Genomic DNA, 71,711 nt, shown 5'->3' on the forward strand with positions numbered 1-71,711 from the left:
AGGATAAGACATTTTGCAGTCCTTGGGAATGGAATGTTCTCTGTATACCAAAGAGAACCTCCTTTTCGGACAGGGGTTCCCCCAGCAGGGCATCCACGTGTGTATCAGAGGTGTTAGTGCTGCAGCCACGTTTGTTCTGTACAACCAATGTGTGCTCTGCGTGTTAGGTTTTGCACTTGAAAATAGGCTTCCTGATGTTTAGGAGGAAAAAAAATCACACATCTTTGTCACACCTACTTATGCTACAGTCATTCAGAATAGCAGCTTGCCTTTTCTGGTATTAAAGAAGGAGAAAAGAACAACAGGAAGGAGAATTACAGGAGCATCATTATTATATGTGTGCCATGTTTCAAGGGTGGCTCTTTGCTTGAGGATAAGCAAAGTTATCTCTGGAAAAACACAGTACCAAAGGAGGACAAGGCAAGTAAAAAGGGCTCAACAAACACAGCCAGCTTTAGATAACAGGTGATGTTAGGCTGGCCTGGGTAAGGGAGGGCTGCTTGTGGGAGCCCATCGTTAAAAGGCTCTGTCTTGGCCCACTGGCAGAGGTTGACCCTCACTGCTACCATACTCTGCTGCTCTGCAAGAAGTGCTTGCTGTCTGCGAGCGCATGGGTGTTTTTCCATTCCTTTGAGCCAGAGCCTCCGTTGCAATGGGGGACATGCAGCAATCCCTTCACTCCAGCTGACATCCATCCCTTTCACCCCTCAAGTCTTCAGCATCCTTGTGAACAGCAGAAAGTCCTTCTCCCTCTTTTCCCAGTTAGGGGAAGGTGTTGAGGGAATGGGGGAGGGGTGGGTGGGTGGGAGTGCAGTAGAGGCAGTTCGATTGGGCAGGTTGAGAATTGGCGGCAGGAGGAGGTTGACCCTAGGTTTTATCTCTGACTAAGGGGGAGTTGTTGTCAGGTGCCCCCTTAGAAATGCTGGCAGTCACAGCGCTGGGAAGAAATGTATGGAGGGCTCCCGGCCGGCTCTGCTGCTGCCTGCCCCATTCGGATGTAAATTATCTGGGGGCTGGCAGGGTGGGGGGGGGTTGCTACAGCTGCAGCACCCCAACCCTCGCAGACTTACTTCCTGAAGAGGCAGTGTGTCCTCATAATAATATTCCTCAGCAATAAAAATGCACATGTTCTATGTACTCGGAGCCAGAGATTAGTCTGACCCAGTAATACTCTCCATCAGCAGGCTTCTTAAATCAGACACGAAGAACGTAGAGGGAAAAGTATGTTAATTTACATCCTCTATATTCCCCACCATAGGCACATCACAATAGGGCTCCTGTTCCCTCTCGTCGCCTTCCCGAGCAAAGCAAGGTTCCTCCCACCTACCCACAGCCCTTCAGCGAGCGCGAGCGCAACTCCCACACGAGTCTCCTTGCCAGAGTTTCAGCTGCTGGTGCTGCTTCCATGTGCAGGCTGCTCTGGCTGCTGGGCTCAGAGGGTTGATTTTTAAACTGTTTGTTGAGATTCCCATACACAGCCCCCCCTCACTTAGCTGCATTTGGCTGTTGATTTGTCCTCCCTCCTCAGCACCTGAGTCCCAGTTTGCGGCGGCAAGTGGTACCTAAACACACAGGGAAGCTGAAAACAGAAGGAGCTTCTTGGTGGCATGAGAAGTTTGCAGGATCAGTGGCCTCTGTCTCCAGTCCCAGGAGCTACATCCACTTTCCTGCCAGGATGTCCTTTGGTGGTCCTCCCATACTCATCTAGTCTGAACTGACACCTGAGTGCTCCCTACTTCCTAAAATCTATTGGGAGCTGAGAGCATTTTAACTGCACAGGTTTGTATATCGTGGATATTTGCTGGGTATCACCCACCACTCTGGAGATGTTTCCTACCATAGGAAGTCTCTTATCCATACGCAGATTTTTCTAGGCTTTTCACTACTTGCCATAATTAATAATAAATAGGATATGCATGAAACTGTTGTCATTGGCAGCTCTCTGCTGACTGATGTATAAAACCCATTAGAAACCGATTATTTGGATTATTAATTTTTTTACAGGTCATCCTATATGTGATATTCTATTGCTAATTTGTTACTGATTCTCTAAGTAGCTGTAGTCTTCAAATAGGAAATATTCCTGATGCCTTCTTTTACTGATGATTCCTTGTTTGTGGTTTCTGTTATTTTAAGAAGTGGATCTGGAGGCACAAGCAGGAAAAGAAAAAGGAATAAAATGACAAATGGACCAAAAAGATTAAAATGACAAATAATATGTGGGCTGCAGTCTTCCAAAAATCCAAGAATAAATAAGGCTTCTTCTGAAGTGCTTTGAGGAGGATGTTGATGATAATTTTTTATCTATTTTTTTCAGTGAGATATCCAACTTCTTAGATAAAGTGCCCTAAAAACTAGCCCATGTTAACAAAGTCACATCAAAATAGATTTTACTGGACTATTTTTGTGAACGAGAGTTTGAGATAATGAAAAAAAAAATCATCCAAATGAATTGAAGAATATATCTACCTGTGGTAGATATATTATTGCCGTAACGATCCACATTGAAGCCTCTTGTGTGCTAGACCTAGACGTACCTGTAGAAAGGGTTGTATGCAATAGTCCCTGCTGATTGATGGTTTTTCAGCCACTGCCTGCTGTCTCTTGGAATATATTGACTTTTGAACAGAGCAGTTACCAGGTTCTTAAGTAGAGTCCGGTGTTCAGTGGGACTTCTCAGATGTTTCTATCTAGACATAAATACTTCTTTTCAGTCCTTTGATCTGTTTCTTTCTTCTCAAGTTTTATCTGACTTTGTGGAGAGGGGCAGAAGAGCTTAAATTTTGAGGATCCTGAATTGTTTCCCAGTCTCATTCAGCTCGATTACAGTAACACCATGGGTCAGTTTGGCCCCCTGTTTCCTCTTTCTGTTATCTTGGCTCGCTCCTCCATGGAAACCAGCCGTCCAGCACTCACTGCCCCTTGCCACTGGGCCCCTGGGCACTTTGCCCAGTTCACAGCTGCTGTGGGGAGCTGCTATTTTTCTCTCTCCTACTATAATAGCATCCTTATGAGGCTTTCCCCAGCCTGGCTCTCCTCTGCAATAGAAAGTTGCATGTTTCCGCACGTGGCTTATGCTGTGATATTTGGGTTCATTTAGTATGCGCCTGGGAGTGCATCTTAACTCTAGAAAGAAAAAAAAGGAAGGGGAAGAAAAAAAAAAAAAGAAAAATGGAAGGTCAGGTCAGGGAAATCCTAGTCTAGCAGGAGTCAGAAGAAAACAAAAACAAGTGGATTTGTATGGGAAAATTGCTTTGGCTGAACTGGCTGCGTGGCGGTGTCGGGCAGTGACAGTACAGGCATCTGCCTTCTGCTGGGCAGACTTGGGAGTGCTCAGAAAGCACTGGGAAATCTCAGTTTTTCAGTAGAAAGCCAGTGATAAGGGTAGTCTATTTGGAGAAAATGCCAGAGGTGGCTGACTGTTCTCAGCAATCTTTCGACTTGACACGTTCTTGATGCAAGAGAGTGTATGAGGGTTTCCAAAAGGGTCCGGTCTTTAAATATTGGGTGTATCTTATTTTACAGAAAATACCTGCTCTGTATTGGTGCCAGGTTCATCCAGGCTTCCAACCTTTATCCTATAAATCAGGCAGAATTTTATTCTAGATGTCTTTTACACAATCATTTCCAAGTTAGGCCATCATCACCTTTCTCTCCCTGAATCTTTATTACCTTCCCCTGACTTTACAGCCCAGGTAATACCAGCCCCCTCCCACCTGCTATGCCTTGCCTCTACCTAGTGGTTTCCCCTTGACTCTACCGCATTGTCCCTGGGAGTACTTAATACACAGAAACACAGGTTGCATCATTCCCACCAATCTTCCCCTTACAGGATTTTCCTCCCCCTTTCTGCCTGACTTCCAGTAGGATAAAATAGTAGAAGATTTTTACAGAAACTTTTGCTTTTATTGCCTCACATCCTCTTGCTCCACTGTTAATTGCACATTACAGCAGAATATTCAAAAGGAGGAATAGCATCCTCATACCTTTAGCCTCAGTTCTAGACTCCTTGTTACCAACATGTGAAACAGGTGTCTGGATACACTATGTCTGTGCCCCTGGACCATGTTCACTCTAGCATGACATCTCCCATTTGACTTCTTTCTGGACCTGAGCAAATTTACCAAAGCAAATCCTTTGTGTAGTCACGTACGAGGCAGTAGGGGAATTTCAGAATTAGTCTGATAGGTTTTTTTTGTTGACTGGTGCGATCTGGAGTGCACAGAATTCAACGCTAACCTTTCAAAGGAAAACAAATAGCTTGCATTTAATTCTAAATCTATCTCCTACCCCAAAACACAAAGTAAATAGTCATGGAGTTGTAAGAAAGGAGTCGTCTCCTGGCTGATTAGAAATGTAGATTAATGACAATATGGAAAGAAGTGCAGTGATTTATGACAGTGTGGAAAGAAGTGCAGTGATAGCATTCAAGTTACTAGAGAAAGGGTCTTTCATCACTGGAAGATTGTAAGCCTTTCTCCATCCATAACTCACTAGTTGGTTACTGGAAGTAACACTATTTTAAGACATTATTTACCCTCCTAGGCAGGGTTGATGTGTTTCTGGAGATGTGTGTGTTTCTGTGTATGTCATTGGTAGTTTCGAACTGGTAGTGAAAAGTAAATTTAAAGCCAAATACTGCAATCTTGTCTTCATCCTTCTGTGAGAAAATTTCCTGTGGCTGTTGATGTAATATGAGTAAAAGGAACAGGGGAAAAAAACAAAACTGAGAATGTGATATTGACGTAGTATTCACTGGAGGGAAAAAAAGTGTGATTTTTCAGGTGCTTCCTATACAGAAATGAAGGTGATGGAGCAATGGAACCAGTCTACACAGGTCTGATGGTCACTGATATGTCTTTATTTAAGATTTCAAATAGCTGTAGATGGCTTGCCCTGGGCTTGTGGAAGTGTATCCTGTTCCTGAAGCAAAGGATTGGGTAACCTAATTGGTTTGTTCCATTCCTAATTTCTCTGGCTAGCAGATCAGTTTTGTAATCAAAGTGAGGTGATTGAATGCATTTGAGTTGTTGATGTTAGTATTAGGTGTCAGATAAATCACTGCTATCTATCCTGGGGAGTAGTTTATTTTCCTGTACTGCGTATAGGTCCTCAAAAAGCTTGCCTTTGATCTGAGGGAGAAAAGATTGCTCCTTTGCAGCAATCAAAAATACAGGTCTCTGAAGCCATAAACCTCTCCACTGCAGTTTTTAGAATGAGGCATGGCAAAACATGTCATCTGTGCTTTTTCTTCTTCTAAGAATAGTCTAATTGAATTCTTTATATGCTTGGTTACATGCCACAAGTCAAGGGGAAAAACAATATGCATTGTTCTTATTTATATGACCATCACAGTAATGATACAACTACTTGAGGCAAAGATCTCATTGGACTAGACTGCACAAATTCAGAATTTTCCAAAGTTATTATTCAGTAATTTCAGAACAGTTTAAAATGGCAATGAAAACATTTTTTCCTTTTTCTTTTTCTTGGACATAGGCATTTTGTGTATGTTTGACAAGCAGATCTTGGTTTGTAATAGTCCTGACAGCACTTATTATGATCTGTGAAGTCAGTAATTTGTGAGCTCCAGTTTTACAGAATAATTTTTATAGCTAGCATCTAACAAGTCACGATAGATTTAATCTTTTCATTGCTTCATGTATTTTTGTGAATCATTCAGTTAATTCATGCAACTATTTTTATTCTTGTGGCACTGACTGGACTCTGATATCAATACAGCTATCACTTGAAACGGTTATTAATATGAGATGTGCTAAAAAAATGGTGTTGTGTAGACATGTTTTTCAGCTCACTGCTTTCTTCAGTGAGATGAATGTGAAAACAAGGGCTTACCTAAAAATTTGTACAGCTTATTTGTTACAAATTATGATGCATAATAACACATAGGTTCATTCAGAGGCATAGTACGTATGCACAACTGCCTTTTTCCATGGTTCCTAGATGCTCAACCCAATCATTTACCTTAACTGGAAGGATGTGCAAATAATGGAATTGAATGAAATAGTCCAACACCAGTGTACTGAACATTTGGTTTATGCATCTATCAGGAAAACTTAAGTGTGTAATTTAGTTCCCAAATTCAGAGAACTGAATCCAAAACCACATTTTCAGTCTTTCTGGTCATTTTTGTTAGGTAGAAAGTTTGAAAGTTTTGCTTTTATAATAAAATGAAATGTCAAAAAAAAAAAAAAGAAAGAAAAAAAAAAAAGTAGCATTGAAGTGGTGAATGCCATTTAACTAAAGTCCAGAAAAACAAAAGCTGAAGCTTCCAACTTCTACTTAGTGTTTTCTTTTCCTTTGTGTGAGTAACAGAAAAAATGTGAGGTGGTACTTTAAAAAACCAAATAAGGAATTGTACTGTTTGAGTGGTGGGCCAACTTTTGGACTTGCTGGAGAAACACGTAAGTATTAGCAAAGCTTGGCAAAATTACAGAGCTTTTGCATATACAGAGTTTAATCAAGATGAACATTTTTCATAGGCAAATCTCCTTCTCTGTGAAAAATGTACATGGGAAAAATAGAAATGTTTTGTTTCACAGATTCCTGAACAGACACACATTTTTGGGGTACTGTAAGAATGTTTAAATCAGCTAATTCCTAAATGATTTATTTTATTTCATAGAAGCTTTCAGTATTTCAACTTCTGTTCCATATCAGGAAAAAAGTAAACATCAAAACAGTTACTCAGGATGAAAAGTCTGTTTCATCAGGTGAAGTTCTTACTTTATTGAAGTAAACCCAGCTGTTATTGAGAAAAGCATGTGGTTCTGAAACTCCCTGAACCCACTCTTACTGTCTCTTTTTGCCTACAACCTCCATTGTGTCCAACCAGAGCAATACCTTACTGAGAGCCCACAATCCTGGGCAGTTAACCAACCCCCTAGGCACTCCCTATGTCTGATCTCAGGGGTTGTACATCTCTTTTATTAATATGCCTATCAGAATGAAGGAAATAACTAGGTGATAGAGCTGCAGAATTTGCTACTCAAAACAGGTGGAATTCACTATAGACGCAGTAGGTGGACTTTCAAGGTCTGTTTGGTTTAGGAGAAGAAAGTTATCAAAGAGAGCATGAAAGGGAGAGGTAGAGAAGCTGTCCCCATATTGCCTGGTGCTTTGTGCTAGCTGGTGTGTTTGTGGTTCACCTGGATGATTAGGGATCTCCATTTCTCTTGGTATTAAAAAGACACAAACCTGGTGCACTGGCTCCCCTTCCATTTAGAGGTGGAGCTGGAGACTCCCTGGAGTTGACTGGAGACAAGGAAAAGGACAATGCAAGCAGGGACAGTGGCAGGCTTGGACCATATGCAATTCCATGTGGCTGTTCATACCTCAGGCAGGACAGCCTTCAACACGGTGGTTTGCACTGGTAAAAGAGCGTGGAGATCTTTTCAGAAATGCAGCTTGTCACACCTTTATTTTGTTTTTATCTCAGCTAAAGGAGATGGGAAGATGTGAAGCTGTAATGCAAAGTGTTGTTCTTACATTTTTATCCATTTATCAGATGTATGGAGCAATGTTCCAGCCCCTTCTGTTCCCCTTTTCTTAAAAATTTACTCCCCCTCTTTTCCTGTTTTTCTGCCCATTCAAAGAGTCTTTTTTATTCATCATTAATACCCAGAACTTGAATTGTTTGATTTTTACACTTTCCTCTGGGAAAAAACACCTATTAGAATCTTGTCCTTGCTTTTCTTCCGTAGAACTAACTGTTTGCCAATATATTACAGTTAATTTTCCTTTAGTGTATGCCATTTAAAAAACTGTGTATTTTAAGGGAAGCAGCACCCAAATGTATGTTCCTAATCATGGGTAACTCTTGTATGATTTTCCTTTAGAATTCACAAGCGTGTTATTTGACATGTTAATTATTACATTGGTATATGACTAAGGATATAAATATCTCCTCATTTTTCCCCCTCCCTCGCTTAAAATTTTGTTTGAGAACATCAGTACATTTTACCTGTGAAAAGCCCTGGATTAAATGCCACCCACAAATGATTTTCTGCATGTTTTATTTTGCCAGAAGAGGTTGTCAGACATTGGGGGAAAACAATGTAATATTGGCTGACCTAAGACTTCAATCAACTAACAAGGAAGTTTACAAAAACTGTCATATTAACTCTGCACATCATTTTACTGGGGCAGAAACCCTTTGTCACACAGCACTTATTTCTTGCTTTGCTTACCTCAAGGCACAAAGCACAAACAGGAAAGAAATGTATTCCTTATTTCTGATGCAAATAGTATTCTGCAAATATTAAATATGCCGAAGAGGTTTCCTGTCTATCAGTCAGTCCTGTTTCAGCCCAGTATAACCCAAATATGTGGTATTTGACTTGTGTGTTTAGGTTAGCATTGTTTTGAATGGAACCCTTGGATCTGAGGGTAGCATCTGGTTTTAGCCCTGCAAGAAGCCAGTGGACTGCTTTCACATTGTCTTTTACCAAAATGGTTGAAGACATTATGCACAGTGTTTACATGTACTTTGATGGTGATTCTAAATCCACATGCATTTCAAGTTTGTAAAGGACTGCTGTTCACTTCCCTTTCTATTACTATCAATTTTACCCTCAACTTCCTCAGTCCAGTCCTTAAGGAAGGTTTCCCTTCAGTCAACTGCTTCCTGAGCCATAATTTTATAAATATATAATTTCCCCCAAATTTTGTCCTTCCTTTTACTATTTCCTTTTAACTGATCTTCTAACAAAATCTCATTTCTTCTTTTCCTTCAGCCTTCATTTTCCATTGAAATACAATGTCTCTCAGAGCCTCTCTTTTCTTCCTTAAAACTTTTCCACCCATTCATTTATTTTATTGCAAGTCATCAAACAGATGCCTTCCTCCACATGCTGATACTTCCTGCTGGAACCTCTGTTCCTGCTCTGGTCACTTTTCCATGTTTATAACACCCTTCCTACTAGCTGCCTTCCTTTTTGCTTTGTCTACTCCAGCCTCTTAACATTCATTGTCAAAATCATCTTCTTGCCCATCTCTTTAGCCATATTACACTTCAGTGGAATTTTTTGATAGCCTTTTCTCTTTTTCTCAATCAAGTTCAAGCTGCATTTTGCTCCCTGCCAAAGCCTCTTGACACTGTTCCTGGTTTTAATTGAGCAAATAAATAGTAATGTTAAAAAAGAACTGGAGGCCTCCTTGGTGCAGTGGTTCTCCGTTGGGATCTATGTGTCCAAGGGAAAAATAATCAGTGCAGCTAAGAGAATTCTGGGAGTTTCTTTGCAAAGTGCCAAGTCAAGCTGTGGCCACAGGCTCTTCCTGCAGAGGTGGCATAGCCCAGGGTTCTGTTATAACAGAGTGCAGCAATTAGTGGTCCATTTCCACTGAACACAATTTACAAAATGCTCACATCCAATAGTAGGACGAGCCAGGAATCTTCTGCAGGGATCTGAACTTTTTCATATCAGCTTCTTCAGATGTAGTCACTCCTCAGACCCCTTCCTTGCTTTTTCTCAGCCTCCCTTTCACACCTCGTTTCATGGTGCTCACCAATCTTTTGCTCATGGCCCTGGGGCTGTTATTCCTCCCTTCTTGCAATAAAGTAATGAATCCTCTATTCCGTCTCTCATAGTCTTGGATTAACAACAGTCTCAGCCCATCAGCTCCCAGGAACCATGTGTGATTTCAGTCTGGTTTCCCACACCTGTGATTCATTAGTCAAGGGAACATAAAAGCTGAAAAAAAAAATCAAGAACTTCTCTGAAATGTAAAACGATTGTGGGCCTCACTTCATATTCAGACTTTTCTTTCTTCACCACTCGACCTTCTGGATCTCAGGATCTAGTGCAAGGTCAGGCTCCTTCAGGTTCTCTTCCCTCTTTTCCTCACCAGAGGGCAGGCAATTTATTATTTGGGTCCTGAGGCTCTGAACAAGGTTTCACATTGAAGAGATCTATTACTACAGCATTTAAGCTTTCGGACACCTGCTATAGGCCTTTTAAACACCTTGTGTGGAACTCCTGTCACATCTCCTACCTCTCAGCTCCATTGTGACATCTGCTAGGTGTGTTCATTTTTTCATGCTAGGTATTCCTGCAAAATGATAGTCGCTGCTAAACTGGATAATCATATTGATACTGATACCACATGGCAACAGACTGCTCAGCTTGATCAAACCCACCGCAGTGTTTCAAGTCTCTTCTCTGCAGACTGAAAGATTTCTTGGTTGATACTGGAAAAATATAACCACAAGCAAAAAAGTTTAAAAAAAAAAAAGAAAAAAGAAAGCTAAAACCCCAGCAACACAAACTTTTTTTGCAATGGGTTTTAAATTCTGCAGAAAATGAAGAGATAAAATGTGTCAGAGCTTATACCTGCTAAATCCTCTGACAGCTGCTTTCTCATCCTGCTGCCTGAAAATGAATCAACTTAATTATTCCTGTGGCTATGTATATCCAGACGGCTTAGAGTTGCCTCTTTATCGCCAGCTACAGTAACTGTCCTTGTGTTCTGGAATAGTTAAGAAGATTGAAAACTGTGGGGTTTTTGTAATTCCAGAGTACACAGACAGTAATAGAAGAAATGGTCTGGAATTTTGGAGTCTCTCATCAATGGTTAGATTGTGCCAGGACTGAGTTTAAATTTGCTTGTGTAGGATGGCATGTTTGGATTAATATTCTAAAGTAATATGGAGTGGAAGCTTGGTACAGGCTGTCACTGAGAGACTAGTGTAGTGAATTCACAGACTGCAATACGTGGAGATGGCAGGGGGGAAACAGCATTAAATTATCTTGAAAGGACCTTGAAGTCTCTCAGGATGACTCTTCTGAGTACTCTGAAAATATAACCATTGATCTAGTTAAGACAATTTATCCTTTGGAACAGTCTAAAAAGTTGTCTTGAATTACCTGATGCACACATTAAACATGTAAAGTTTTCATTAAAGGAGTTGACAGGTGGCTTGTAAACTGAAGTCATTTCCTTTCCCTTCAGAATTAGATTTTCTTTATGGCCTCCTTTGTCAGTAAATGCTGTTCATTAAGAATGATTTGGCCATTTCATTCTTCAACCTTATTTTTGCCTGCTCTGTGAATTTAACTGAAGGAAGTCCCTTTTTGACCGAAATGATCAAACTCGATCTCAACCACCAGATGATGTTTTCTCCTTAATTTTTTACCCTATATAAATCAAGCTGCTTCTTTTGGAGAACATTTAGATAGGAAGGAAACTAGGTATGAATTCTTGACAACCAATTTGCAAAGAGATGTCTTTCCTCCAGTTTTCTGCTTGTTAATTTTTGAATGGTCATGTGGAAAAGCTAGTGAATGAAGCCTTAAAACTTCTCACATCTCAGATGCTTCGAGTCTGGTTGTAGAGGTGGTGTGTCTGGATATAGCTGCTCTTTTATCATATGCTGCAATGAGGTAGGGGAATCATGTCTTGCAGTACTTGCTAATGTTGAGCCAAATTAGGAGAGCACTGAGCTGAGCACATCATTGTAACGTGGGCTCAGAATTTATACCTAAGTCTTGTTTGTGCAGAAGTGGACTGTCAAGATTAATGGCAATCAGTCAGCATAACATACTGACACACACAACCCTGTGAGTTAGTCATGAAGCAGCAATCAGTGTAACGTGTGCCCCAAGATACTAGAGGTGCAACTTAGTGGCTTCTGTGATGGTCTCTGGATGTGTTCTTGCTGCTGTGAGAGGGTTGTTATATGTGAAAGGACATGCTTATTCAAGAGAAACACTGATACCGTGGGGAAATTATGAGAAGGGTTCATCTGTCTGGTGCTCCACAGATGGGTTATCCTGAACGTCCAGACCTTCAGACTGTTCTGGGGGAAGTTTCTGCGAAGATTGATGCTGTGAGTTCATAGAAAGAGTGTATCTGGTGAGTGGAAGGCTCAGACTTAAATTTCCAGAAGCTCGCAGGCCATGGTAGGTGTCTGAGATGGCAGCCTGTCTTCTCCAGTCAGTGCCAAGGATAAACTTTGCATTGGTATGGGGTAAGTAGAGTAGAGAGCTTTGTGCCTTCCGTAGTTACAAACAAGCCACTGAAATGTGGTCAGTGGGAAGGTTGCTGTAGAGTTTGGCGCTGATAAACTCCTCTTTCTGACATTGACAGCTTCTCTCTTTTTATTTTGTCCCCGTATAGAGCCCAAGTCTTCAGACCTCTGATCCATCCTGAGAGGAAGAGACTTTATTTGCATGGGCAAAAATTGTCATGGCAAGAGAGGGAAGGAAGAATAAAAGAGGGGGTAAATGTTGGAAAGGCAAAGTAGTCAGAATGTAATGTGACAGAGATGAGGCCAAATAAGCTAAACACAAAGCTAGACTAAAACAGCTTAACGAAAAATACATAATTTAATGTTATGATGATACTGACTGTAGAAATGTAAGGCACATTAGATGGATACAAAATATGGGGAATAAGCTCCTGTGATTAAATGAAAAAAAAGTATTCTTTTTTTTCCTACTGTTTTTCTCTTCATGTGTTCAGTGGATTTACCTGACTTAGTCGTAATGCAGAACTCGGGATTGTCTTACCATACAAGAGGTCGTCAGATAAAAAGCACATGATTTAAAGCAAATGTGCCCTCCGAAACAGTCATTTCTAAGTAAGAGTAACAAAGCATAATGTAATTAAAACAACTGTCTACAGGGTTTATGTACAATCACATTGAGTAGAGACTACCTTTAATTTCATTGTAAGGTCAGGCACATAGGGAGGAAGGGTTGATGCTGTCTCTCAGACAGCAGTAATCAACGGCTGGCAACTCAGCTTTGGAAATTGAACAGATTAAAAGTTCTTGGCAGTGATTCCCAAATGCTCAGGAGACTCAATGCAATCAGCAGCTTTGACATTTTGGCCAGCTAGTTAAATAGCGTTGGCTATAAACATTATGAGGCAAGTGATCACCCCCTTATGTGCTAGGCCCGGGGCATACGCTTCCTGCCTTCTGTCTTGGGAGCCTCTAAACCAATGACCTCTTTGATGATATCCTGTGAATAACTTTCCAGATCATAGTGAAGAAGAGGAATTTGCATTGTTTGCATGTTAACCGCAACAGTGAGTACCAGAGAAGGGAGACAAGGGTTCATACAGGATTTTGCAACTAAGCATAAATGACAGCTCCCTAAGTCTACTGAATTTGAACCTCCTTTGCATTGTTTAGCCAAGAATAAGTGCTGCTTCATATGGACGGTTCATAGATCAGACTGAAAAGAAAATCCGCATACATGCAACTCTCTAAAGTACAGTATTTGTTTATTTGTTTGTCCATTTATTTTATGGGAAAAACTACTCATAGAGGCGGTTTCCCCAGTGCAAGTGCCTGAATTTAGGAAACTAAATCTATATGTAAACAACAAAAAACAAGATCTGTACAGATATTTGCATGAATGCATGAAACTGGAATTGCGTGCATGCATAAGCAATTGCAGGACTACATTTGCTTGCAAATCCAGTTTAGTGCTGAAGAATTCAGGTGATATGGTAGTGATAGTTAATATAGCAGTGCAGTATGGTTAATTTAGCAGTTACACTATACCTGTTTCTTTGCAATTGCAGTAATTTGTTGTAATGGCCAGGGAATTTGATCCCATGAGCGGCAGTGGGCTTACACGTTTGAATTAAGCTACCTGGTTTTGCATACTTCTTTTGCATGATACCGCAGAAATGATGACTGCAGGCTGGATCTAAAACCACATGTAACAAAGTAGTCTGGCACAACTTCTCAGTGGGCCTGAGAAAGCAGAAGTGAAGCCAGCGGCTGAAAGTCACATTCTCTGTGAGGGTAAGAAATTAAGCCCAGTTCATTGGGAGCCTGGACAGTAACATTAGGATGTACCAATAGCTGAAGACATTTTCAGTGGGCAAGGTTAGTTTCCGGTCTCTCCCCTCTTCTCCATTCCTGGTAGTTAATAATAATTAGTCCTAATTAATAATATATAAATATATAAAATATAAATTAAAATTAATTAGCAGCAATAAATAGTCATTGTCAAGAAGGCAGAAAGAGGAAGACAGAAGATATTTTTAAACATCCAACTTGTCAATGGGATTGTCTACTTCATTTTTTCCCACTATTCCTTGGAGGACATTTCCTTCATTACATTTCCTAATCCCGTTTAGGTATTAAACCAAGACCCAGTGAAATCAGCAGGAGTATGCCACTTGCCTTGTTGGGCATGATCCATTGACCTTCAGGTGTTACAGTTGTTTGACCTTCTAGTTTGTCATTTCCAAGGTGTGACAGCACATTTCTTATTTGGATTGGTGCAGTCTAATGAGCACTCTCTGAATGCAGTCAGGGAGGCGTTAATCCCTCTAAGCCGTCAGATGGCAGTCAGGAGTTCATCTTTCAGATGGGGAAGTAGCCAATTCCCACTGGCAGACCAGCTAAGTAACTCTTCAGAGGGATTTAGCTGCACATGGCCACCATCTAAAACCAAATACTTCCGTATGAAATGAAGAGTATGCAAGTGTAGACTACAGAATTCAAAGTTGCTTTTTACCATCAATCTAAGTTTTAGAAGACTTCTTCAAATACATAGCAATGTACCTATTAGATTTGTAGGAGTGGATGGAGTGGAGCTCAGCTTTGCTGGCCCAGGTTTGCAAGATGTACCAAGAGTAGGATCTTAACTGCAAGGATGCATTCAAAGCAAGGCCCCAGCCAAGTGAACGTAGGTAGGCTGCCTCGTCCAGGGAGTTGCAAATGTGGCAAAGGCATTTGCTGCCCACCTGAGCCAACACCTTCGAGAGAAGCATCTTGCTCCTCTTGAAGTAGATCTCTGGGATGTAGTCCCTGTAGTAAGGAAGAAGATTATCTTCAGTTCTTTAATTGCTTAGTTTCACCTGCTGGACACAGCTAAAATGAGTGCTTAATTCACATCTGAGAATGAAGTTACATCTCAAGAAGCAAAAATAGAAAACATAGTGCAGAAAATGAGTTAGAAGACTGAGGCAACACATGTGAAGCAATGAAATATTCATGTGAAAAGAGAAATTTTCAGAATGATTAGGGAACCTCTGGGGGGCTGAGCTTCTGTTTTAAGATACATGGTGAAGGTGAAAGAATAAAGGAAAACTAACAGTGCAGAAAATGCTTTTGACCTCTGTTTGTGTAGCTGTTAATTTCTGTCACACCTGCTTTGATACCAGGGGGGTGTTACCATCTCTACTCTTTTTTAGCTCTTGGATTTGGGTGGGATGGGCCTTTCTAAGTCCAATAAACTGTTTTTTCAGCCAGCTTAAGCACAGCATCAGATAAATATTTCAAAGTGTGTGATTTGCACCAGCACCAAGGAAATGAGTGTGGAGAGACAGACAGTAATCTGTGATATATATTTATTTGAACTAGAGCCAAGCAATTCCCCTTAGTTAACTGTGTCTCAGCAGTTTTCTCCTGATAAAATAATTAATATGCAGATAGCTGTTGCCCAGCTATCCTTCACTCTCATTTTTTGGTTTGCATACTTTATGGCATTGCTTCAAAAGCAATCCAGTAATATCCTTGGCAAATTGATCTCTCTCCCCTGACTAATGGTCTCTTTTAGCAAGTTCTCTTTCCTTCAGTGTGTATGGCCATAATGTGCCTGCAGTGTAAGGCTCTCACAGAATCACAGCATGGTTGAGGTTGGCAGGGACCTCTGAGGGTCATCTGGTCCAGCCCCCCTGCTCAAGCAGGGCCACCTAGAGCCAGCTGCCCAGGACCATGTCCAGATGGCTTTTGAGTGTCTCCAAGGATGGAGGCTCCACAACCTCCCTGGTCACCCTCACAGTGAAAAACCGTTTTCTGATTTTCAGAGGGAACCTCCTGTGTTTCAGTGTGTGTTTCAGTGTGTGCCCATCACCTCTGGGCATAAGGAATAAGGGAAGTAACAGGCCACAGTTCGCAGCTTTGTGCCACTGCCTTCTGGTCAGGAGAGCAGCTCCAAGACCCAGCAGGAGAGCTGTAAGACCTGAAAAACTCTCTGCTGTCTCTCTTGTGAGCAGTTAGATGGGCCCCTGTAGCTTGTGCACTTCACCTGGATTGAGCTGGCAGAAGTCAGGATGTGCATCTGCGCTCTCAGTCTGCTCCTTAGGACTTCACAGCTTTTTCTGTTGTTACGAGTCTGGTGGTATATGTGTGCCTGTCCCCGACATGACGGGAGCCTCATCTCAGCTCAGAATGTGGAAGAGTCACTCTACGGCTGCCATGGGCACAAAAACTGCGGACAGAGCGGGACTTAAAATCCTGTAACCAGCAATTGTAATTTAGCTGTCTAGGGAGAGAGCAAAGCAATAAATGACACCCTCCCCACCAATGCCCCCCCAAAATAATTTTCTTGTTACAGAGCAGATGAGCTTTTGCTGTAAGCTGTGATGCCCTGTCAGAAGTTGGCTTATTATCTGGTTATGCTACTGAAAAATTGTCGTGAGACCACACAGTACTAATCATCTTCTATACCTAGAAACCTTACTGTGACCCACAGTAAGATTTGAAACAAAAACGCAGAAAGTGTTAACACAGGTTTTCTTTTTCTTTCCTTGTCAACTGCAGGTAATGCAGGTAGTGAAAGAACAGATAATGAGAGCGCTCACTACCAAGCCTAGCTCTCTGGATCAGTTCAAGAGCAAACTTCAGAATCTCAGTTACACAGAAATACTGAAAATACGCCAGTCTGAAAGAATGAACCAGGAAGATTTCCAGTCTCGTCCGATTCTGTAAGTACTGTCTTCTCTCCCCACTCGTTTTTGCATGGAAGGATTAACAAATGTGAATGACATTTGTCAGCTCTTCTGTGGCAACCCAAGGAGGAAAGCTGTCCAGGGAGCCATGCTCAAAAGCAGTAGTGCAGCATCTGCTTGAAGTGCATTGTGTTTTCTTCTGGTGGGAATCCTAACTTTTTCTTTGAGTTCGGTTGAACCAGATTGAGCAAATCCCTACAGAGTCTCGCATGGCTTATTTGTATGAAACAATGCTTTGACATTTCCTAGCTTCGCATGATTGTGAGTCTGGTTTTGGTGCTGGTAGTGGCTTTTTAAAAAAAGAAAAAAAAAACCACCACAACTTTGTCTTCTGTCCAAGGGCCTTTAAAAATTCCAGATGTTACTTCCCTGAGTGAGACAGGGAGAAGCCCGGAAGAGGAGGAGCCAATACACACTGGTTCCATGAAAGAGTGGTGTCGTGTGTATGACTCTTTGTGGTTTTATCTTTGGTGTTAATGGCAAGCAGTTACTTACATGTAAATGATAACATTCTGGTGGCTAGCCAATGGGATTCTCATTTCCTTGTTGTTTACTGCAAAGTATCAAATGCTGATATCGCCACCATAGCTCCTTCCTGTTTCTCAGAATACCCTTTGTTCTGTTACGTGAAAAATGGAGGCCATACTTGGCTCTGGACCATATCTGGGCTTGTGGCTGAACTGATGGCACAGGACAGATGCAGACTCCATGGTGCACAAATGATGTGCTGAGAATAACAGGAACCTTCTGAGATCAGCAGAGAAATGGTGAGGACTCCAGAAGCATCAGCTGAAATGTCATGGAATCCTGATCCTGTTTCAAGTGGAACAGCTCGTGATTTTCTGAGTCTCCTTTTCAAAGCAAATGTATAGAGAAGGGTTTGGACCAGAGCATTTCAGGATTCAGAGGCAGGATGTTCATTTTGATTTGTTTCTAAAGGATACAAATACCTAAGTACAAGCTCTGGGGACACATTCTTCCAGGGGCAGCAGGGCAACAGCGGAAGGATAAGTTAAGTAGAATTTACACACTTAAATTTTGATCATGCCAATGTGGATCAAAGGGGGAATGCTTCTTTTATATTTTCAGTGTATTAGAAGGTAGGACCTAGTGCCCAATTAGAACTGATGTCACTCATAGTAATGCATCAATTAAAAAACTACAAATGGTTCCAGTCAGTTTTGCATCATTACACTGCTCAGAAATCCCCTGCCAATCCCCTGCAATGTTTAGTGGTTCAAAGCCACACAGTACTGCTAAGCTTGTCACCAAAGCTGCTCGTTTTCCCTGCTTTCCCTATGAGTCAACTGTTGAAGTATGATCCAGGCCAACTGTTTATATTCTCTTGCACTATCACCTAGTCTGATGAAACTTGCCAGTGCCCTCTGCAAGCTCTTTATTTCCAGTCTCACTCTGGCTAGTTGCTGCCACAGTGCGGAGTCTTCTTCCCCATCATGGAATGAGTGAAACAGCCAACACAAATAGTTAAAAGCAACTGAAGTGTTACCAGAGTCTCATTTCAGATTCAGGACAAAGGCTATAAAGGCTAAGTAAATCGATAAGGTGTTTAAGCAATCACAACTGCATTTGCAGAGATTTAACTCTATGCATTTGCATTTTGATTGCACCCATGATCACTTATTCTTGACTGTGAAAAGAAACAGTTCTTTCATTTTCCCCTTTGATTCGATTCCCTGTACTGAACTCTCTCAAATTGCATAGATGGCACAATTGATAGAAGTACAGAATCATGGCCTCATTGTAGGGAAAGAGACTGTGAATGAAGAGAGCAATCGTGGCTGTGCTGTATATTTTAAAGCCTTGCAGATACGCTAAAAGAAATTGCGTGCAACGGTGAATGTAAAGTCGGCAGGCCTTGTTTAATTCTGCATGAGAATATGGCAATCAGATGATGTTTTTTCCTGCCTTGAACGTGACAGAAGTCTTTCTTCTGCTGTTCATTCTATAAATCACTGAAGTTTTAAGTTTTTAAGCTGCTGGATGAGAGAAGCTTCAGTTAAGTTGGATTTGAATGTAAGCTGGAAAGTTTTGCCTTAGATCCTCGTAACTACAACAGCCTTGTTTAGCACAGATTGTTTCTTTTATACGAGCATTGTTGCATCACATGAGATTAAGTTTTTTCAATTTCAGAACAGAATCCTTTTAAGATTCTAGGATCATTATTGATCATCCAAACTGCCATTCCACAACAAAATGATAAAGTATCACTGGTTCATTTTTAATAGCTGTAGAAGAAGGTGTCTAGGAATCCTGTGAGCCTGTAGAGGACCAGAGGTCTCCTTGACACGTTAAATGGCAACAGAGATGGGTTAATACTGGATAAAGATCTGAAGTCCAAGTGGAGGCTTGCTGTTTAAAGCAGAGTTGATGTCAGCTACGGAGCCATTGCTAAGTAACATCTGTGTGAAAATCTGCAACATACAGGGAAATAGAGGGAAGGATGTGAATGCTTTTTGGCTTTTATCTTACCGAGTTCTCTGCAGTGTTAGAAAGAGTCACTAACGCCTACTCTGAATGTGCAAAGTGATTAGGAGAGGGCATAGCTACAAGCCAGAAAGATAGAAGGTCAAAACACATGAAAGCAGTTCTGGGATAACTCTTCTGTTGTGTTGTAACGATTTAAATGTCTGTAATATGCCCCGTCCTGGAAGAAAAACAGCTACCAAGAAAGAGTCTTAACTATAAGCTGGAAGGGTAAAAGCTTGGGACGGATATAAGTGGTGCTGAAGAAAAACTAATACAATTTGAATAATTTAAAAAGAATTTCTAATCATTTCAGGTTTGCCGAATTCAGGTCTGTTATTTTAAAAGCAAGTAACTGATGTTCAGTATGGCCTATAGTGCCGAGAGCAGTGGGATCAGAAAATTAGCGATCATATATATTACTGTGTGGTTCCCTCAACCCTTCTGTCTTACTAGCCCACTAACTTTTGCCATTCTTACATGACAGGAACACAGTAGGGAACTAATAGCAATTTTTAAAGCTGCTGCCTCCTTAGACTTTCTGAGTTTGTTCTCTCTCTCTTTGCAAGGCACGAACTGTTAAGCCAATGTCATCTGAAAGACAATAAATAAAATTGTCACAAAACATGTTTGCATTTATGTTCTTCCTTTAGCTCATTGTTCCTGTTTGATTTTAAAATTAGTCAGGAGGACCTATTTCTTATACAGAGATATTTTTTTCCTAAGCCTCCTCTCTTTAGACACTGACCCTGAGGAACTGAACTCCCTTGCCTTCAGATGGCTTTCTGAAGGAAATATAAAGATTTAAAGCAGCACATCTTTTGTTTAACTGTGTGCCAGGGTTTGATTTTTCTGCTCCATTTCTCTCACCTTGAAATGGTGGAACTGAAACCTTGACAGTGAGGAGCACTACGTGGCAGGACCACCTTGCAAAAATGTATCTGGAGTCATGGTATCTGAAAAATAGCTGAAAACCATACAAGTCAGAGTAACCATGTGTTGGCATGAGCTGCTGAGGACAGTAAGTGCGGGTGACCATGGCAAAGGATGGGATGGACTTACAGGGTGTCACTAAAGTCCAAAGTCAGTGAAGACTGTTTCTCTGTGGAGTAATGAGTTGTCTCCACAACCTCTGTGTGTTCAAGTTTGGGGACTGTAAACCAGAAGAGAGTACTACCTCTGAGCTTCACGGTTATGAGAGCAAATATATGCATGTGTGTAGAGGGACTCCAGCACATCAGCAAAGAGGCGGAAGGTGTCCCTTCTTTCCTACCTCCCTTCCTCCTGTGCAAAGTCTGCCTTAGACAGTGAAGCACTTCAGAGAGGATTACCTGTTTATTTTTGGATTGTTAAAAATCCTTCTCTTCCTCTGGTTTCTAAAGGGCAGATGGGGCTTTAGAGGACAGAAGAGGGAATGCTGTAAGCGAACAGTCAGATGTTAAAGTGCTGGGTGATGCATTCATTTTTGTTTTTTAAGTAGTGTCTTACAACTATGATGCTATGATGTCTTTAACACCTATTTAATTATAACCATCCAATTTCTGAATTAAACTACCTACATATCAAACTACCTAAATATCAAACTGTTGTTTATACCAATCTTGAATGTTTGAAATCAGGCCAACTGGAGATTTAGTCTGCAGCCTGGACTGTTGAGTAATCCACACTGTATCTTAACACTGTTCTCCTCAGCCCCTCCTCCCAGCTTTTACCTGAGGAATGGGGAAGCTCATCAGCTCAGTAAAAGGCAAGACATTTATTCAAGCACAAAATTCTTCTACTCAGAGTATTTAACCATTCAGCATATTCATATCTTAGTTCCCAATGAGAAAACAACAGTGCTTGAAAATTTTCCTAAAGGACTAATAATATATTTCTAAAAGGTGGCCTCTTTCTATAGTTACAATGCTTTCTTGATTTTTGACCAGCTAGATTTTCACAGCTTGTAAATATGCAGTGGGTTATGCATCAAGAACCCAAACCATTTTGTTAATACCTGTGAGAAAGGTGGCAGTTTTGTTTAAAGGCCTGATCTTTCTAGAGAGGATTTCCAGTGATTTCAGTGGGGGTCTGGCAGATCAGAGGTATAGGAACCAAATGAATGTGGAAATCAGCAGAGACTGGGTTCCCTAAGTTTTCAAGAGGAGGGAAATTTTTGTTGTCTCTATGGGATACCACAGCTTTGCTTCCTTTTGATGACTATTGCTGGAACATACTGCCAGACAGAATGATTTTTGGTATTACCTAATTTGCACAGCAATGCAAAATTATGGTTCTGACACACTTCATATTTTATAAATCCTCTACACATTCAGTTATTTTTTAATCTTACTAGGCTTGCTGTCAAGTTGATGTTTAAACCTGTCTTTTATGTATTCTTAATGAACCTAAGTGAGGTTATAACTGATGAATTCAGACATCTGTGAATCCATGTGATGGTGTATGAAATCAAACTTCACATGCTATGTGCATACGTTTTCTGCCTAGTTCTTGACATGTTGAACTCGTATCAAAGTAGGATGTAGAAAATGGATTTTCTGAAGGTTATATAATATTATTTCTAAATGTGCTGCAGGTTTCTGCACTCCTGGGCAAAGGTGAAGTTTGATCCTTGAGCAATCCCTAGTCATGGGTTAGTCTTCCACAAAATTCTGATAATAATGGATGAATTGAATGGCGTGGAATTAAAGAGCAAGCATAGAGCACTGGTCATTATTTTAGCTCATTGGCATTGTTCACTGGTTTTCATCGTTGTTTTCATCGTTGTTTCAAAATGTGTTTTAGCCTTCTTGTGTTGTCCTAAATAATAGTGCTAGTAAAGTATACCGGCAGATGATTGTGCAACAAAAGGTGACAGACCCTCAAATAAGGTTCACAGTGCTCCTACGATGAAAGAGCATTATTTGCCACAGAAAAACCTTGTTGATGCATTATAGCAAGCGTTATTTTTAGATGAGTAAAGTAAGAAACAAATAAGTGACTTGCCTGAGTCATACGCTGATGTCGTAGCAGGGAGATGTCTACAACAGAGATATCCTGACTCCCATTCTTTGTTATAAGAAAAAGGGCTTTTTACTGGAGCAGACTATATTCTGACCTGGGCCTGTTGTGACTGCTGTCCCCTTCAAACTCCTTGCAGAAACGTCTTGTGAGACTCTGTCTCAGAGGAAGGAGGATGGTCTTTGATTGAATTTGACAAGTCCCTACTTTCTCTCTTCCCAAGGGAACTAAAAGAGAAGATTCAGCCTGAGATCTTAGAACTGATCAAGCAGCAACGTCTCAATCGACTTGTGGAGGGCACCTGCTTTAGGAAACTCAACAGTCGACGTCGACAAGGTACAGCTCAGACTGCCTAGTCTGGCTTTTTATTGTCACTTTTGTCTAAAAGTTGAGATGAGGAATACTACTTTTACTGGCAAGATCCTTGGTTGTAGTGCTGTCTTGACTGCTTTTACCAGGGGGCATCTGAAAGCATCTCCTAGTTACAGTTGTTGTACGATTTCCTGTGTTTTCCTGGAACTGCTTTTGGCTTCATCACACACATCATCTGGAACAAGTTTGACAAAAATCTCAAGCAGCAGTCTTGCACTCTGACCTGAGTATTTTGACTTCTGCCTGGGTGTCCAGGCTTCTTGTTCACCTCAAAACAAAATCTCTACCTCTGCAGGAATAGCACATGAAACTTGGTGTAGCCAGAATTTTAATATCTCAGACTTGGACCACCTTTATATATGTGATGAGCTCATTCTGCACCCCTCCCTCTAGTACTGCCCATGCTTGGGGTTTGTCTTATATTACCATATACATTAAATATATTATGGTGTTTAAATATACTTTTTAAAAGCACTTAGATCAGTAATTTGTGTACCTTCAGATGAACACTTGATTGACATGAGAAGATTATTTTCCCAATCCTATGAGTCATTGCTCAGCATTACGTTTACAGCTCATTTTATACAGTCAAACTCTCTATGGTTCTTTTCCCCTCAGAGAGGCACGCTTCTTTCTCTAGACAAAATAACGGGACCATAGTGTAAATTCAGCAGATTAATTACAAGCTGTATCCAAAAATTTCCCTTTAAAACCCTCATTTTGTGAGGATGCAGATTGCCATTTGTTTTCTGCTGTAAATACAATATAAGTTAGAAAGTTACAAAAGCTAAGAGTAAGAACTGACAAAGATCAATATTTGAGACCTTCAGATCAATTGGGGAAAACTGCTTTCTTCACAGAGATTAGTATTCCTGCAATGCCTCCTTCCTTAGAAACAAGGAGGCAATTTTCCTTAATGTACGGAGGTTATTTTGGAAAATTTCAAAGCCTTTATGAAAGGGTTGAGTTGCAGAAAAATGTGTTGCAGCTTTATATCCTGTCAAGCCTACAGACACCTATGAAGCCCACTGCACAGAGTTTAGGGGAAGAGCATTAATATTCCACTGTGACTTTCTGTACAGATTTCATAGGGAAGCATGATACATGTTTTCCCTTCAGCAGCATATTCACGGAGTGAAAGTAGCTGAAGTCATGCGTAGTTTGTTTGGCTGTCAGTAGTGAGGGTTGTTTATTTTATTCTTCTCAGAACCTTAATCCGAATGACTGAAATTCTAGGGAAGGAGCAGGGTTTGTGGCAAACATTCTTCTTTTGGCAGATCTCCAAGAGGAAGAGAGACGTTATTTTATCTTAAACTGTTGTTAGTTCATGATTTATAGGATCAAAAGCTTTAAGGGATATAAACTGGTTCAAATTATATGAGTGGAGTTGAAGTTAAAAAAAATCTTTAATAAAAAAAAAAATCAACCTAATCTTCTGGTCCACAGTTGAGAAGGTTTCTATGTATCATGCCTTGGAGTGAATTGTATAGGCCACCAGATTAATTGGTTTGATGTCATATTTATAAAGGGCCAAAAAAGTTCACAATTCTTTGGAAACAAATAAAACGTGCGACCATGCCTCAAAGAACTTGACCTTCTCTAAAATACATTGGGTTTTGTCAGATACAGGCCCATTTAGAAGGGCATGTTTCCATATCCCCTGAAGAGTTGTGTGTGCTTTACCTTAGACTCCCTGTATTCCCTGAAACAGAAGTGTCAGTTATACCCTGGGAGGGAGGGAGAAGACACAACCGTTGCAGAAGATAATGATGCATGAGGCCACCAGGACTAAACTCAGTAAGCTCTAACGCTGTGCAATCTAATGAAGAAGCAAAGCATGGTTTGTAAACACAAGTACGTTTGGTGTATAAGCCATTCAGTTGGGATCCTTTTTTAGGTATGTACAGTGCCTGGCACAGTCCAAATAGTAAATAGTGGCAGCTGGCACAAAGCAGAAGCAGCTGTCTTGAAATCAGCCTTTATCCTTCAGGGTCTCCTGTACCCCAGGCAGAGCAAGCTTTAAGAGCAGGGCTGTCATGATGTCAAGAGCTAGGAGGTGAAGTAAAGTGAATGGAGGACCAGAGGTTTAGCTAGTGGTACTAAACATTGGGACAGTCAAGCTTTCAGACAATTCCTGTGAATGTCCTGATAAAAATAGTACAAGTCCCAAATTCCTGAGTTTGTCTTCTGTTAGCCTTACCCCACCTCCCCATTTCCTCTCCCCCAACCCACCTCTGTGTACGTGTGCCCTGTGCTAGCTGGAGGTTCAGGACCCCCATCACCTGCCCGGTGCTCCAACTGAATTCACTTGCCACAGAGCATTACCAAGGCCCTCGAAGGGCTGTGGTCCATCCAGGTTGATATGGAGCTGAAACAGGAATGGGGAGTGCTGTGAGGCATCACGATTTGCCTGTTATGTGGCAACCTACTTGTAAGAGTAGTAAGATCAGGTAGGAGTTTTACTTTTGTATGTATACTGCCTGTTTTACCTTTCCTATGATTCTTTTTTTCCCTTGAGACAATCCTGGAAAAAATGTCACAAATCTGCAGATTGTACAAGAAGAACCTGAACGTGCCCTATACAGGAGAAGCTGAAAGCATTAAATTGCCCATTTGAAAAATAATTAACAGGCATTATTTCCCGATAAAGACTCCAGAGCAAACTTCTGTTAAGACTGTTGTTTGAACATGTGGTAGAACACACATGGTTAGTCACAGTAAGTTGAAAAAAATTGCTTAAAAAAAAATGAGCAGGGAGTTTACAGAGCCTCTTACAGCCCTTTGCGAAGAGGTGAAATACATGCATACATACTTGGCATTGGAAAGCCTGTAATCCAACAGGTGATTCATTGAGGGAGATGCTGAAGATAAAGCTGTGAGGTGTCTGTAGTCAGATCTCTGCCTTTTGTGTTTTGGCACAGGATTATCCTATCAGCAGGATCTCTCTGTAGCCAAAATTCAGAAATAACATTGTTGTCCCAGCAGGATCCTTAGCACTTTCAAAGAATATATGGCCTTTCCCTTTCAAGGTTTCGTAGGAGAACTGCAGCACTAAATCCTGTTTTTATTAAGCTTTCCTAATCAGTTGGAAATGAAACAGTAAATCCCCACTTTGTTCCTTGACCGTGGACATCAGCTGGCAGATAGACCTCTTCAGCTTTCTCCTTCCTTAGTTAATTCTGAAAAGAAAGGGGAGAAGACTGAAATGAAAGCCTGCAAAGCACTTTACAACCCCAAAAGTTATTATTTCCAGTAGAGCTAAGTAGCAGATAAAGGCATGTTATTGAGGATAATAGATACTTCTGATGCTGTCATCCAGTACATTTGTAGTTTATGTTGTTGGGTGCACTCTTGGAAATAAATTCCTCTTTTAGCTTTATAAAGATTATAGAGGAATTGTGTGTTACTGAAGTGGGTTTGCAGCCAAAGATGAGGTTTCTTGAACAGTAATTTTTGGAAGGGAAGGAAAGCCTGGTGATACACACCATTAAATTAAAAACACAAGGCACCCTGGAAGTAAGCTGGAAAGAGACAGCTTAAATTAAAACAAAAAATCAAGTGAAGACAGGTTTTCCATCTCTTGCTAGGATAACTAACTCGAACTCCTGAACAAGAATCCACGCTTTTTTCTGCCAAGCCTCTTTGCTTTGCTACTCCATCCCACCCTCTGCAGTCCCATAAAAAATATTATTCTGTGAGTGCGTGACTTGCTGAGAGAAATTGGTTAACCAAATATGCCTCCAGCATTGCCACAGGTCAATTATTTGCCAGTCATTTGCAAGGCTTGCTGGCTTTCATCTAAGCAGTTAAGACCAGTTAGAATGAAAATGTGTCACTACAGTTGTATTAGAAAAAGGCAACACAATGAAAGAAAAAGGGTGAGTCCACGTACGTATATCTAAAATCTACACAAATACATATGTTTTCACTGATTTATTTAAAAGTGTGTTCCTGTTGCTAAATCCATGAGGAAGATTTTCTTTAAACAAAAAATTGCTTTAGTGATCTGGAATATATCTTGGGATAAAATGTATACTCTCAGACTTTTGTCCGTGCATATCTGAGCTATTTTCTCCCCAGATTCTAACTGTAGAGCACTTCTGTAGTAACCACAGCACTTCTTTACCTAGGATAGCATTGTTAAGGGCATATGAGTCATTGGCCATTAAAGCACTTGGAAACACACTATGTGAATGGCCAAGCACTGCGTAGCCCATCAGCAAAATGTTCTGTGCCCTACTCTTTGGTTACAGTTTTGAATATTACTCTCCTAAGCAAATTGTAGCTGATTTTGTTATTTGGGATTTTTTTTCTTTTTAACCTCATCTATAATCTTAAACAATGTGCCACAATATATTAAACCCACTGGCTGCCCTAGCAATTATCTGAAAATCACAACAATTTGTTTGAAACCTTTTCAGGTTAAAAACCAGAATGATTAATTCTGTTTCCCAGAGAAGAATCACACCTTAATTTGATTGCATCAGTGGTCAGTGAGCTAAAAGACATAAGGACTCACTGGAAAGTATAAGTGATGTAGTGTCCAAAAACTGCTATGAAATCACAAGCCCGCATCGTCTCTAAAGACTGTGGTTAGCGACAGCTGTCCCTAAGCTGAGGAGGAGTTTTAGAGAGCAGGTGTAGTAACACTGGATACAAAATGAGAGTTGTAGCTCATAGAAGGGACTTAGGCTTTGGGGCGAATTCATGAGACTGGGCCTATGTATTGGTTTTTTGCCCGCATTCTCCACCAAAAAGACTGTGATGGGTTGACCCTGTCTGGATGCCAGGTGCCCACCAAAGCTGTTCTATCACTCCCCCATCCTCAGCTGGACAGGGGAGAGAAAAAATATAACAAAAATCTTGCGGGTTGAGATAAGGACAGGAGAGATCATTCACCAATTACCGTCACGGGCAAAACAGACTCAGTTTGGGGAAAATTAACTCAATTTATTACAAATCAACCAGAGTAAGGTAATGAGAAATAAAACCATATCTCAGAACACCTTCCCTCCACCCCTTCCTTCTTCCTGGGCACAACTTCACACCCGGATTTCTCCACCAAGCCCCCCCAGCAGCGCAGGGGGACGGGGATGGGGTTTACGGTCATCACACGTTATTTTCTGCCGCTTCAACCCTCCTCAGGGGGAGGGCTCATCACACTCTTCCCCTGCTCCAGCATGGGGTCCCACCCACAGGAGACAGTCCTCCACGAACTTCTCCAACATGGGCCATTCCCACGGGCTGCAGTTCTTCACAAACTGCTCCAGCATGGGTCCTTTCCATGGCGTGCACTCCTTCAGGAGCACAATGCTCCAGCGTGGGTCCCCCACGGGGTCACAAGTCCTGCCAGAAAACCTGCTCCGTGGGCTCCTCTCTCCACAGATCCGCAGGTCCTGCCAGGAGCCTGCTCCAGCCCGGGGTTCCCACGGGGTCACAGCCTCCTTCGGCAACCCACCTGCTCTGGCGTGGGGTCCTCCATGCACTGCAGGTGGATATCTGCTCCACCGTGGACCTCCATGGGCTGCAGAGGGACAGCCTGCCTCACCATGGTCTTCCCCACGGGCTGCAGGGGAATCTCTGCTCCGGCGCCTGGAGCATCTCCTCCCCCTCCTTCTTCACTGACCTTGGTGTCTGCAGGGTTGTTTCTCTTACATGTTCTCACTCCTCACTCCAGTGGCTATTTCTCCCCGTCTCAACTTTTTTTCCTTCTTAAAAATGTTATCACAGAGGCGTTACCACTATCGCTGATTGGCTCGGCCTTGGCCGGTGGTGGGTCCATCTTAGAGCCGGCTGGGATGGGCTCTCTCTCTCGAACACGGGAAGCTTCCAGCAGCTTCTTACAGAAGTCACCCCTGTAACCCCCCCCGCTACCAAAACCTTGCCACACAAAACCAATACAGCCTAAAACCAAAACAAACTCCATTCCTTCCTGAACTGACAGTTGCCCCACTCCAGCTGTGCACATACACACAGACAGATCTGCTAGCTGTTCAGTACAGGGTCTATTGAGAAATGCCTGCCCCATCTTTAAAGCCTCTTGTGGCACTTAAACTCTGCGGACTTGGGTTTAAGAGCTCTGGAGGGTTTGGACAGTAGTTTTTCTTTGTTTTATAAGCACTACTTTCTAATCATGGTAGAAAAGAGCTTTTTCTTCTGTGTATTTTTTTTATCAATTTATTGCTGAAAGTAAATGCTGGCCACTTCCCATGTGCTGTTCTGTAATTAAAATTTCTTCACCCTTTTTGTCAGTGGACACAGTTTCATATAATTTTTATTTTGACTGCAGCATTATTTTATGCATTACTTTTCTAATAAAATTGTGTTCAGCACCTGCACTATGGTAAAATAACATGCCTCCTGTTTAAAATTGTTCCCCTCCAAGGCACTGAGATCTCACATAAGTGGGATATTGTCTGATAAACTGTAACATCATGTGCAGCTGAAAAAAACCACCCCAGCTGGTAAGGCAGAAGTGGTTGTGGAAGCAAGGGTTACTTCCCATCACTCATGTCCTGATGGCCCTCCTTAGCCTGGCTGGTGCAGTCATTTAGTGGCTGCGGCTGAGGGAACCTCATTAGTTCCATTTGTAGGTTTCATTTAAGGGTTTTCCTCTTGACGGCAAGGCTGTGGCACAATGGCAGTTATTAGTAAGCCCACAGGAGAATTGTGCCGGACATGCCTCTAGATACTGTCTATGGCTATTAGTTCTTTCATTAACCTTGGATTATGGGGAATTGCTGTAAAAGGCTCCACAAGCCTTCAGAGCCAGGGTTTCTCCCCATAAAACCACTCCTTCCTAAAAATGAAGTAAGACATTTTCACTGAGGGGTTTTTCCCTCTTTTATTGTTGGAGCAGGGCATTGTAACAGGACCAGGGTTACCAAAACACTATAACCCCTAGGAGGCTGAAGAGCCAAACTTTTTCAAACCCTTGCTAACACCACCAGCCCCATTTGTGCTAAATTGAAAGGAATTTGTGGTATTTTTTTTTCAGTTACACCATCTTCCTGGCCAGGTCATTGAGAAGGTAGTGAGACCATGTTGGCTTTTATTAGAAAGAATTATTTTTTTAATTTTAGAGTTGGAAAGGTATATTCCTTTGTATAGCCTAATAAACAATGAAGTTGCAGTTAAAGCTAGACATGAAAGCCTCCTGCTACAGTTATTAGAGGCTTTTCTTTAGGTGGGCAAGGCGCATGATGGTCTACCATCAGATTTAACAGGGTATATTTTTTAAGCACCAGGTTTTGATATGGTTCTGGTAGAGTTCCCTGTAAAAGGTACAAATCTAGAAAAGTTCCACATGCATCCTTCTGAAACACACAAACTGTCCAAAGAGTTGACTGTGTGTGTGCTCTTCAGGTGAGAGTCTACTGAATGAGGGTTCCTGCTTGCTCTAGTTTCAAATCCCTACAAAAGCTTTGCAAGTGAGTTTTTCCTCTTGACCCTGTACTGTGCAACATTGTATGTACTGCTTACAGTCCAAGGATGCTTATATTTCAGCAGCTCGTTTTGTATGCATCACAAAATCATAATCTCAGGATCTCTACCATAAATCTTTCAGTATTGCGCTTGCCTGTGAAGTAGATAACCAGAATCTCTCCCATTGCCGTTTTGAGCCTTTGCCAGTGGTTTGCAAGATCTTTCGAAACCTTTCTGTAGAAGGGTCTGCACACTCAGAAAGTGGTTTGAAGTGTGTGGGTTTTTTCCCCAAAAACATTTTACCCACCATGACAAAGAAATTTAAAAGGGCATGCGGAAGCCCACTTTTGCCATTCAGAGCTGAATTGCCTTTCTCTGTGTTTTATTGCATTTTGTTTTGAATGGCTGGCCAAGGGACCGGAGAGTGTCCTTTAGAAAGGAGTTGGGTCGATGAAGCCAGTATTTTACTAACAGAGCCAAGAAGTCCTTCCTTTGCTAACATCCCAAACGAGCTCACATATGCTGACTCTGGTGGTTTTACAGCTCCTCCGACGTTTTATCCGAACTGTGGCTCCATTCACTCCCAGAGACTGCAGCACTGCGGGGCTGTGTCAATGCTAGCATTTCCTCTAAATTGTCCCTTAGGCTGCTGCTTGGCATAGCATCAGCGCTGCCAGCAGCAAGAGAAGCACAGAGCCAGAGAAGCTGTCCGTCCCCCCTGCCCCACCCCCTGGCACTTTAACATCTAGCCTTGCTCTGAGCTTTTGGAGATTGGTAGCTTGGATGTAACAAGATTGTATTTTTGACAGCTTAACATTATGTGATCTATTTATTAAATAGAAAGTGCTCTGACAAGAAAGGCTAACCTTGTTCTTGCCATTTCAGAAGGGGAGTTGGCAAGCACCACCCTTGCACGCTAGGCAGTGTGGTGGCCTGGCTCTGCAAAGCTGATGTTCTTTGTGGGAGCAGATTTTAAGAAAAAATGTTAGGGGAATTATATCCTGCAAAGCAGGAGTTGGCAGGAGATGTAAATATACATCTACTAGGAAGGGCTAGAATGTAAACTAGAGTGTGACTTGGGTGGTCACACGTATATTTGTGACCATGCAAAGCACTGAGTTATCAGCAGGACAAGGGAGTTAATGTCTGCTTTTTAAATCTTTGCATGTTTGTTATGTCCAGTCCCTCCATAAATATGGGGGTGTTCTCCCATGTCTATAAAAAGACATGAGTCATAATCTTCATAAAGTATGGGATATTTCAAATGTATCAGGTTTTGGGTGTCCCACACAAGACAGCTGGCAGGGCTTAATTTTCACATAGTGGGTGCTAAAAATGAAGCTTTTCTGGGTACATTAAAGTTATCCACTTGAAGCAGTGGTTACTTTGCCAGTCTTCTGTCCATGAGGGTATATAATATCATGTAAAACTAAGTCAATTGTTTCTTGCTAGTATTTATTTTTGGAGCCAGTGACTAAGTCAATTAAAAAATGGTAGATTAATGCCAGCTTCATTGAATCAAATAAAACTACTGAGCTCTACTTTCCATAGACCCACACATTCCTCTTTCTGAAAGAAAAAAGGCAGTCCTTCCTTGTAGTGCCTCATTTAAGTAAGCTTTCTCCTATGCTGATGAAGACATGTTAGTGACCTTGTTTAATGCGTTTACTTTAACAGACAAATTTTGGTATTGTCGACTTTCACCTAATCACAAGGTCTTGCACTACGGAGACTTGGAAGAAAGTCCCCAGGGAGAAGTACCCCATGATTCCTTGCAAGATAAATGTAAGTCATGCACAAAGATTGTGCTACTTTTGCTTCTTTTATGCTAGTTCTTCTTTATAACTTGTAGTAGGTTTCTCTTAATGCAGGACATTATCAACAGCTCTGCTTACGGAGATAGAGAGCAGAGGACATTTCCACCTGCATTCAAACACTGCTCTCCTTGTTTTGGCAAGTGTGTATTAGGACTGAGGTCAGCTCTCCAATGAGTTTATAATTCCATTCAGCTTGGAAATGTCATGCCTTTCATGGGGAGGAGCACAGTTTATTTTCATTGCTCATCTAACTGCAGATGTAAAATAAAAATACTTGGGTATATTCAGAAGCAATTCCTGTCCACAGAGACAGATGTTTCTTCTGTGGCAAACAGTCTAGTGACTGGAGGAGAAATCCATGACAGGCAGAGGTCTTTTTCATTATCGTGAGGAGCAGACTTAAAGATGACACATTGCTGTGAACAGTATTGAGAGGACCTCACCGTTACTGTGTACCCAACTGGGAGAGGACATGCCTCTGTGACAACTCCTACCAGGGGATTTGTCAGGATTTTTTTTATGGATAAAAGTAATTTTGGAGCCCTTCAGAAAGATTGTACTGTCATGATAATTTCTCCTCCGTCCTTCAACACGAGTTGTAGAGGTTTAATCTGCAGTCCTGGGAAAGTTTTTATAGTAACAGAAATAATGACCAAAGTAGTTCTGTCACCAGAAAGTGACTTCAAGCATTGAATAAGGAATAATTTCTTTTTGTTCTTTTCTGAACCTCCATTAGTAATAAATGCCATTCTTTGCATTGCCAAATTAGACACGCTTGTACAAGTATTTCAGTTGGTAGCTCCACTTCTGTCGTGGAATGGCAGAAAGACTATTTTTTCAGAAGTTGGAAGTTTTCCAGCCTGAAAATTGAGAAAGGAGAAAACCAGTGATTTAAACTCTCCTGCATATTAGTAAAACAAATATATGTTTCTCTTTTCTGCTCCCCCAACCTGTCCCCAAACAGCACCTTTTAAAATTTCTAAGTGCTCCCAGATGCAGTCTGGGAGGGAAGGAGGAAGAGTCTGTCTGATGCTGGAGCCCTGGCAGTTCACAGTGACGTTCCCTTGTTTTCATTACCTTACAGATTGCCTCAAGGATGTTTCACGCTCTTACTGCAGTCTTGTCAGAGTGTAGGACAGGGGCTCACATTGCTGCATTGGCACTGGAAGACGCTATGTTTCTGGATGAGGCTTAGAGAAATAGCCCTTGAATGTTGCAGTAGCATCAGAATGACAGAAGAATAATGAAGGTCACACATGACCTGGAGGCACTGTTACGAGACCAGCAGTTCCCAGATTTGTCTGCTTTGAGCATGCTTCCATACTCAAACCCTTGACCCTGACTGCAAGCTTCATCTTGCATTTGCGTTTTCCATAGGCTCTTGAGCCTACTTGGAAATGTCAGGATCCCATGGGGACAGAAGGCTCCTACTTCAGAAACCACTGGGCCAGAACCCACATCTTCCCTGTGTGTGCGTGCCTGCTGGCAGTGCAGATACTGATGCAGTTTGAGAAAGATATGGTTATTTCATCAGTATCTCAGGTTTTCAGGCTATGAAGGATACTAGATTTATCACAGTGCCACCCACAGTAGAGATTAATTAAACAGAGTTGAGAATATTGCAAGATACAAGATTATAAAGTGGCACAATTGTTTGAAATGTGTCAGGCCAAACTGGCTTGGGAATTTTACAGAACATTTTCCAGAAATCTTCTGGTGTTCTTTGGATAGAGTTACATCGAATTTTGAACTATTAAGGTCTGAATATGATGACCAGATTGTCAGCATTTGGGAGCAGGTCAACAGATGAAAGAGAATAGGCGGGTGAGAAAATGGAGGATCAAGAGAAGCATCATAGGGCATTTTGTGTACTCCCTGTGAAGCTTGAATAACTAGTGTCTCTCTCCAAAAATACATGGCAGGGGGTTTAACCTTTTCACTTCTGTGAATGTCATCCCTCTCTTCAGGCTGGCAGAGTTAACAAGCTGTGCAGACTCAGAAAACAGCTGCATTCTTTCTCAGGGCTTTATCTGTTGTGAGCACATCACATCTGTGCTCACACCCTCCAGCATCTTGTAGTCAGCTTCTGATACCATCTGAAGTCTTTGATTCTATTTTTCCAAAGCAAGGAATAAGCCAAGTTCCAGATAAATAAAGATCAGGATGTCACATCAGTCTGTGATTTCCCATAGTAACTGCATTCAAGATTACAGAGATCAAGCATATGAAACCTGGAGAAAAGCCTTCTTGGTTGAGAGATCTAACTTGAGAAAACCCTGCCTTATGCAAAAAGAGAAATTATTTTTCTGGGCATCGTCAGCAAATGGCAGGAGCTCTTTCTTCTTAAGAAGATCTTTCTACCATAGTTGCAGTCAAATATCTCCTTTGCTTCCCAGCTTGTCCTAACTTTCTTGCTCTCCCTTCTCAAAAATAGTATCTCTTCTTGACCAAAAAGTAGGATAGTATCAGAGACATAAATAGTCAGCAGGGCCACAGCATGAAATGCTGAGACTAAAGGCAGGAGAGGTTGAGTAGTGAAGGGCCAAATAACTTCCATTTCTTTTAGTTTTCCATGCAAAGAAGGTCCTTTAAAAATGTCTATCATATCCCATGCTATCCATTTGACCATAGTGCTGAAGTAATCTGTAATAAAATACATAGTGTTGCTGTACCCAGTAGAAGAGAAAATGCATTTCTCCTCTCCAGTATTTCCATTAGAGTTTGTAAAGAACTGGGCAGTAACGGATTTTCATATTATTATGCTGTTCTATATCGATGATGCTTTTCCGCAGACCATACTGTATTGTGGTGCATACAGATTCTCCATAATGTAATTCCCATTAGGAAATTGACTTCCACTTGAAACTCAGAGAAATTTATCTTTAAGTTTTAGTGACCTCACCCTGTGAGTGAATCTGAGTGGCAGCAGCTTCCAATATTTTTTTTTACCCTTTTTTTTTTTTCAGTGATTTCTGATCACTTCACATTTTAAAGCAATTGGAATGAATCGTTATAAGCCTTAGTAGTCCTTATTCCTGTTAGTACCAGCAAGCAACTAAACTGCTGATGGGAGTGAAATAAAAAACTATTTGAAAAATTCATACAGGCATTAACAGAAGGACAACAGCTTCAAGTGAGGTAGGGTCCAACTTGCCCAGCATCCTCTCTCCAGCAGAGACTTTACCTGGATGCCTGGGAAAGAGCAACAACAGGGCAGGCATATTACTTTAGTAAGGCAGAAAACAATATATGTTGTCTAGATACATGAGTAGGCACAAAAAGTGTCCAGACACAGGTACCCATCTATAAGAAACACTCTTACCCAAAGTAGTCTCAACAGGCAGGAAAAAGCATACTCAGATTTTTATCCGGATGCCTGAAATTTTTTCAAGACTTACTGATTCCCCTTCTAGTCATTTTCTTTCTTACAACAGGCTAGAAATGGCGAAGGAGGTGGCAATTTTAACACGTTAGTCTTGCTTCTTTTTTAAACTCTGTGGCTTTTACACACCTTGGTTATAACTTAATTTTCTGGGTTTTGCTTTTATTTCTTTTTAATGCAGTGCCAGTGGCAGATATAAAAGCTGTTGTGACTGGGAAAGACTGCCCTCACATGAAGGAGAAAGGAGCTCTTAAACAAAACAAGGTATGGTTCTCAAACTGTTATGAACACATACCCTGCAGAATACAAAGCTTGTCAACTCAGCCTTCCCTGAAGTAATACAGGTATTTTTATTCCAGCCTGCCACTTTTCTGTGTATGCACACACACTTTGTTTTCACATCAGACCAGTTGAGTTAAATTATTGGGACAGCCTACCCACCTTTGCTCAGATTTCATGGCAGATGTGCATTGTGATATGCCCAGAGCACATTAGGATAGTCTTTAGTAGTGATGTCTTCTGCCGATAAAGCTAAGGAGTTTTGACTGCTGCTATAGAGCAGACTAGCAATGACTGTTGGTACCTACTCGTATATTGTCTCTGATAAATAACTAGTTTGTTCCAGATGTATCCTGTGATGAGCTCATGTTCAGTGAGCACTGGCACAGGCCAAAATTGCAGTTAATGTCCAGCTGATGATACCTTCAGGTCCAGTCAGGTAGAAAAACAACTGCCAATGAAAGAATGTAAGGTAAATGCTGGGCAATTAATGAGGTGTGTAAGGATGTGTTCAGCTGTGCATTTGGGAAAAAATGGGTAGGAGATAATGGTCATCTTAAATTAGATTTATGCTACCTTTCAGAGTTTCAGATCAAGAACGGTAAACTAACGGTAGGACTCAAATTGTACAGTGCCAGAATCTTGCCATTTTTGTTAGTAAGAATTGCCACCACAGCAAGAAGAAATTGAGTTATTAGCAAAGTCTGACATCTTTAGTGGTGAAGGTCTTCATACCATATTGTATGAGGTACATTCATAAGTTTTCTATCAGGTCATGCTGTCTGACCTTATGAGAAGGAGTGAGACTCTAATGATGTTCAGTCTGACCTAAAGCCACACGCTGAGGTCTAGGAACCAGAACAGAGGATTTGAATCAGAATTTCTAGTTACCTGAAACTGAGAAATTAGGGGTCCAACAAGAAAGAAATTTTGATGGACAAAATAGTGAAGTTCAACACTTTAAAAATAAGATGCGTGCATTTAGTGTTCAAATAAATACTGGAAAAAACAGTTCTGATGGGAACCATAGAAAATGAAAAGGCACTGTCAAAACTACATTACATAACTGTTGCAGCTCCATAGCTGCAACTTTTCTTTCCTTAACTATACACAGAGCATCTCAAGTGTTCTTTGCATCTGTTTCTCATACACACGAGTTGCTTTAAGTCTATCAGGATACAGTCATCTCCTTTCAGCATTGGCTTTACATGGTCGGAAATTAAAAAATCAAGCCAAGCCAAGAAAAAAAATCCCAGGAGTATTTTTCCTTGTTGACTATCTAAATCAAGGCACTAACACACACGCATGCACACAATAGATTGCATACAAATCCTCCCTCGTGTTACAGCTGAACCATTAACAGCATTTGGCTGGGGCATTTATATGATGCATATAAAGTATTTTTAGTGTTTCCTTGTCTTAGCACTCATATGTCCACACAAAAAGGAAAGATAGGAAGACGGAAAGCAGTGGGTGGCAGTGATGGAAATGTGTCATCTTTATGGAGCAGTAACGTCTAGATAGTATTTAATGCTAAATAGCAATGCTGCAGACAGTTTGTCCTCAGCTGTCAGCATCACCCCGTATCCTCAGCTCAAATTGCTTTGGACTGGCATAAAACTTCTGGCTGAGAATGTGAAGATCAGGAGTTGATATGTGGCATGGCTGTATCCATGGCTGGAGCATTCCATTTGTGACCCAGGCAATAATATTGATGTTTTTATTATTTCTGCTGTGGTGTGGGGGTTTTGATGGTTTGTTCTTTTTTGCCCTTCCTCGATTCCTTGTTTCTTCCCCTGGGAATCATAGAATGTGTGAGATTAGTTGTCATCCCAATCAAACTGTCATGCGCAATATTGCAACTACATAACTGACATCATAGGAATAACATATCATTGTTTGCGGAGTACCAAGTTAATGTGGACAATGAAATGAAAATTTAAAAAAAAAAAAAAGCGCCAGACACAAAATGCAATTTTGCCGAGTTTGGTGTATGAAACCTTTCACTTCCTGAAATTTCACAATCGGTGCTACATTTTTTAAGAGGCCTTTTCATCCTGTGCTTTCTTTGTACATATATAATGACCTCCTTGATGTTTATTCATTGGCAGAAAAGAAAATTGAATGGCAGAATGTCACTGCTATGAACATAGCTGGAATTGGCAGAATGTCCATAACAAAGGCTTCAGCATCTCTTCATTTGCCGTCACATGGCCGTTATTCTTCCAGCGGGACCATTTAGAAATAAATAAGAGTTAAACTGAATTGGAATTTGCATGCATATGAAGCTGGAACAACTTGATAGGACCAGACCTGAATCCATTGTTGGTCATCTTGCTTGTGTTTTTAAATTAGGTTTAATTTTAAAGCCCTCATTTCTGACTCTCAGGTAATATTAATGAATTTCAAGGAAATTAAATATATTAGATTTTGCAGCCTTCAAAACAAAGCATGAGAGAAGAATTTGGAAAAAAAACATTGCCATGTATTTCAAAGTGTATTCCAATCACTCTTTATTTCCTGATGTGGCAGGCTTCAGGCTTGGTGCCTTTTTATCAGCAGAAATGGTTCTGCTCACTTCCCTGTTGAATGCAGCTTCCTTCCTCTTTTATTTCATGTTGGTTGAACAAGTTCCCTGCCACTGCATGTATATAGATAGTTCTCTGGGGGGGATCTTCTGGCTCTGGCAAGCAAACTTAACATGGCTATAGTCTCAGCCTTCAGCAAAGACATGGGCGTTTTAAGGCTGTTGACAACAGAGTAGGCAGAGAGTAGTGAGGTCATTCTGGCTGCATGGGATCACTCAGCTGTAGGCACCTAAAATGCCTGTTCACCAAAAATAGCTTGTCTCTGGCCCACATGAGGAGCCAGTGGAAACTGGGGGAGAGACAAGCTCTGGGCATGGGAGAGCAAGCGTCCCCTCATACCACCTGCAACAACTTTCCCCGCAGAGTTGAAACCAAGGAGTGGGAAGTGCCCAGCCACCCGGTGCAAAGTCTCTTGTTCCCTGTTTTCAGTGAAGCTCAAAAGAGGTACATCGTGGGTCTCAATGCTGGTACCTTTGGCAAGCATCTAGGGAAGGGCAGAGGTCTGACATGTGCAAGGGTGGAAAGAGGGAAGGGAGCAAGTTCAGCAGATTGAGGTGGGGGAGGAGGAAAGTGAAACAAAGAGGGAAGGAGCAGGTTGGAAAGAATGGGAGAGAAAAAAGAGCAGAGAGAAACTGGTGGAAAAGGCTGGATGACTTTGAGAAAGGTTGAGAAGTAGGACAGAAAAGGGAGGAGAAAACCACAGATGGCTGATAGAGACTGACCAGTTCTCCTTTAGGAATTGCCAGTTCCTCAAAATCACCTGTCACTGATGGGAATGGAACAAAACCAGGTGGGGGTCCCTGACAAGTCAGCCAGCTCGACCACTGAGACCACCATCAGCGTGGAGGGCCAGTTGGCAACTCCAGCTCCTTAGGCTTCCTTTTTCTTTGACAGTTTGCTGTGCATGAGGTGACACAGACGCTGGCACCTGGAAGCTGTAATTCCTGAGCCTTTAGTCTCCGGCGCAGCCAGCGAAGAAGCTGAACTGGAGCCAGGGCTGCCAAACTCCCACTTTCCCTCATAAAGGGAAGCTCACTGCCCTAAATGTAGCCCTTTCTCATTCTCTGCCTGACTGGGAGTGACCAAGCCCATGGCTCCCTGGCATATTCCTCTTTCAGACAGGGTTTTTCTCTCCTTTTCCTTTCTTTGAGATAAACAAAAACTTCAATCGCTTGGAATTTCCCAAAGGACAAATATACCGGGGCCAGGCCTATGGGATTGTTGTTGACCTTCATGAAATTCAGGAACATCATAGCAGAGCAGTACAAGCCCTTTTTTCAGTGATAAATTTTATTTTCACAACCTCAGTAGCATGACTTGGCATGTTCTGTCGGTATTTTATAACACTCCATGAGATGATAACGCCATGTTTGTGTGGGCAGAGGTAAATTTGTTTCTGTAATAGGGGACATCACTCTTAATAAGGTGTGGCTGAGAGACGTGCCTAAAACACAGAAAGGCTATGCAAGCCATGAGCCGTTTGTTTGCTGAGTACACCAGCACTATTAGTATCTGCAGCTTCTGTGGGGATTTAACACAGACTTGTCTCTCATGGCCTGGCAATGCAGCAAGTTGGACCCAATAACTAAATTCAAAGCAACCAAGAGCATTTCCCATGAGGAGTCTGATCTCTGATCATCCAAGATTATCCCTAAGGATTGCAAGTTTTGTGATTCAGACTCTGCTCTTAATCACACAAGTTCAAAAATGAAACAACCCTTACTGAAATCCAAAGACCTATGTCTGTTTCAGACCTGGAGATCAGGGGCAGAAATCTAGAGCAACGTATATGCTGTAGTCAATTCTTCCATTTTAAAACTTGGTGTAGCAAATTTAAGAAGCCATGCTCTTGTCGCTGCTGGCAGTGTAGGGACTGTTGTCAGCTGAGAGTCAGCAAAAGTGATCAGTATTAAAGGGCTCAGGAAGCCAAGAGGCGAAAAGAACAGGACATATCATACAGATCATAGTTACGCGTCAGCACCCTCCTCTGTAGCTAGGTCTTTTTTCCACAGAGTTATATCCATATTAGCTAGCCTACAGGTTATGAAATCCTTGTAATGGCACTTGTAGTGATGCGTGCAGTAACCATGATACCACAACATCTTTACATGCTCACTGCTGGCCATTGGAAGTTCGTTATTTATTCAGATCGGTTGGGTTTCCCTGTAGGAACCCAGGTCCAATTGACTTTTAGAGGAGGTCAGTGCTTGATGAATTCACTTTGGCACCTTTGAAATTCCAGCTTCAGCACTGAGGGGGAAAAAGATGTCATTTTTTTCTTTCCTGAGATTCATTTGGGTCTTAAAGTAACCCAGATAGTTCAACTTGACTGAGGCCACTGATTCTGGTTCAGGTAGAAAAAAAATGACAGAAGTCTCTTGAGAATGAATAATTTAATAGATTTCCAGCAGTGAAAAGAGTGTAAGTATATACCAGGAGATTAACTGTCCTGGCAAGATTTTTGACACAGGGAATCAAACCTTGCAGAACTTTGCAAATTTAATCTATACAAATTGAAAAAACTGTGGGTCTTCGTGAAGAGTTTGTTGCAAGTGTACTATTACGCATTATATTGATTTTAGTCCTCACCGCTGCCTAGCTCAAATTTAAACTCAAATGCTAAAGTAATCCATGACCAAGTGAGCTACAGTCAGCATTGACAGGGGTGAGTTTGTTTTGACTGAAGCATCTGTGGTGGGGTTCTTGCTGTGCCAGGGTGTTGCAAGGGTCTGGTACTGCAGCAGCTTTAGCCAGGCAGGAGAGTACCGTAACCTATTTTTCCACTTGTTTGGGGGAATAACTCATAGGAAAGAAAGACAGACCTGAATGTGAGTCCCTCTGTCATGCAGCATTAATATATGTGTCTTTATATTGTTCCAGGAGGTGCTAGAGCTTGCTTTCTCTATATTGTATGACTCGAGTGGCCAGTTGAATTTCATTGCTCCCGACAAGCATGAGGTAAGTCAAGTTCAAAGTACAGAAACTTCTTTGGAGCTCTCTTAGTTGCTTTATAGCAGCAATCAGCTTTATAAGAACCTCAGAATGGTCATCCTGGCACAGAGTGCAGGTTCGTCTAAACCTGTGTCATGTCTCACAACAAACCGAAAGCAGAGGGATCAGTATGGGAGCAAGACCTTCTGCAATTTTTATGCATATCCTGAGCCACAGAAGGAACACGTTTTGTATTTGTACATCATACAGCACATGGGGGTCCAAGTTCAAGATCAGTATTTCTAAGCCCTACTGAAATACGAATTCTTAAGTCAGAGAAAGAAGAGAACTTGGGCAGACCTCACAGTTTCCACAGACCTTGCTCACCGTTTCCTGGTGTAGTAAAGGTTTCTCCTGGTCTGGTCTACCCAGGAGGGTTTTTGCTGTGTGTTCATTTCAGTGAACTTCAGTTCAACACTGAAGATTTGTACAGCCAAGCTCTTAAAGAATCACTGCCATCCTTAGCTCATCTTGATGATGCCAACATAATGAGGGGAGGTGATACCATTGTTAGGTGTCAACTTCAGCCAAAGACGTGTGTTCTCCAGAATAACGTATCCACTTATTCTTAGTTTCCCATGGCTTAAGACCATTCATGAGAGGTGATTATAGAAGGTCCTCTCTATTGCATATCCATAGGGGGTTGCTTTGCAATGGGTCTCACTTGTATGAAGACAGTGTAAATACCAATAGCAAAGCAGAATGACAGCCTCCTCCCTGCTTCCTTGTCTTGCTTGAAAACACCAGGAAATAAACAACATTGTTGCCTTTTGGAAGGCAATGGAACTAATTTACCTAATAATGTGGAAGCATTGGATGTCTTTCTCTCAAAGAATTTCCAAGTAAAGATTTAGGAGAATGCACTATATTAAAAATTAAAGAAGGAATAAAGTTTTTCCTTCTTATTTCTAAAGCAACAAGAGTTGGTGTTCCATTTGCACGCTTATTTTGTGGTATCACGTTTGGTCTCAGTTCAGGACACTGTGTTAAGATGATGAAACATAGAAGATTGCATTAAGCTGCGTTATACTGTACTGTTATTAAAGTGCATGACATTGCATTACAAGTGAAGTGTATTTAGTTACACAGCTTCAACATTTGCAATTCTGGATTAAAACCTTCAAATAAATGTTAATTTTAGGAGAGGAAATTAAGTTATGCTCATTTGGGTTTTCCTGGGGATTAATATTTGAGTGTCATTTTCAAGTATGTTCATTCCAGAGGAGTATTTGCAGGTCAGTTTTGATCTGAGAGAAAGTAGCAATAGGATCCCAGGCATAATGTGCCATCAGAGCTGTAGGTCTAAGCATGATTGTCTTCATCCTCTGAACTGAACATATGTTAGATGCTTTCTGATACAAGTTCTCCAGAAACTGAAGTCTAATCTGTTTCAGCTCATAAAAGCAAATGGGCATGAAAATCGACAAATATTTCAGCCACTTGTATCTCATATATGGCCTATGGCTACAAGTGTATTTTAATGATCTAAATGTTCAAAACCTGCTACTGCACCCCACTGAAGGGCAGTAGCATTGTGAGGTGCACTAACCCAATTGCTCATGATTGTGTTAACATACCTATTATCCTTATTTGGCTTATTGATCTTGTGCAGCTTCTTCGAAACAAGATGAGTATGTTCAAAAAAATGGCCAGAGGCAGCAGTACCTGCTGCTACTTCACAGTTTCCAAATGAATGTTTTCAAAAGGGCATTTCACTTCCTCTGTACTTTTCCATGGCCTATGGAAGAGTGAGTTATAATTAAAGCAAAAAGTACAAGTGTTCAGAGGAAGCACCCACAAGGAAAGGCAAGTAGCATGTTATGAAGCCATGACTCTTCATCAAAGTAACTGGGGTGCTTGTCAGTAGAAGTGCTAGTTTAGCAGTGTTGTCAGCTTGGGAGATTTTGGTGGATTACATCTCAAGAGTTGGAAAGCTTTATGTGAAGCACCAGGAATTATGTTAGTACATGACAATTTCAGATCAGACTTTCAGGGTTTTTTCAAGTACTTCTGCAGTCCTCCTGATTGTAGAGTGAGGTTTGAATGTGGGAAGTAAGTGTGTCCTAAAAAGAAAAATTGAATTAGGATCACAGGATGATTCAGGTTGTAAGGGACCTTGGGGATGTCCCCGGTTCGACGTCCTGCTCAAAACAGGTCAGTGATGAATGAGCCCAGACCAGGTTGCTCAGGGCTGCATCCAGATGGATGGAGCCTGCACAACCTTTCTGGTTATCTGGTTCCACTGACTTGACTCCCAAGGTATTTCTTTACTAAAGTCTCATTACTGAGCCAATATCGTTGAGATTTGGACCTCATTCCTGCACACTTAAGTTTGGCAATATCCTTAGCCATCTATTGGAGCTTACTGCTAGCCAGAGGATTCAGCACCATGAGATCACTCACTCATATTTGTTTTTCATTTAAATACTAATAGCTGGTTTCAGCTACATAGCAAAAAGGTGGATTAATCTTATCCTTGATTTTTGACAGAGAAACTGATGAGGGAGGCTATAATTAGGTTTCATTGGAGTTTTATGAAAATCTGTAGTAAATTAATTTTTCAGTGGCTCTTAGTCTGGTTTGCATATTAAAAAGAAAAAAGCTTCTGAATGAATGCTTCTGTTTTTCCACCATCTCATTAGGATTTCTGTCTGCTCAAAATGTACAGGAGTTTAATTACATACACTTGCCAATATGGCGATTAGAGAGGAAGCCCCTTTTCCAGGCCATTGCACTCATCTGAATTGTGGCCAGAATTTAGTTTCTGTGGGCCCTGAATGAGTTATACCTGGAAGAGGAGAGAACTGCAGCTCTGCTTTCTGGCTCGCTGGGATTCCTCCCCAGAGAAAGCGCTGGCCATACTTACTGAGCAGGTGATGGACAATTTACACCAGGGGCTGCATCTGTTGAATGGATGCTCTGCGCTTCTGTAACCTGAGCAGAGCCTTTTGCCTTTCTCTTCCTTTCCTCATAGTGAATTCTGGGAAAGCTTTCCCAGAGAAAGATTTCAGGTCTATCATAAAAAATTATAGTTGTTCAAAAATAATTACATTTCTAGGACAGATTCTTTCTTTTCTTGATGTTCTGTGTACAGTCCAAAAAAATTGCATGCTTTAGAAGTCTTCAGTGACACGCTTTGACAGCCTAGAATAGGCAGGCTAAGTTGTTTGTTTAGTACTTGTTAGCAGGAAAGCCTGAACCCTGAAGTCTATTCTATATAGCTAATCTCATATTGAAGCTGCAGCTTGGCTTACCGACACTCTGGGTGAAATCCTAACTCTGCTACTGTTTTGTTACTGACTTAAATGGGTCAGATTTGACTTTGAATATTCAAGTGTGTTAACCATCCTATTTTAAAAATATGCCCTTTTTCTGGATGAAGACATACCCCAAGAGGGGGTTTTCTCTCTCTTCCTTAAAAATAATCCTCAGTTCTGCTGTAGGATGAAGTCAACCGTGGCTATCTTTAAACTCGGCTGTATCATGTAGCAAACGGTCAGCTAAATTTAAAATCCATTTTTTGGCATGAAATCTAGCAGAAGTATTTGTAAGATAAAAATGCAGTTAGAGTTGATTTAATTTTCTCCTGCAAACTAGAACACAAGTTCATGATTGAAATCTTTATTTTTAGATGTTATCGTTTGGGTACTTCTGTTCATAGTTGAATAAATGGCTTGTAGTAATAAATGGAAGTGACTTATTTGATAGAAGTTGACTCTAGATCACCAATCTCCCTTGGGTTTGTTGCTTATTTAAAATGGTTATTCAACCCATGTTTATCACAAGCTGTCAGCTGTTGGGAAAGATGGCATCTCCTATTAGGAAAAAGCTAACGGTAAGGAAGAGGTTTTAGTTCAGCATTTGCAGCATTTAGAATTACACCAGGTAGCTTGGCATTTAATTTTCATGAAGGACACAGCATTGACTGACTGTGTAGTTTTCAGAATATGTCATTTCGTGTACAATAGTGGTACTGTAGGCATAGATATGTGAGAGCCTATCTTTGTGTAGGTCAATTGATACCACTTAATCTATTGGAAAGCAAACCACGATAAAGCTAGATAGTTGGTACAGGATTTCTTACACAAAGAGTCAAGAAGGATTTGGGGGGGATTCAGTTCACCTAACTTAACTGTCTTGGAATTAAAAGTTTGGTGTAAGATAATCAGGCTTTTTCTGTAAGTACTGGGGAAAGAGAAAGAAAGAGAGGGGAAGAAGGAGATATCTCCAGAGGTTCATTGTCCTAAGTTAGGTATTGTTTTTTCTCCTATAACTATTGATGAACATGCAACAAGAAGTTTGGAGGAGATAGCAAATTGTCCAACTACTAAATACTGTCATTTCTTCCCATTTTTAGGGAAATGTTTTTCCATTTTCTGAGCAGCTCAGTGGAACATGCATTCTTCATGATACGAGCTAATAAAACAAATCAACCTCATTTTAGGTCTCTCTGTAAGTCCCTGTGGGGGCAATAACCGTAGAGGACCACACCAGACAAGCAGTGTGCATACAGAAAGTCTGTTAATGATAGTTTTTATCTTTTTCCTGTGCAGTATTGTGTATGGACCGATGGGCTGAACGCCCTCCTTGGGAAGGATATGTTGAGTGATCTAACACGGAATGACTTAGACACGCTGCTCAGCATGGAGATAAAGCTACGCCTCCTTGACTTGGAAAACATACAGATCCCAGATGCTCCCCCACCTATCCCAAAGGAGCCCAGCAACTACGACTTTGTTTATGACTGTAACTGAGGCTGCCACTGAAACTTGCTTCAAAACTGGAAATATTATAACTGGAGAGATATTAAAAAAAAAAAAGAGTGTGAGGAAAAAAAGAAACCCACGTGTGCACCTTGGATTTTGGCTTTGGGGAGGGGTGTTGAAACACTTGCATTCCTCCCTGTTCACTGCATCCCTTCTTTCCCCATTCCCATCCTCCCCATTGCTCATCCAAATCCACATTGCTTTAATTAACTTGTACTTGCAGGCCGTGGGCCTTGCTTAAGGCAAAGACTGCCACTAAGAAGCACCCTCCCGAGGACTTTTTTTACATTTTTAATACTGGAATAGACATTCTTAACTAAAGGACGTTGTTATCAAACTGCATGCCTGTGAAACCCACTTGGCAGGGCAGAGGCTTTAACTGGAAGGAGGAGGGAGGTAGGGAGCAGAAGCAGCTACTGTAAGCAGAAAATTACCCCAGACATTCCCAAGAATCTGCTCACAACTGAATCCAATGTGATGACGAAAATCGTTAACTGCTTCCCAGTGCTTGCACCATTCGTCACTGTCATTATTCTTTCCACTGTCATCTTGACTCTTGCCACCAGCCTTCACCCAACTGATCGGCTCCCAGAATGGAAAGTCTGCAGGTTTTTGCTGTACCATATGCTGCAATGCTGCAACAGCTTTTAACTTCTTTTCCTCCCAGCTCTTAAATAGCCCCACACTAGCAGATCACTCACACAAACTGTGTATGAAGCCACTAGTGTGTCCCATCCCTATAGCATTCCCTAAGCCTCAGTTGCCTCTAAAATTGGCTTGTTGCTATTCAAAGTGATTTTTATTTTCTTGGTCCAAAGTTCAACAGTAATTTCCACAAATTAATTACAACTGCCAAACATCCAGGTTTACATTGTTGTCATTGCTACAGTGTTGGAAATTTGCAAGGGATTTTTTTCGTACGGGTTCTAATTTTTTTATTTTATTTTGCCAAACAAATATATTTAATGAAAACTAATTTCATTGTGAGTACTTTTGGGGGACAATATTTTTACTTAATTTCCATTTGGAACATTTGCCCCGAAGGGAAAAAATAATATTTCCCTTCAACTTCACTGTTGAATAAAAATCTGAGTTGTGATGATTCTTGGAACTTTGGTTTTTTTCTGAAGTTGTCTTTTATTCTTTATGGTTCCTAGCAATTCTGAAGTCTTTGGTACAAAGAGGAGAGGGAAAGGTGGAACCTTTTTTATCTGTATCTGATTTAATTTACTTATTTGTTTGTTTGTGGTGACAAGGATGAGCTGCATCCAGAGATCTCCATTGCCATGGGTACATGAGCCTTTCTGTGAGAAGGACCCTTTGTGAAATCCAAAAATCACAGCATACTGATGTGCTCGTGGTCAGTTTAAGGCTGCTGTCTTTACCATGTTTGCTGGAGTAACTGACTTCCTGTATTTCCATTTCCTCCATTGAGAGTGTTTCTGGCTGCAGCAGACTGGTACTGGGGAAGTTTGGGCTTTGCAGGATGGATTCCCTCCCTCCTCATGTTCTTCTAGGTATTTCACTAAGTTCAGTATCCCTTACTCCAAAAGTGCTGGGTCTAGATCTCAAGGAACCCACCAGCCCTTTCCCTCCCACCGCACATGCTGAAGTTCCTCTCCTACTCAGACCCAGCTGAAAAAGACTGCAAAGGGCTTTTATCAGGGCTTGTGCTAGTGAGGGACCTAGAGGGTGGTTCCAGTTTAGACAGATGCAGAAGACCTCAACTGAGGTGAACTTTACTCCATCCAGCTGGCTCTGGGGCAAACATCCTGACTGATCTCACACCAGGTGAGGAGAGAAATGACATCCTGCGGGTGCAACAAAAAGGAGGATGAGGAGAATGTTGTATCAATTCAAGCATCAGGGTCCTAAGGAAGGTGCCTTCCTGAGGCTGTGTTTGCAGTATTTTATGAATGCCTTGATCTAACAGGAGACTTAAGTTGGTTTAGGTGGTAATGGATGGTAAAGTAAGGAAAAAAAAGCCTCTGAGTTAAACGCTGGAGTAGGAAGTTAGAGGGGACTCTGGCCTGAGAGAAGATTCAGTCTGAGTGAGAACAGGGATGTGTAACATGAGGTGTGGGAGTTTCAGATGTTTTATTCTCCGGAGCCTTGTCAGACTGTAGGAAAGGTAGTCATGGTCAGGAATGAGTGGAAGCAAAGGCACTACCTGCCACAGGGGATTTTGGAGGAGTCCTGGGGGTGGAGGATGGAGGTAGGAACACATTTCTTTACAAGACAGTGATGCTGCCTCTTGTCTGTGTGAAGACAAGACTCGGAGCACAATAGAGAATCTGAGTTGTTTTTTTAATCTTCCTGACCCAGCTGGATGGCTTGGCTGTGCATAACCTTTGCTTTTTATTTACAGACTGCAGAGCTTGTGCTTCAGATGGGTATTGCTCGTTGTCAAAAGAAACACCTTTCGCTCCTAACTGGTAAGAGCCAAACACTGCCGGCTCAGTGGCAATCCGATGCCCTGATCTTAGCAGGTGACGATCCAAAAGGAGCAAACAAAAACCCTCCTCCGGGGGAAAACTTGAGCAGGAGAGAAAGGTTAAGACTTGCCTCCCCCACTGAGGTGAGTGCCCCAGTTTGCACCCCAGGAGCCCAGGGGAGGTGGTGGGAGAAGAGCTGCTCACACAGCCCGCTGTTTTTACCAACACCTTGTGCCCATCCGCATTACACCGAGGCACATCGACACCACTTGTGCACCGTGGGGCGCTGGCAGCTGGCTCTGTCCTTACACCCCTCTGGTCTCCTGCAAGCAGGCAACATAGCCCAGCGGCCTGCCTCCCACCCCAGGACTCTGCAGGGTGGACACAGCCTGACTGGGGTGAGGGGCCAGGTCTGGGGCAGGCTGGATGCTGTGGCACTGCCACATGGCTCTATCTCACCTCCTCCTGCAGCCCTGCCGTACAGAAGCCCCATCTCCTCATGTGGTCCAGCTCTTTATATGGGTTATGCATCATGTGGGATGGTCACATGAGCAGGTATGCTAAATTTGTCTCCCCCAACGTGTCCCACCCTGCTACAAGAAAGAAGAGGCTCGAGAGACGCGTTGGCATAATGGCCCATGCAGCTATTTTAAAAGTGCTCCCACAGCAACGTGAAGGGCTGTGATGCAAACAAGAATCCTGCCTTCAGTTTCTAGAGCTGTCATACAGGCTCACTTCACCATTACAAAATTAAAAAAAAAAAGTTTAATGATGAACAAGTATCCCGCTGCTTCCCATTCATTTAAAAAAAAAGAGAATGAAAATGGCAAATTCATTTGCTCACGCTGTTGTGTGTTCCGGAAAAGCTTTTAAGGCTTCACATTTAAGGAGCCACAGCAGGAAAAAAAATTGCTGTTGAAGATTCTTGTATAATTTCAAAACATTAAGTGGGTAATTGCTTGTAAAAGCCATAAAGGAGAGAGAGAACAACAAAAAAAAACCAGTGTAATTTTAGTTCCTGTTTTTGAAATGACTTTGCTTTTGAAAGTGAATATTTTCTTTTACCAGAAAACTTAAATCAAGAAAAATATGTATCTTCTAAAGTCAACTGCTTGTCCTGCTTGTAAAGGACAAGGAGAAGAGCAGCAGTGCTAAGTAATCCTACACAAAAGCAATCTATGTGTCAAAGAGCTTGCACTCTCTGGTCTTTCATTACTGCTTTTCAGAAGCAATTCCGTTTTCAATATGGAGAACTCTTTTATTAAACCTTACAACTTGCAAGAAAAAATAACATTCTCTTGCAAAGAGGCAGGTAAGTGATGACTGTTTTGGGTTGCAAAATGACCATGCAAGATCCTGATCACTTTATTTGAGAAATCTTCTCATGTCTTCATGCCCTACCCAGGATTGCATTTTACTTGCCCAGGGTGCTTTTCAGCAACATTTCTCTCCTGTCAGTTGTCCCAAGTAATGCAGGCATGTCACATGTGTATCGGAATGTGAAGGCTCATATGGAAATCTGGTGGGATCCACTGCCCAGAACAAATCCCTGTCTTCTCTGGCAGGTGGCTGAGGCGCGAGGGAGCCCTGTGTGCCCACAGCAGCTGTGTAGCCCACCAGCTGTGATCACACAGGCTCTGGCCACTGAACAGCTCTTAAAAGAGGGAGGGATGAAAGGGAGGAGAAATGAAACCCCCTCCAGGCAGGGGAAGATGGAGAGAGAGGGGCATGGGCATGAAATGCCCAAATGCCGGTCTGCTTTTTGGTTTATCATTGCATTGGAGTGCAGTGATCAGAGGGTGGCTCTAATGCATCCAGCTGTGGTGGTGCAAGCTGTTAACCCTGAGCAATAACCAGCACTGGAAGATGTTGGGAGTAGGAGGACACTCTTGTACTGTCATATTCCCCCCTTTCTCTCTTTTGTTGCTGCTGCTGCACTGAGAAGTAAATGCCAGTAGCTTCCCTGTCATGTAAAAGTCGTACATCTAAGATGCGTAGTAAGATGAATGTAAGATTTTACCCCATTCTTGTTTCATTCTTGAGAGTCTAAAAAAAAAAAAAAAAGGAAAAAATCTAGCCCTTACTGACCTTGGGATATCTTAGCTGTCAGAAGCAAGCCTGGAATACTAAGCATCTGACATAAGAAAAGAGCCCTTCCCCTTACAGCAGCATCAAGGAGCTGGAAGTGAAAAGGATTTTCCTTCATTCCCTGTTGGAATGGAATGTGTTGATGATAACTTCCTTCTCCAAGTGATAGAGTAGTCAGTGAGGAGAGGTGCTATGCTAGACCTTGTTCTCACCAACAAGGAGGGGCTGGTGGGGAATGTGAAGCTCAAGGACCACCTCTTCCAAGCTCAGGAGTGATGCATCCCAACAAAGAGGAAGTCGGGCAAAAACACCAGGAGGCCCGCATGGATGAACAAGAAGCTCCTGGACAAACTCAAACACAAAAAGGAAGCCTCCAGAGGGTGGAAGCAAGGACAGGTAGCCTGGGAGGAATACAGAGAAATTGTTTGAGCAGCCAGGAATCAGGTTAGGAAAGCTAAAGCCCTTGATCGAATTAAAACTGACCAGGGATGTCAAGGGCAACAAAAAAAAAGCTTCTATAGGTGCATCGGTGATAAAAAGAAGACTAGGGAATATGTGGGCCCTCTCTGGAAGGAAACGGGAGACCTGGTTACCCGGCATATGGAGAAGGCTGAGGTACTCAACAACTTTTTTGCCTCAGTCTTCACTGGCAAGTGCTCCAGCCACACTGCCCAAGTCGCAGAAGGCAAAGGCAGGGACTGGGAGAATGAAGAGCCACCCACTGTAGGGGAAGATCTGGTGCAAGACCATCTAAGGAACCTGAAGGTGCACAAGTCCATGGGACCTGACGAGATGCATCTGCGGGTCCTGAGGGACCTGGCGGATGAAGTGGCTAAGCCGCTATCTGTCATATTTGAGAAGTCGTGGCAGGTTGGGGAAGTTCCTACTGACTGGAAAAGAGGAAACATAACCCCCATTTTTAAAAAGGGAAAAAAGGAAGACCTGGGGAACTACAGGCCAGTCAGTCTCCCCTCTGTCCCCAGCAAGATCATGGAGCAGATCCTCCTGGAAACTATGCTAAGGCACATGGAAAATAGGGAGGTGATTGGCAAAAGCCAACATGCCTTCACTAAGGGCAAATTGTGCTTGACAAATCTGGTGGCCTTCTAGAACAGGGTTACAGTGTTGGTGGATAAGGGAAGAACAGCTGACACCAGCTACCTGGACTTGTGCAAAGCCTGTGACACTGCCCCACATGACATCCTTGTCTCTAAATTGGAGAGACATAGATTTGATGGATGGACCACTCAGTGGATAAGGAATTGGCTGGCTGGTTGCACTCAAAGAGTTGCGGTTAACAGCTCAATGCGGTCAACACTAGGTCAATGTCCTAGTGACAAGTGGGGTTCCTCAGGGGTCGATATTGGGACCAGCGCTGTTTAACATCTTTGTTGGCAACATGGACAGTGGGATTGAGTGCACCCTCAGCAAATTTGCTGATGACACCAAGCTGAGTGGTGTGGTTGACACACTGGAGGGAAGGGATGCTGTCCAGAGGGACCTTGACAGCCTTGAGAGGTGGGCCTTTGTGAACTTCATGAAGTTCAACAAGGCCAAATGCAAGGTCCTGCACATGTGTCGGGGCAATCCCAAGCACAAATACAGGCTGGGCAGAGAATGGACTGAGAGCAGCCCCGAGGAGAAGGACTTGGGGGTGTTGGTTGACAAGAAGCTCAACATGACCTGGCAATGTACGTTTGCAGCCCAGAAAGCCAACCGCATCCTGGGCTGCATAAAAAGGATCGTGGCCAGCAGGTCGAGGGAGGGGTTTCTCCCCCTCTGCTCCACTCTTGTGAGACCCCACCTGGAGTACTGTGTTCAGCTCTGGGGCTCCCAGCATGAGAAGGACATGGACTTGTTGGAGCGAGTCCAGAGGAGGGCCACGAAGATGATCAGAGGACTGGAGCACCTCTCCTATGAAGAAAGGCTGAGAGAGTTGGGGTTGTGCAGCCTGGAGAAGAGAAGGCTCTGGGGACACCCTATAGCAGCCTTCCAGTACTTAAAGGGGGCCTACAGGAAAGCTGGAGAAGGACTTTTTACAAGGACATGTAGCGATGGGACAAGGGGTAATGGCTTTAAACTGGAAGAGGGTAGATTTAGATTAGATGTAAGGAGGAAGTTCTTCACTGTGAGGGTGGTGAGGCACTGGAACAGGTTGCCCAGAGAAGTTGTGGATGCCCCATCCCTGGAAGTGTTCAAGGCCAGGTTTGATGGAGCTTTGAGCAACCTGCTCTAGTGGAAGGTGTTGGAACTAGATGATCTTTCAGGTCCCTTCCAACCCAAACCATTCTATGATTCTATCCTATGATTCGGACAGTTACACAGCCTCCATGTGCTGAGGGTAAAATCCCTGAAAACTCTGGAAGACATTCGTAGGACAAAGTTTTTGTCACTTACCACTGGCTGGGCTGTCATTGCCTTCCCCAGAGCTTGCTAAATCAGGATGAGACTCGCTCAGTGCTCCCTCCCTCTCTAGATGATAATTATATTTGAATATTAAACAGCCACATAGCTTACGTAAGTTTCCTGATTAACAAAGCACTTACCCACATAGCAAAAGAGGCTTGATTTCAGTTTTATAAACAGGCACCTAAATTTAGGTGGGTGCTTGTGGACCTAGCTGGATCAGGGCCTCTGTAAGCAGAAAGGCCCTTTACCTGTTACTGAATTTTTGCAACATCCTTGGAGGCAATGCAGGTAATGACTTCTCTGTCTGATGTGTAATTGGATTGGGTACCACTGATTACTTCAGGAGACTGAAAAAGATGCCGCCTGATTATTGAACATCACTCCAGCTGCTTCATGCATATTTGGGACTTACACAGAGGTAAAAGGATTGAAATGGGAACCCTTTCTATATGAAATCAGGCTGAAATTTGAGAGTGGTGTCAAAAGCACGTTTGTTAGGGCAGGACCAGGTGTAAAATGGATGTTGGAAGAACCATGAATTTTTATAGCAAGGTGATTTCAAAGTGCTGATTCAGGGAATGCCGTCCTGTGGCAGCCTCATGAGGGCAAGGTTAAAAAGAACTGGAGACAGTTTTAAACTTGTTTAGTAATACATATTTACATTTTATTTTTACTTCTAGTTGGGAGGCCTTGAAGGTCTCTGAAGAGCAGAGCTGGTCTGGTGATGCTTAGCTTGCAGGGACACACATAGGGCAAAGGAAACATTTCATTAGCCATCTTTCTCCAGGTAGAGAGGTTGCTATTGGAAGTAGAAGAGTTTTCTGAGCTGATGTGGCTTTTCAACAGAGAATTTCTCAGCTTTACCATAGCCACCTCACTGGACGTGCTGTGCAGAGAACAGTAGCTGTTGTGGTTTTATACTGTCTTGGAAGAGCCAAACAAGCCTCTTCATGTTGGGAGGCTCACTCAAACCCTCTCTCATCCTATTTGCCTCTTATTTATAGACCATTTACTATAAGACATGACCTATGGGACAGTCACAAAGCTGGGGGACCCAGTGCTGCCTGTTCCAAACAGGATGCTGCCTTTGAGTTTCAGCCCGGGGAGGGTATGGCCACAAGACAGCAGTGCATGTAGAGGGTGGGAGGGAAAAGAGACACCTAATATAATTGTGCCAAGAGATGCCGCCAAGGACAGGCTTTCTTTCCTGTGATGCTTAAGGATGTGTCTTGAATGACTTTATTTCAGTTGTCATTAGAGGATTTTGCAGCCTGATTGAGCACCACAGTTAAACTCTCCCTTGATGAAACCTTGTGAGTCTAATTTTAATCTTGTAGGCAACATGGTGTTCAGCCTAAACTGATTATGTTTTGGGACTCCTCTGGGTTGTGAGGGGGAAGGAGGCTGGTTGGCTTTTGTTTAATAAGAAGCAGCATTTTTTTACGAGGTGTGTCTGTATCCTCTCAGTTTCTCTTGAAATGCCTCAGATTTAATAACTCCTTCCCACCCACCTCCCCCAAGGGACGAAGGCACCCTGGAGATCTTTGCTGTCCCACCAGCAGGCCACACGCAGGTGGGAGGCTGAGCCTGTGGGACTTCATTCCCTGCCAGTTAGCAGGGAGTTTGTTGTGTTGGGGTAGTTTTTGAAGAAGTCAGGAAAAGTAATGTAGGAATCTGCCAGGCTTCAAAAAAATAAGTTTTCCTTAAATGCTTAAAATGAGGACACTGAGGATGCGGACACAGTACGTTGTGCAAAGCTGCTGACTGCTTGCATCTTTCCCAGAGGAAAATGGCTCATCCACAGGGTTTTCCCAGGGCAGACCTCCCCCCCTTTCCCCCCAACAGCAGAAGCCTGGTGCATTTGAAAAGCTTGGAGCTGTGAGCAGGGGAACATGTGACAGGTTTCCCTGCCAGGAGTATGACATTTTAAAAGTGCCAGTAGGATTACTTTGGCTGTTTTTCACCCGCACTGGTCCCTCTGCACGTGTTGCTTGACTCATGATACCCTCTGTCAGTCTCTGACCTTTCTCAAAGCCCTGGGTTCCCCCTTTCTTTCCCCAGCCAAGAGTGGGTGCACTGATATCTTACACCTATCCACCATTTCACCGATCACAAATAGCTTATGCGCAACTCAACCAAGCCAGTTTTCATGTAAACCTCCATCTTGCGCTTGATTCTCTCATTTCCAGTACAATTTGAGGTCCATTGAAAACTAAGGCATTAAAATGGGCTGGCTTGTGGATGGCTTCTCCAGCATCCATGAAGGTTGTTTTCAGCCCAAGCTTTTCCTTCAATGAAGCCCTTTACCGAGTCCTCCACACTGAGATCTTCATCAAACTGTAAGAGTTTACCATTTCCAAGCCTCCAACTTCTCATCACATCTGACAGCTCACAGGTGGATGCACGCACACAAACACATGCACGCATACACAGGATACAAGTGCCTCATCTCCATTCCCCCAGAAAACCAGACTGAAAACAGCACTTTTACAGCTGGGCAATGTCAGATGCTCCAGTGGGCAGCATCATGATGAGAAGGGATGGAGGAAATCAGAGCTGGGAGCATCCTGACAGAGGCTGGCAGGTTAGTGGGACTGCATGGGAGGGGATGTAGGGAGGGGAGGTTGGGGCAACACAAACCTCACCATCAAAAATACCTTACACCTGTAACCATGCTCAGACACAAAGATGAAGTAAGGGTAACATCTAAGAGCAGGTGACAACACAAAATTGCTGAGCTGTGCATCGGGGACCGGGAAAAAAGTATTGTGCAAGACAAAGCAGCCTTTCTAAGGCCTTATTTTAGATTTTTTTTTTTTTTTTTAATGATGGCTATTATGCCTTGTGGAAGTGCCCCATTGGCATGGGTATGCACCAGCACTGTGTTTTCATCACCTTGAATCTGCTGCAAGAAGCAGCACAGGGAGGGGACCACTGCTGTGACCCTGAGCTGGCCAGGAAAGGGGTGGTGGAACAATCTCCCATCAGCAAATGCTGATGAAGGAAAATCAACGTGCAAACAAAATCTGTGAATTTAGCTGAATCATTGATTTAGGAAGGGAAACTGAGAAGTTAAAGTGGCTGAAACTTGCTGCTCAGACAGCTTTTGGACTACCATAGGTCATGGTTCTCCTTCTGTAAAGAATTAGTATTTCAGGGCTTCTTTTTAGTTCTAAGATCTAAAGTGCCATAGAAAGTTGTAGCTGAAAGAAAATGTTTTTTTTTTTTTTTTTTTTTTCCCCACTTTCTATTAGAAATTGTGTGGCTCCCCCCGCCCTCCCCAGAAAAGAAGCCAAATTGCAGCAGTCTGGATACCATCCCCCCTGATCAGAAATTCTGCCCCAGAACCTCCATCACCAAACTTGCATTGCCTGAGGAAAACCATCCTGCCTGCCTGTATAGCAGACTTGCAGTAAAAAGGTACACATAACAAGTCTACCAGCAGTAACTCATGCAGAATGGATTGCAGTAGTTTCACCCAAATACATTTCTGACAAGCTGATTTGACGAAAAAAGCAGTCCAAGCCCCCAGCTTTTGCTGCATATGAAGGGCTGGCTGCAGCCATGAATTAAAATTGTGCTCATGGGGAAAAAGAAAAAGGAAAGCAAGCAGCAATTCCTTTCATTGGTTTGGTTCAGTTTTAATCAAATCTGAGTCACTTTTAATTTCCCTGACTTCAGGAGGTTTCTCAGCGATGGGCTTCTGAAGACAGGTTCCTGAATTAAGCTAATTAGTCAAGTGACTGGCAAGTATTCCTTCAGATCACCCTGACTGGAAAAAAAGGAAAGGGCTGTGGATTTAATAACTTTGTTCATGCAGAGCAAAGAAATTAAGCACTGCCGGCAGCAGCACGGTGGTCAGCCTGGACCTGAGCACTAGCTCACGCTCGACAGCCCTGCAAGGCGTCCTGTCTACCCCAGGACTGGCATCAAGCGCCTGCCGTGCCAGGAGAGCCCTCGCCAGCAGGCACTTGCTGCCTATGATTTTCTAGTGCTTTCCAGAGTGTAGTTTCCCAGATGTTTATACAACAAGGAGCAAGCCCATCAAGCAGGCAGGAGGTGTGGGGGGTGGAATTGCATCCTTCTTGCTTTTTGATGAGGCTTGATAGACCCTTGATGCTGAGTTTTGGAGGGACCGAGCAGGGTACCAGTACAGCCGCACTGCAGGGCCTTTTAAAACTGATCCCCCCTGAGCAGAGGCACTGACAGATGATTTAGCACACTGCCTTGCTGGAGGGTTGCTCCAGAGGAGGCAGTTTGAGTGGCTGCACCATCTGTCCACTGTGCTAATTCCTCCATGCGGGCTGAAAAAAGTGGCTTTGCCTTGTGGGAGCCATCCTGAGGCACCCGATGGTTCCCCACTCGTGCTGCTTGAGTGGAACTGCTGTCTAGGAAAGTCATCTTTGGGGGAGCAAGTGGTTCCTGCTGCCATCAGCATCCCCGCAGTATGTGAGACTCGCACTGCTCGTGCCAGGTCCGGGAGCCCAAAGGTGGCTCCTTTGGGCCCTGGCGTTGCTGGATGGGGCTGAAGCTGCGCTTCACGGGCTGTAAAGGGAGGGAAGGCATGTCCATAACTGCCTCGTTGGCCAAGTTCCTGATGGAAATTAGTACCTTAGTGCTTCTGAGACTGTCTTGTCTTGCTAATGTCATATCAGAGCACCCAAGATGCTGTAGGAGCATGATTTTATACCATGTATTGGAAAAGAAAAAAATTACAACACAGAGATGAGAACTCATAGATGCTCCCCATTTGTTAATGGACTCGTAATTCTCTTGCTGACACACTAGCGCATTAAAAAGGCTTTTTCCAGGCTCTTGAATGTGTTAGTGAAGGCCCATTTCCATCAGCCTTCTTTACACTTTCCCAGCTTCTGAAGCCTGCTGATGCAGGCTTCTGTGGGCAGCCATCCCTGTCTCCCAGCCAGTTTGGTAATGCACCATGTCTTCTTCCAGCACACCCTGAACAGTAAATGCAAAGATAACCCCCCATTTTGCACTTGGACAAAGCCATAGCCCTGTGGCAGCGTTGTCTAACATGAGCCAGAAGTGCAGCACCAGGTATCATTTGGTCTAGCATGTATTCAGATGCCCACAGCCCAGCTGAAGACATTAAATGTTGTTTCCCTTACTGATGTGGTGAGGGTTTGAGCCAGGCTGTAATTTACTCCTGAAATATCCTGGAATGAAAAAGAGAAGTTAATCGTTTGGGAAGACAGGTATGCTTATCTTCAAGAAAGGAACTGCATTAGTAAAGTAACAGAGGATTTGATTCTACTGTTGCAATGAAGATCATAAATATTCATCTCTGAAAGACAGACATGGATGTGAGGATGATAAAACAGGTGTGCAAGACCGGAGTGACAGGTGCTGAATAACTCATGAGAAGGATCCTGGGATTTAGTGATGGCATCAGGAAATTTAATGTCTTGCATGAACTGTTCCCTGCAAAAAGAGAGAATAACATCTGTTCTGTCCCGGCAATTCCCCCTGGTATGAGCACAAAGAATAGCTCCCAGCAGTCTGTCACACTTGGGACAAATGCAGGATTAATAGTGTTTCGTGTTGGCCTGTACTCTACCTGCCTCATTGTGGTCTGAACCTCCAGGGGATGGGAAGGTCTTATTAATTAATTCTCTTAATTCAAGAACCTGTAACTGATTTATATGCAGTCTAGGGCCTGATCCTGCAGGGCATGAGCTAACTTTGGCGAGGCGCACAGCTTTCCAAATCCCCAGCAGAGAGGAGCTACTGGATCTTGTGCTGCAAAATAAGCAGCAAGGGTATTTGGGAAACCTATATTTCACAAAAAATGTTTTTGTTTTTTTTCCCAGTGCAGGTCATACATGGCATTTGATGCTCATCAGTGCTGCAGATTCAGCTCAGCCAAAATTCGCCTTCTAGGGACGGCTGCCCGTTTGGTTTCATCCATGGGTAACAGCACATTTTAGGACTGATATGCCAGCACAGTCTGGAAGAAGATGGGAGAAAACAGTATTAGAAGGAGCAGGGGATTTTACTGCTCAAGGATGGAAAGGATGAAGCATCCTTCTCACCAGAGGAGGCAGAGATGTGGCCTTTCAGCAAGGGCTTGAGCTGGTCCCCGCCATCTGCTCTTTCAGCTCGTCGTGCCCTGTCCCCAGACTTGCTGCAGTGACCAGTCTGCTTCTAACTCAGGAAACAATTCATCCAGGGACGGTCCTACCAAGTGCGTGCCCACTACATGGACAGGAGCTGATGCCATGGTCTCATTCCTCTCTCTCAGGCAGTACCCCTGTGCTGGGTCACACCTGGGAAGCTGAGAAGCCAAGCATTGGAAATGCAAGTGGGCCCAACAGCTGAGGTTTGGCGGTCCCTGCCCTCCCAGGACGGCAAGACCGGTAGGTGTGATGGATAGGCCATTCAGTGGGTCACAGCACCTTTCCCACTCGTGGCTGAATCACCAGAGAAGTAAAGTTCCCAAACAATTGGGCAATATTTTAAAATGAAAGGTAACAATAAGCCCTTGTCTTGCTGAGATTGCAGCTCCCGGGCTTGTTCTGCTGATTAACCTCTCTGCTGCTGGCGGGGATGAACCCACATCCAGGCAGGGTCCCTCCACCCCTGCATGCCCAGCTTCCCTGCAGGGATGGCTGCATCCTGCCTCTTCCACCCTGGGGCACGATCCCACCTGGGCAGCTCACGAGTAAGCCCAGCAAACCTTGGCAAAGACATTTGCCGGAGGAGCCAATCCCATACTGCCCGGTGCCCTGATCCAGATCCACACACCTCTGCCATGACCACAGTGCTCTGGGATGGATAGCAAAGTGCCCATTGCATCCCTCAGGGCAGTGCCTGAAGTAAATAAACACATTTATTTATGTTTGTCTATTTAGCTTGTGAGATAGAAGTAGAAACAGCCATAAAAATGACATTTACTTATTAGCACCGATATTAACTTTTAAAATTGAGCAAGACCAATCCTGTAAAGTCCCTCAAATTGAAGGCTTGCTCCTTGAAAAGCACAATAAGGCGTTTCATTTCAAGATTAATCATCCTTTTGAATACATATTGAATCTTTCCTTCCCTTTATATTGCAGAGATGCCAAAAAACCCTGAAAGCCCTTGAATTAACTATTGCAGATAGATAGATAAACTAACAGATAACATCTTTTTTCTTTAGTCAACAGGAAAAAGAATTTGCTTCCTTTTTTTTCTTTCCCTGTAAATGTGACAGAAGAAATGACTTTCCAGGTAGAAGCCTTTTCTCCCAGGATGTATCCAGTGTGGACGCATGTATGCGTATGTGTGGAGTCTTTCCTTCATTGAAAATAGAGAGTAATTCTGCCTGTCTCACTGCCCTTCTCTACATGCTTTCAGTATTTTTATTTATGTTACAGCAGTGTTGCTCTGTGATATGTCGCAAGTGTCCCAAACAGAAGTGAGCAGCTTTAAGGATTAATGAAAGCCTTAGCTACCTGTGGACAGAGAAAATGAAACATTAGGGCAAATGTATAAGAGGCTTCTGTTGGAGGGCTTATCTTCTCTCTCCAAAATACCTTAGGAGTAAGCTACGATGCGAGGGGAAGCTCTGAACATGGGTGCTCCCAGATGGTCAGTGCGGAGAGGCAGTCACCACCACCGGAAAGGCTGAGGACCCACCAGTCATGCCCTGAAGACCAAAAGTTACTGTCTGAGTGACCACACTATGCCAAGGGGAGCAAAGTCCACAGCAAAGGTTAGAATGGAAAGAATCCATAACTTATCTACTTTATAAGCAGTGGCAATTAGCAGGTCAGATTTTAGTGACTGAGGTCTTGGGTTGGGGTATTCCAGCAATTTAGTCTTTTAAAATTTGCCAAACTTCGGGAGTGGGGGGCGGAGTATGGCTGGAAATTTTGCTGGCTATCTTCCCTATTGCAAATCCAAACCAGCAATTCAAACAGCCCGTATTCACAGTGTGTTCTGCTTTTTCTTGCTGAGAGGAAGGGAATGATTCATTTTCACCTGGGTACCGTAACCTCCCACCATCAGGTAAGTTTTCCTGTCATATCAGTGTATTTTCCTGTGGCCTACTTGCTCACCAGCTGCACTGGGGGGAGTGAAATCCATGTCGAGAGAGCCTGAACGGCAGATCAACAGCAGTCTGTAGGAGATGTGCCAAACAGCCCGCACCTCTAGGGCAAGGGAGTACACCTCTGACTTTGTCTCCTGATGCTCTCCTGAGAGCTACAGCTCAACATGGAGGAGCTGTTGTGGTCCAGAGCATCCTCCCTCTTGCATCCTGAGTAGAAATGTTCAGCATCCTCTGCAGAAAACAAGCCTACCGTGCTAGGGGAGCCCTTTAGTGAGGTGGATCCTCCTCAGGGATGCAGGGGAGAACCAAGGATGCCATCCCAGCAAGTAGGGCCTTGGGACCCCATGGAGCAGCTGGTATTCTTGGCAGGAGCAGGATTGGGTCACTTCTCTGAAAATACAAGCAGTCACCTGATAAATATAGGCAGACAGTTTTAGATAAAAGTTACGGCTTACCTTCATCTGTGGTGACTGTAGTTATTTTTGCTAGTCATCAAAAGACACTGCTGGATGTAGGATTAAAGCAAAGGAATGATGTAGACACATGAATTATGAATTTTGCATCATGAATTATTGCCTAAAATAGTGTGATGCACCAAATACACCTAGGGCAAGTGTTCTCTAGTTTTGAAGGTCTAGAAATTACACCAGCTTCAGAGAAAAGAAGTAGTTTCTTTGTATATCCTAAAAAAAAATTGGGCAACTTTCCTTTACCTATTTGGCATCCAATGGTTCCTAATCTCTCTGTACAACTTTTGCCACAGCGATGCTTCTGGGTTTTGGCTGCTCATCTTGAAAGGCTTCACTGGGATTTGATTTTCAGAACATCAGTGCTGAACATTTCCCAAAACCCATCTGTCAGGAGGGGATCAGAGAACCAAACACTGAGACATCCAAACCCAGATGGTCACTTTTGGGCAGGAACATGACTCTGTATCTTTCCTACCTCTTCTCACTTCCTCATCACTAAGTGCCCAGGAACTTGCAACATGGGATCATTAAAATTTCTTAACCAGCTTTCATGATTTCCACATCAGAGCTTTGGGGCAGGAGACTTCCCTTCCAGAGGACTCTCAAGGCAGGAATTTGGCTACAGAGGACTACAGAGGGTGAAAAGGGGAAAAGCTTGGGTAGAAGAAAAACACTGGTGAGACCTAGATACCCAGATCACTGGATAGTTGCATAAATAACTTTATTTATTGTGGCTAGGGCTCCCAGGCTTATACTCCCAGTGTTAACCACAGCCACGCTGATGGGACATCTGCCTATACACCGTGCTCCACTTCTGCTACAAAAGAAACTTTGGTGTACTGCCTGCCCAGCTCCTAATATGAAATGAAATTCCTTATCTTGCACATTATCTTTTATCTGGACTTTTACTAACACCACTATCGCTGTATCACTCGGAGGCAAGATTATTCAGACTCCCCGCTGGGAATCTGCAGCATCACTGCTGCACAGAAAGAAGCGCACTGATAGACTGCAAATAGAGATGTTTCTGATATGCATGGAATAGATTTGGGCATGCCCGGCTATATAATTCTTATCATTTCTGCTTACTGGAAAACATTTCTTGGAGTCTGATAGCTGCTAGAAGTGGCTGCTGGTTTAGTTCAATTCAGGGCCCGGAGATCTCCAGTACATACCTGTTTTCTTCCTTGGCTTTATGTGATGGGAATTTAGTGAAGAGTGACAGACTTGCCGCTGGGGTGTCTGTCACTTTGTTTGGTCCCCAAAATGCATTTCCACTTCCAGAAGTGATGGAGAGGCTCCCTTTCCTTTGGGTGGTGAAGTCTGGAGGGTGAAAGTCACTCAGTCCCCATTTTGTTATCTTCTGGGCATAGAGTTACACTCAGGTATTCTCATTATGAGAAATTATTCCAATGAGGGAAAGGAGTTTTATTTGAGGTTATTTAATACCCTCAAGCTTTGTTGTTAATTTATGACGGTTGCTTTGAATATACATAAATGCTGAGTCTAAATGATGAATGGTGGTGAACAAGTAACCGAGAGACAAAATCCACAAATACTCCAGTGTTAATTTGTTTTCTAAGCCAGGAAGATGGGGGAGATACTACTTCTGTGTCACGTTTCAGTAAAACCCAGGGTAACATTCTTGAGTCCTCCTCTCTTTACTTATCAGCTGGTTGTACAGCATTCACCCTACATTATTTAGGTTAAGAAAAGAGAATCCGTGCTGTGGTATCCAGCAGCTTTATTAAAAACTAAAAAGAAAAAAGGGTCAGGAAAGCCTGAACCATACTTTTTTGTGGTTGTGGACATATCTTTGCAGAAAAAGGAGGTGGATCCAGCATCAGCAGGCTTGGAGCACTTAACAGTGGGAGATTGATTTGCAAGGCAGAAGATTGCCTGCTTATTTTGTCTGAACAATTTAGTTGACTCAACTTTGCTAATGCATATGCCTATATCCCTCGTATTTAATAAACCTTGTACTGAGCATATATCAGGGTTCAAAAAGGATTCAGTAACTCATTGAAAGATATTACAGCTCTTTTTTATGCATCCAGAGCAAGAGCAGAAAGATGTTGGAAAGGTATTATAAGAGAATGAACATTTATCTGAAATGCTATTTATATTTCATTGAATTGGCTGAAAAGGACCACAGAAGGCCAATAATGAGCAAGGGACTCAGGCAGGCAGGCAGCCATCCCACCACACACAAAGGACGGTGTCTTGATGGATGATTTAATGACTCCAATATGTGCGGAGGGGCCAGAGACCAGGTGGAAATACTCTGCATTCAGGGCACAGCTTGAGTGGGGAAAAAATGTGATGCGATGCCCGCTTTCTCCCTTGCTTACAGTTTGATGGTCAGTGTGCCACTGGTTTTGATTCTCACAGGGCTGTTGCTCATTGTGAAGGCAGGAGTCATGCCTGCCTTCTCCAGGACCAAGTCTCTTCTGGGATGAATTAACTCGTCAGATTTGCATCGAGCCCCAGCCGCTCACCTCACCACATCCCTCAGAAGGAGCCTGAACAAGTGCTGTTGTGTTTAACTGAGTGTTTTCCCTAGTACCCTAATTTCTGGAATGGGCCAGAAAAAAAGAAAATACAGCTCTGAGTCTGATGCTGGGAAGAGATAAATATGGGGGATGGCCAGCCAGGGTAAGGAAGCAGAAAGAAGGAAGAAAGGTTTTCTGAATGCAGAGCTGTTTTGGAGAGGCACATTCCTGCTTTATGGTGAGGTGACTAGGAATGGTGGTAATTAAAACCAGCTGCCTGTGTCATCTTCTCGTATATATGCAAGACTAAACCATCAATGTCAGACTTCAGCATAATATCTGCTGGAAGTGAAAAGACAGACAAGTGCAAATAAGGACTCCATGAATTTTCAGTGACAGATCCAAAAGAGCAAGTGTTAAGGGCTGACCTCATGCCTCAGTTTGGCTTGTCTGTATAAAACCAGATTATCATTGAGGTCAGTGCAATCTTTACTGACTGTAACCTCAATCTCAGCTTGTTTTAGTTAGTGGATATATAGTCCTCCAAGTGCTTTGAGTACTTTCATGCAGCTGACTTCCCCACAGAGCATGAAAACTCTGTACATGGCTGGCTGACCAGTGACTTGCTTAATTAATATTTGAAAAATCAGCTTGTGCTGCCTTTGCATATTCATCTGTGGATGATGGATGCTATCCCTGCAGGACCATTTTGCTGATGGAAACTGTCCAGCTCACCTGCAGGTCTTTTATTATGGAAGCAAATCAGTGAAACATCCCTTTGAAAAGAGGAAAAAAAAACCCCACCCTATTATTGAACTGTGAAGTGCCATCAACAGTACATATGTTGTGCAGGTCCTGCTTCTGAGCACAGAAGTCTTGGTATGAGCCTCAAACAATATGTTTAAATAATCTTGTGAACTTTGGTATGTGCTAAAAAAATGACTCCAATGACATTTACCACTGTTCCCTAACCCAGCCACTGAGAATAATTATCTTTTATTGGCACATGTTCTGTGTTGGGATCAAGAGGCTGTCGAGCTGCTTTTTTTTTTTTTTTTGCATTACTGAAGAAAGATCAAATGGAACAAACGTAATCAAACATTTATTTTTCTTCTCCTTTGATGTCATGGCGCTCCCCTTGTAAACACTTATAACCTGACAGCATCTGGGGCAAGCTTTTCGTCCTCTGCCATAGCTTCAATCAGTGCTAAACCAGGAGCCTAACAGGGGGCTGACAAAAACCCAATGCAATAGCTCTGCAGGGATCGATGCAGTAGACCAGATTTTGGCTTGCCTAGCAGGCTACTAGCTATTTATGGCAAGGCAATAATAGGAGAAAAATGCCATCACGCTGAGTTGGTAATGCTTGGCTCTTACTTCTTCAGGATTTAAATGAGTACCTAAACTACAGGGCAGCGCAGAGTCCGTCCCAGGCTTCCTGACTTGTATTTACAGCTGGGTCTGAGTGACTCTGTTATCTAAGGGCTCTAACTAAGCCTTTCTAATTAGTCCTTTCTCAGTAATATTGCCACACCCTCTTGCTCCTTAATTGCCAGAGTTGTTTCTTTTGTCTAGATAATAGCAAGAATTAGGTCTTCTTTAGATCTGAAAAGGCCCACAATTGTGCCCACACAACTCAAAGTGCAAAATTTATGTTGGTAAGGTTACTTCTGAATTTATAGTGTCACCTACACATAGTAAGAACACAACAGCCAGGTTTGTTTTTCTGCACTAAAACTGATCAGCTAAGGAAATGTACTGCATCGCCAGTAATGCAGCTGTATTTTTCATGGGTTCCCTATTTGAAAGCCTTTAGAGTCTTGTTCCCACATTTTGTTATACCCCAAACTCAAGTAAGTCATGTCAGTGATTTACATTTCCAAGAGCGCAGATATCAACAGCTCTTGCAAGCTGGGACAGTTAATTTCATTAAAGGTTGCAGAATAAAGGATAATCATCTCAGCTACAGCTTGCCAATAGCTTGGAACAAATTTTCAGATATGAGTGTAGGAAAATATTGGTTTAAATGCTTTCCCTGCAGCTTTGAATGACAATGAGGTAGAGAGAGAGTCTGAAATAGATGCATAACTTGAACTGAAAGCAGCAACTGATAAGGAAACTGGGGCAGAGGGAATGACTCAGTTGGCTGTGGTGCAGTAGCAAATCCACATGGGGCTTTGGAAATGTTCATCCATGCCAGCAATAATGCACCAACCGCAGAGATGATTATGACAGAGAAATTCAGAGAGCCGTAATGAAAAATAACCAATGCAATGAACCAGTGGGAACTTCAGAGTCAAAGGGCACAAAGGACGACGTTTTGAAAATAAAAGAAAGAAAAGCAACTGAGAGGATCTTTGATCTAAAGGCTTCTTCCTGCAGGTTTTATCTCTCCAGACACAAAAATACAAGGCTTATGTCTATTCCCTTAAGAACTGAACAACATGTCAAAGAGGGGGGGAGAGGGAGAGAAGGAGAGAAGGCCTTCCAAGATAACATTAAATTATCATAAAAATGCATGCAGGAATGTGACAGAGAGAAAAAAAATTGCATATATCTTAAAAATTAATATGTAACAGAAATCTAACCAAATAGTTAAAAAAAAAAAAAGTGCAGTGACTTGGACAGAATAGGATAGGATAGATAAATACACACTGCCAGCTGATCTCCTTTCATAAGATGACTATTCCATAGTTCAAGGGAGTGTCTCCCTTTGTCAACCAAGTGGTCCCTAATCCTGACAGAGAACATATCGATGCTTACATGTCCTGTTCTGGGACTTCATTCAAATATTTTCCATTCTTTTTAATTTTCGAGAGCTTTTTTCAAGGTATTTACTATATACATAAACAGGTCTTTAGGGACCCATTAGAGAAAGCAGTATTGAGAATAACTCCATCCTCACATCTTGTTTCACACTTCTAGTGGCAATCACATGAAAGTGCCCCTTTTGGGGAAAGGGTGACTCTTAAATTGTGTTTAAGCCTTTATTCAGAAAATCAGAAACCATAACTCAGTTCCATTGCATCTCTATCAGGGGCAGTAAAGGTGGGGGCTGAAACCTTACCTTTCCACTATCTTATTTGTCACCACCACCCAAGCCAATGTACATTAGGTGTCAGGAACTAATACAGAAGTACAGGAAATAGAGGAGTGTTGTGGCTCCTTCAGACCCCAGCAAACACACTCCTCCTCCTGGGATCAGTCACGGGGATTGTATCTCTTCACTAGCTATGCACATGCCCTGCTGCCATCTGCTCTGCCTTTGTGGAAATTCAGGTTAGGTTCTGCTTGGCTTCGTCTGCTTTGCCTCAGGTTTTTGGCAGCCACGCATGTATGCAAGTTTCTCTTGGCTCTGCCTCAACTGAGAGAGGCTTGAGGGTGTGGCTGGAGAGCTTGAGTTGGGAGTTAATGAATAGGGCACGTCATGGTACATTAGCCCCTGCAGCCCACTCTGGTGACCCCCAACCAAAGCCCTCTCTTACACGGTGTGTCCCCCATGCATTGCACTTTCTATTGACCTGCATGTGGGAGTAAGATAACTGGCATTTAGCTCTGTGGACCCTCGCATGCGGTAAAACTCCCCAAGAAACATAAACTGGAAGGATGTAATAATCTCTTGCATCAAGCAGGGTGAGATGAGCAAGCTCCTCAGTGTGTCCTGACATCCTGAGAGCAAATTGCAGAGGGCTGCAGGACTTTTCCTTCAGAACAGCATTTTACCAAAACCCTACAGAGAATTCAATGTACATCCCCCTCCTCTGTGTGCTGAATGGGGGGAGCTGCAGGCCCCCCATTTCCTTGGTAGGAAGTAGCAGTTTGTGTGGGGAGGTATATATGATGTATATGTGCACTTTTTTTATTTATGTATTTATTATCCCTAGTCCAAATTCAGCCTTGAAAAACTTCAATTGACCCTGCATCTTCTGTCTAGCAGTGTGTGAATGACCTGTCTGGCTGCGGAGCTGGGTCATTGCCAGAGCACTGAGGGTTTCCCATCTGCAAGAGGTGAGTCCTCACCACACCTCTGGCTCTACACAGTCCTCCCCCCCTCTTCAGAAGTGACACATGGAGGCCCAGAGAGAGAGAAAAATGTTGTTTGCATTCTCAACTCTATTCAGGTGTGTAATGCTGCAGGCAGATACTTTGTAGGGTTTCCAGGAGCATCTCTGCAGAGTTCATTCCTGCAGCCCACCTGGCTCTTGTGGTCCCCCAAGGCAAGTGTGAGGGCCCTGGGACACCCATGGGCTATAACAGCCCTCAGCAGCCCCATGCAGGACCTCCACCCAAGCACCGTGCCCAGGGGCCCAGGAGCCCCACTGGCAGCTCAGCCCTGAGCACCCACTGGAGCTACACTCTCCTGCCTCCCAGCTGGACCTGGTGCAAGCCCACGTTGCAAACACATTGAAAAAACAAGAGAGCTTGGGAGACAAAGATGCTTGCAAGCTGTACGGTGACCCTGCCAGACCTTTTTGGGCAGGGGACATCCCAGGCATCACCCCTGTGCCCTGGTGCTTTGCATAGGGCAGAGCTCTGGTCTCCCCTTGCTCCTGCTGCCGCACTCTTTATTTCCAGGTAGGCAGCACGTCCTGAGTCACCCTTGTCCCAGGTCTGCTTCCCTGGCTTAGATATTGTACACAAGCCTAATGGAAGCATTTATGATCAAATCCCTTTGGGACAGATCTAACGTGGTTTTTTACCTCCCATTAAGATCATTCATGCACTTACTAAGATTAAGAGACAAAGTCATGTGCTCCTGCTCCTTCGCTGCTGTACCAAGATGGCTTCAGGTCTTACTGTCTTAGGGACTTGGAAGTAATATAAAATCTACTTGGCAAAAGGCAGGGCTTGCTGTCTGATTTGAGTGGGAAGGAGAAAGATTTAACACCAGGCGGGGTCACCTTCCCAGCTGGCCTCTGAATCTATGCATGTAAATCCCTCATTTGCCTGACCAGACTGCATATTGTAAAAGCTTTGGGGTTTTTCTTTAATTGGTTTAAGAGCTTGGCTAACACATAAGGTATAGCGAAAACCAGCTCTGTGTTACACATGATTCTGTGTTATCTTGCCACTCTTTCCACAACTTGAAATGAAAGAAAATAACACAACCAATTACGGGCTAGAGCTGTGTGCTTCGCAGGTTTACATGCCTGGGAGCAGCTTGGGATCTATCTATATACTTTATAAGTGCCGTTGTTTAGATTTGTATTTTGCTATAGATATAAAGCGGAAACCATTGCAAAGACGTCTCTGCTAGGAAGATTTTTCTTGCCTATTATTAGAACTCTGCTTTTGCAGCAAGTGCTCATGAGCCAATATGCAGAGTTTTAAAGGACTTCAAAGTGTCATTGGGAACCAAGTGATATGTGTGTTAAAAAGGGTTTAATGGAGCTGCAGTCACTGTAGCACAGTGTCTTTTTATAGCAAGTTTTTACAGCGTTAAGAAAAACATCCTGCAGATTTCAGTAGGGTTGGCATATGGATAAGGTACTTTGCACTATGATTTTTGTTTATCTGCTATTAAAAAAAAAAAGAAAACCAGCATTGCTAGCTATAGGGAGAATGATAAGCAGGAACAGGTCTGTAAAACTCAGGCAACAGCTATTACCTCTATTTTGTTGTTTGGTTTTTTTTCTTTTTTAGAAGAAGAGCATACATTTGGAAGCCAATGGCTTGATTTAGAGAATGGAGATATGGAATGATTTGTATTCACATTGAAGCATTTAACAGTTTTTTTTTTGTTGTTTGGGTTTTTTTTTTCCCCAGAGCCACTGGATTATATTATCATTATCACAAGGCAAATCCTGCTTATCAAAGCTGAGGCAAACTATCCGGGACTGTCTTTAAAAATGTCATAGGTCAGGCTCTCTGTGTGGTCATGTTGGTTCATCTGCAGGAATGTCTGATGATTTGGCAGGGAATCACTGATTTTAATATAGTCTCTATTTTTCCTTTTACAAAACCATTTATGAGTCTCCTTTAATTATGCCCAGGAAGCATGTAGGGATGCCAGATGAGGCAGGCTCCTCATTGTCCTTTAGCAACCCATGTCAACAGCCTGCCCACTTCTGAAAAAGCCAGGCAAGGAGTGGAAAGGAAAGACGAGTACCCATGGCCCGCTGAGGCGGTAAGAGACTTGCCCAGGGTTATACAAAAAGGCAGAAGCAGAGGTAGGACGTAGCTTTGGCCCTCCAGTGCCTCAGTCCTACATCGTATCCTCATAGCCATCCTTGCATCCGCAGTGTCTGGGATTTAGTTGTTTGGACTTGTTCCACCTCTAAAGTGACGTCATTTATACATGATTTATTCTTTGCTTTTGCTTCAGGCTGGGGAACGACTGGTTTCTGCCTTATCTGGGGGAATAAAAAAAAAAAAAAGAGACAGGGAGACCTTTCGTTGTTGTGACTGCCAAAGCAGGAAAAGCTCAGGATTTTTCAAGCTGTGTGGGCAGCTGGGGGCTGCAAACCAATGCACTCAAAGCTGATGAGAACAGGGGTTCAGCTCCCACTGCTCTTATGCCAGCAGCTACCGCCTGTCCCCCCCAGGCTCGACCCCAGCAGAACTAAAGCCCTGGCAAAACCTCGGCATGGGAGCCCCATCCCTCCCACCCCAGCAGCTCCAGCCCGAGCAGCGTCTTTCTTTTATTTTTCACGCCCGGTCCTCCCGAACGGAAACCCTGGTCAAAAATCTTGCAGAAGCAGCCAGAGATACGTATTTTTTCTTGTCAGTGGTGGAGGGCAGAGGAGTGACAGCGGGGATGGGGGGGAGGAAGGGTTTGTGGAGCTGGTTTTTTTTTTCCTTTCTGCAACACTAGTTGTTCAGGGGAGTGTCTTGCGTTATTAACGCTGAGTGGCTCCGGCAACTACTGTGGTTTAAGGTTGTTAGTCATCCGCTGCTACTGCAGGAGACACGGGAGCACTGAGCCAGAGCTGTTCACACAACCCTCGTGGTCCTCCCAGGCCAGCAGGTTGGGAAGAGCTGCAAATGGGGCAGTGGGGTTGCGTGGGGGTGTGGAGAGCAACCCGGGGCCTTGGGGGCATCCTCCCAGCCCAGTCATGGGGTGCCCACATGTACGGGACTCACCGGCTTGTGGTGGGTGGCTGCAGAACCACCCCAAATGGCCTGAAGAGGGGCTGAGGGGTGTGCAAAGGGCAGGGGCCAGGAGAGCACCTGTGATGCGCGAGTGCGGGATCCCCTGTGCACTCCGTAAGAGGGCAGAGGTGTGTGTCCCCGCCTGGGAAGTAGTCCCTGCATTACATATAGATACATAGGTGCACAAGTCTCCTTTCACCTCAAGCTGCTAATAAGACAAGGATGCAGGATGCTCCCTGAGCATTAAAGGAATTCAGGTCCATGTGCACCCTTCCCACCTGATTTCTTCCTTTTTTTTCCTTCCTTAGGATGAGGGGATCTAGGCAAACATTCTTTAATTTATTCTGCATCCTCTGGCTCCCGATTCTGCTGAAGGCTGCCTCTTCCCCCCCTCTCCCCCGTGGAAACGACCCATCGGCCGCATCGCTCTCCTCCGGGCTGTACAAAGGACACACCTGCGTCGGTATGTATTCAGGTTTTGTTTGCCTGCTGGACTAGTTCATTTGTTACTCCACCGGTGAGCTGAGAATTGCTATGCACATCATAAATCACTCCTTTATCTATTTCAACAGCTGTACTGCAAAATACTCATAGTCTTTGGCAAAATAATCACTGAAGATTTTGCAAGGCCAGCATGGAGTCTGGAGTTATTTTATGATTTTGTTTTTGAGTGGCTGCTTCCCAAAGTTCATGTTTTTGCTCTGCGGGGAATAGCATCTGAAAAGCTGGCTTTAACGTCTGGAACCTGAAAACAAGGTGTTATGGGGGTCCTAGTATTTGTTAGGGTTCACGATGCATTTTGCTTAGCTGCAGGAAGGCATGGTTTCCCTTGGACTCGCCCAGGGTGTC

At 42.9% G+C, this 71,711-nt stretch overlaps 2 protein-coding genes across 2 annotated transcripts in view; both read left to right on the top strand.

Annotated features, from left to right (window-relative positions):
- The first annotated feature begins 16,531 nt into the window (after nt 1–16,531).
- On the top strand, nt 16,532–46,927 carry LOC104841118 (engulfment and cell motility protein 1-like). The gene is made up of 6 exons (XM_010582575.1): nt 16,532–16,695; nt 22,427–22,539; nt 31,678–31,785; nt 35,381–35,463; nt 40,947–41,024; nt 45,611–46,927. Exons 1-6 carry the CDS (start codon nt 16,535–16,537, stop codon nt 45,809–45,811), a joined length of 744 nt encoding a protein of 247 aa, XP_010580877.1. The 5' UTR covers nt 16,532–16,534; the 3' UTR covers nt 45,812–46,927.
- A 23,759-nt stretch (nt 46,928–70,686) lies between these two features.
- Nucleotides 70,687–71,711, top strand: part of AOAH (acyloxyacyl hydrolase (neutrophil)) — an 80,767-nt gene continuing 79,742 nt past the window's right edge. The window contains exons 1-2 of the mRNA XM_010582585.1: nt 70,687–70,737; nt 71,171–71,325. Of these exons, the coding sequence (XP_010580887.1) occupies nt 71,172–71,325 (154 nt within the window). The 5' untranslated portion in view covers nt 70,687–70,737; nt 71,171. The remainder of the gene's footprint in view (nt 70,738–71,170; nt 71,326–71,711) is intronic.

The sequence above is a fragment of the Haliaeetus leucocephalus genome, unplaced genomic scaffold (genome assembly GCF_000737465.1).
Source record: "Haliaeetus leucocephalus isolate CR32 unplaced genomic scaffold, Haliaeetus_leucocephalus-4.0 Scaffold83, whole genome shotgun sequence".
Taxonomy (NCBI): domain Eukaryota; kingdom Metazoa; phylum Chordata; class Aves; order Accipitriformes; family Accipitridae; genus Haliaeetus; species Haliaeetus leucocephalus.

Coding starts and splice junctions, on each gene's coding strand:
- LOC104841118 (XM_010582575.1), top strand. CDS start 16,535: ATGCAGGTAGTGAAAGAACAGATAATGAGAGCGCTCACTACCAAGCCT. Junction 22,540..31,677: donor CAACAGTCGACGTCGACAAG/GTACAGCTCAGA, acceptor TTACTTTAACAG/ACAAATTTTGGTATTGTCGA. Junction 31,786..35,380: donor TGATTCCTTGCAAGATAAAT/GTAAGTCATGCA, acceptor TTTTTAATGCAG/TGCCAGTGGCAGATATAAAA.